This window comes from Ranitomeya imitator, chromosome 4, assembly GCF_032444005.1.
Source record: "Ranitomeya imitator isolate aRanImi1 chromosome 4, aRanImi1.pri, whole genome shotgun sequence".
Classification (NCBI taxonomy): domain Eukaryota; kingdom Metazoa; phylum Chordata; class Amphibia; order Anura; family Dendrobatidae; genus Ranitomeya; species Ranitomeya imitator.
In genome coordinates this window covers 597,503,296-597,575,384 of record NC_091285.1, presented here as the reverse complement: position 1 = coordinate 597,575,384, position 72,089 = coordinate 597,503,296, and the positions used below count along the sequence as shown (strand labels likewise).

At 43.2% G+C, this 72,089-nt stretch overlaps 1 long non-coding RNA gene across 1 annotated transcript; it reads right to left on the bottom strand.

The window, feature by feature from the left end:
- Positions 1 to 51,745: 51,745 nt before the first annotated feature.
- On the bottom strand, positions 51,746 to 60,035 carry LOC138674284 (uncharacterized). Its single transcript, XR_011320578.1, has 3 exons — positions 59,942 to 60,035; positions 52,924 to 53,033; positions 51,746 to 51,889 (listed from the first exon to the last, which is right to left on the bottom strand). It is a non-coding gene; the product is annotated as an uncharacterized lncRNA (long non-coding RNA).
- Positions 60,036 to 72,089: the final 12,054 nt, after the last annotated feature.

Sequence of the window (72,089 nt, the reverse complement as noted above, 5' to 3'; positions counted from 1 at the left end):
GGAGATGGCAGCCATGAAATTCCTTCCGTTATCACTCACTACCTTGCCTGCCTCAAGATCTACAGTGCCCAGCCACGACTGCGTTTCTTTCTGCAAGAACTCGGACAGAACTTCAGCGGTGTGTCTGTTGTCGCCCAAATACTTCATAGCCAATACAGCCTGCTGACGTTTGCCAGTAGCTGCCCCATAATGGGAGACCTGGTGTGCAACAGTGGCAGCTGCGGATGGAGTGGTTGTGCGACTGCGGTCTGTGGACGAGGTCTCGCTTCTGCAGGAGGATGAGGAGGAGGAGGGGGTGCGAATGGCTACAGCCAACTGTTTCCTAGACCGTGGGCTAGGCAGAACTGTCCCAAACTTGCTGTCCCCTGTGGACCCTGCATCCACCACATTTACCCAGTGTGCCGTGATGGACACGTAACGTCCCTGGCCATGCCTACTGGTCCATGCATCTGTTGTCAGGTGCACCTTTGTGCTCACAGATTGCCTGAGTGCATGGACGATGCGCTCTTTAACATGCTGGTGGAGGGCTGGGATGGCTTTTCTGGAAAAAAAGTGTCGACTGGGTAGCTCGTAGCGTGGTACAGCGTAGTCCATCAGGGCTTTGAAAGCTTCGCTTTCAACTAACCGGTAGGGCATCATCTCTAACGAGATTAGTCTAGCTATGTGGCCGTTCAAACCCTGTGTACGCGGATGCGAGGCTAAGTACTTCCTTTTTCTAACCATAGTCTCATGTAGGGTGAGCTGGACTGGAGAGCTGGAGATCGTGGAACTAGCGGGGTGCCGGTGGACATGGCAGACTGAGAGACGGTGGGAGATGGTATTGTTGCCGCCGGTGCCCTAGATGCAGTGTTTCCTACTACGAAACTGGTGATTCCCTGACCCTGACTTCTTTGGCCTGGCAAAGAAACCTGCACAGATACTGCAGGTGGTGCAGAAAATGGTGGCCCTACACTGCCGGAAGGGATGTTGCGTTGATGACTAGCTTCATTGGCCGAGGGTGCTACAACCTTAAGGGACGTTTGGTAGTTAGTCCAAGCTTGCAAATGCATGGTGGTTAAATGTCTATGCATGCAACTTGTATTGAGACTTTTCAGATTCTGCCCTCTGCTTAAGGTAGTTGAACATTTTTGACAGATGACTTTGCGCTGATCAATTGGATGTTGTTTAAAAAATGCCAGACTGCACTCTTTCTAGCATCGGACACCTTTTCAGGCATTGCAGACTGAGCTTTAACCGGATGGCCACGCTGTCCTCCAACAGGTTTTGACTTTGCCACGCGTTTTGGGCAAGATACGGGCCCGGCAGATGGAACCTGTTGCGATGTTGATGCCTGCTGCGGCCCCTCCTCCTCCGCTTCAGAACTGCTGCCGCCTGCACCCTGTTCCCCCAATGGCTGCCAATCGGGGTCAAGAACTGGGTCATCTATTACTTCTTCTTGTAGCTCGTGTGCAACTTCGTCTGTGTCACCTTGTCGGTCGGTGGTATAGCGTTCGTGATGGGGCAACATAGTCTCATCAGGGTCTGATTCTTGATCAGCACCCTGCGAGGGCAATGTTGTGGTCTGAGTCAAAGGACCAGCATAGTAGTCTGGCTGTGGCTGTGCATCAGTGCACTCCATGTCAGATTCAACTTGTAATGGGCATGGACTGTTAACTGCTTCACTTTCTAAGCCAGGGATGGTATGTGTAAAGAGCTCCATGGAGTAACCCGTTGTGTTGCCTGCTGCATTCTTCTCTGTTGTTGTTTTTGCTGAAGAGGACAAGGAAGCGACTTGTCCCTGACCGTGAACATCCACTAACGACGCGCTGCTTTTACTTTTACCAGTTTCACGAGAGGAGGCAAAAGAGCTAGAGGCTGAGTCAGCAAGATAAGCCAAAACTTGCTCTTGCTGCTCTGGCTTTAAAAGCGGTTTTCCTACTCCCAGAAAAGGGAGCGTTCGAGGCCTTGTGTAGCCAGACGACGAACCTGGCTCCACAGCTCCAGACTTAGGTGCAATATTTTTTTTCCCATGACCACCTGATGCTCCACCACTACCACTACCCTCATTACCAGCTGACAATGAACGCCCCCGGCCACGACCTCTTCCACCAGACTTCCTCATTGTTTTAAAAACGTTACCAAACTAACGGTATTTGTTGCTGTCACACAACTTACACGGTGAGCTATAACTTCAGTATGATTTAGCTACCCCTTTACAGGTGGGTGAGACCACAACGAAAATCAGGCACAATGTTACACACTCTGTTGTTGGTGGCAACAAATGAGAGAGATGCCACACACGCAGGACTGTCACTGAAGCGCAAATGTAAATATTAATCTCCCACTGATTTGTGTTTTTTTTTTAAAAAAGGAGACTTTAGAAAAAAAAAAAAAATGATTTTTTAAGGAAGAATTTATAAACCAAATAAAATGAAATGATTTTTTCAGGGAGCATTTAGAAAACAAATAAAACATAAAATAGCCTTTCTAGGGCCCAGTGAGTGAGAGAGGACGCACACAGGAGTCAGGAGTGGCACACAAGCCCAGAGGCCAATATTTATCTCCCACTGATTGATTTAGTGATTTTTTCAGGTAGATTTTGGAACCCAAATCAAGCAAAAAAATTAATAGGCTTTCTATGGCCCACAATTGGAGAGAGAGAGATGGCACACCCAGGAGTCAAGACTGGCACACAAGCAGAAAGGGCAATATTAATCTCCCACTGATTTGATTTTTTTTTTTTTTTTCAAGGAGACTTTAGAAAAAAAAAAAAAGAAAAAAAAATGATTTTTTCAGGAATAATTTAGAAACCAAATAAAATAAAATGATTTTTTCTGGGAGAATTTAGAAAACAAATAAAACAAAAAATAGGCTTTCTAGGGCCCACTGAGTGAGAGAGGACGCACACAGGAGTCAGGAGTGGCACACAAGCCCAGAGGCCAATATTTATCTCCCACTGATTGATTTATTGATTTTTTCAGGTAGAATTTAGAACCCAAATCAACCCAAAAAATAAATAGGCTTTCTATGGCCCACTATTTGTGAGAGAGATGGCACGCTCAGGACTGGCACACAAGCCCAGAGGCCAATATTAATCTCCCACTTTTTTTTTTTTTTCCCAGGGAAAATTTATAAACCCAATAAAAAAAATAATAAATAGGCTTTCTATGGCCCACTATCTGAGAGAGAGAGATGGCACGCTTAGGACTGGCACACAAGCCCAAAGGCCAATATTAATCTCCCACTGATTGATTTATTGATTTTTTCAGGTAGAATTTAGAACCCAAATCAACCAAAAAAATAAATAGGCTTTCTATGGCCCACTATATGTGAGAGAGATGGCACGCTCAGGACTGGCACACAAGCCCAGAGGCCAATATTAACCCCTTTACCCCCAAGGGTGGTTTGCACGTCAATGACCAGGCCAATTTTTACAATTCTGACCACTGTCCCTTTATGAGGTTATAACTCCGAAACGCTTCAATGGATCCTGGTGATTCTGACATTGTTTTCTCGTGACATATTGTACTTCATGATAGTGGTAAAATTTCTTTGATAGTACCTGCGTTTATTTGTGAAAAAAACGGAAATTTGGCGAAAATTTTGAAAATTTCGCAATTTTCAAACTTTGAATTTTTATGCAATTAAATCACAGAGATATGTCACACAAAATACTTAATAAGTAACATTTCCCACATGTCTCCTTTACATCAGCATAATTTTGGAACAAATTTTTTTTTTTGTTAGGGAGTTATAAGGGTTAAAAGTTGACCAGCAATTTCTCATTTTTACAACACCATTTTTTTTTAGGGACCACGTCTCATTTGAAGTCATTTTGAGGGGTCTATATGATAGAAAATGCCCAAGTGTGACACCATTCTAAAAACTGCACCCCTCAAGGTGCTCAAAACCACATTCAAGAAGTTTATTAACCCTTCAGGTGTTTAATAGGAATTTTTGGAATGTTTAAATAAAAATGAACATTTAACTTTTTTACACAAAAAATTTACTTCAGCTCCAATTTGTTTTATTTTACCAAGGGTAACAGGAGAAATTGGACCCAAAAAGTTGTTGTCCAATTTGTCCTGAGTACGCTGATACCCCATATGTGGCAGTAAACCACTGTTTGGGCGCATGGGAGAGCTCGGAAGGGAAGGAGCGCTATTTGACTTTTCAATGCAAAATTGACAGGAATTGAGATGGGACGCCATGTTGCGTTTGGAGAGCCACTGTTGTGCCTAAACATTGAAACCCCCCACAAGTGACACCATTTTGGAAAGTAGACCCCCTAAGGAACTTATCTGGATGTGTGGTGAGCACTTTGACCCACCAAGTGCTTCACAGAAGTTTATAATGCAGAACCGTAAAAATAAAAAATCATATTTTTTCACAAAAATTATATTTTTGCCCCCAATTTTTTATTTTTCCAAGGGTAAGAGAAGAAATTGGACCTCAAAAGTTGTTGTCCAATTTGTCCTGAGTACGCTGATACCCCATATGTGGCAGTAAACCACTGTTTGGGCGCATGGGAGAGCTCGGAAGGGAAGGAGCGCAGTTTGACTTTTCAATGCAAAATTGACAGAAATTGAGATGGGACGCCATGTTGCGTTTGGAGAGCCACTGATGTGCCTAAACATTGAAACCCCCCACAAGTGACACCATTTTGGAAAGTAGACCCCCTAAGGAACTTATCTAGATTTTGTGGTGAGCACTTTGACCCACCAAGTGCTTCACAGAAGTTTATAATGCAGAACCGTAAAAATAAAAAATCATATTTTTTCACAAAAATTATATTTTTGCCCCCAATTTTTTATTTTTCCAAGGGTAAGAGAAGAAATTGGACCTCAAAAGTTGTTGTCCAATTTGTCCTGAGTACGCTGATACCCCATATGTGGCAGTAAACCACTGTTTGGGCGCATGGGAGAGCTCGGAAGGGAAGGAGCGCCGTTTGACTTTTCAATGCAAAATTGACAGGAATTGAGATGGGACGCCATGTTGCGTTTGGAGAGCCACTGATGTGCCTAAACATTGAAACCCCCCACAAGTGACACCATTTTGGAAAGTAGACCCCCTAAGGAACTTATCTGGATGTGTGGTGAGCACTTTGACCCACCAAGGGCTTCACAGAAGTTTATAATGCAGAGCCATAAAAATAAAACAAAATTTTTTTCCCACAAAAATTATTTTTTAGCCCCCAGTTTTGTATTTTCCCTAGGGTAACAGGAGAAATTGGACCCCAAAATTTGTTGTCCAATTTGTCCTGAGTACGCTGATACCCCATATGTGGGGGGGAACCACCGTTTGGGCGCATGGGAGGGCTCGGAAGGGAAGGAGCGCCATTTGGAATGCAGACTTAGATGGAATGGTCTGCAGGCGTCACATTGCGTTTGCAGAGCCCCTAATGTACCTAAACAGTAGAAACCCCCCACAAGTGACACCATTTTGGAAAGTAGACCCCCTAAGGAACTCATCTTGATGTGTTGTGAGAGCTTTAAACCCCCAAGTATTTCACTACAGTTTATAACGCAGAGCCATGCAAATAAAAAATATTTTTTTTTCCACAAAAATTACATTTTAGCCCCCAGTTTTGTATTTTTCCAAGGTTAGCAGGAGAAATTGGACCCTAAATGTTGTTGTCCAATTTGTCCTGAGTACGCTGATACCCGATATGTGGGGGGGAACCACCGTTTGGGCGCATGGGAGGGCTCGGAAGGGAAGGAGCATCATTTGGAATGCAGACTTAGATGGATTGGTCTGCAGGCGTCACATTGCGTTTGCAGAGCCCCTAATGTACCTAAACAGTAGAAACCCCCCACAAGTGACCCCATATTGGAAACTAGACCCCTCAATGAACTTATCTAGATGTGTTGTGAGAACTTTGAACCCCCAAGTGTTTCACTACAGTTTATAACGCAGAGCCGTGAAAATAAAAAATCTTTTTGTTTTCCCACAAAAATTATTTTTTAGCCCCCAGTTTTGTATTTTCCCAAGGGCAACAGGAGAAATTGGTCCACAAAAGTTGTTGTCCAATTTGTCCTGAGTACGCTGATACCCCATATGTTGGGGTAAACCCCTGTTTGGGCACACAGGAGAGCTCGGAAGGGAAGGAGCACAGTTTTACTTTTTCAACGCAGAATTGGCTGGAATTGAGATCGGACGCCATGTCGTGTTTGGAGAGCCCCTGATGTGCCGAAACAGTGGAAACCCCCCAATTATAACTGAAACCCTAATCTAAACACACCCCTAACCCTAATTCCAACGGTAACCCTAACCACACCTCTAACCCTGACACACCCCTAACCCTAATCCCAACCCTATTCCCAACTGTAAATGTAATCTAAACCCTAACCCTAACTTTAGCCCCAACCCTAACTGTAGCCCCAACCCTAACCCTAGCCCTAGCCCTAACCCTAACCCTAGCCCTAACCCTAGCCCTAACCCTAGCCCTAACCCTAGCCCTAACCCTAGCCCTAACCCTACCCCTAACCCTAGCCCTAACCCTAACCCTAGCCCTAGCCCTAACCCTAGCCCTAACCCTAGCCCTAACCCTAGCCCTAACCCTAGCCCTAATGGGAAAATGGAAATAAATACATTTTTTTTTATTTTTCCCTAACTAAGGGGGTGATGAAGGGGGGTTTGATTTACTTTTATAGCGAGTTTTTTAGCGGATTTTTATGATTGGCAGCCGTCACACACTGAAAGACCCTTTTTATTGCAAAAAATATTTCTTGCAATACCACATTTTGAGAGCTATAATTTTTCCATATTTTGGTCCACAGAGTCATGTGAGGTCTTGTTTTTTGCCGGACGAGTTGACGTTTTTATTGAAAACATTTTTGGGCACGTGACATTTTTTTATCGCTTTTTATTCCGATTTTTGTGAGGAAGAATGACCAAAAGCCAGCTATTCATGAATTTCTATTGGGGGAGGCGTTTATACCGTTCCGCGTTTGGTAATATTGATAAATCAGTTTTATTCTTCGGGTCAGTACGATTACAGCGATACCTCATTTATATCATTTTTTTATGGTTTGGTGCTTTTATACGATAAAAACTATTTTACAGAAAAAATAATTATTTTTGCATCGCTTTATTCTCAGGACTATAACTTTTTTATTTTTTTGCTGATGATGCTGTATGGCGGCTCTTTTTTTGCGGGACAATATGACGCTTTCAGCGGTACCATGGTTATTTATATCTGTCCTTTTGATCGCGTGTTATTCCACTTTTTGTTCGGCGGTATGATAATAAAGCGTTGTTTTTTGCCTCGTTTTTTTTTTTTTTTCTTACGGTGTTTACTGAAGGGGTTAACTAGTGGGACAGTTTTATAGGTCGGGTCGTTACGGACGCGGCGATACTAAATATGTGTACTTTTATTGGTTTTTTTTTTATTTAGATGAAGAAATGTATTTATGGGAATAATATATATTTTTTTTTTCATTATTTTGGAATATTTTTTTTAATTTTTTTTACACATTTGGAAAATTTTTTTTTTACTTTTTTACTTTGTCCCAGGGGGGGACATCACAGATCAGTGATCTGACAGTTTGCACAGCACTCTGTCAGATCACTGATCTCACTTAGAGCAGTGCAGGCTTCACAGTGCCTGCTCTGAGCAGGCTCTGTGAAGCCACCTCCCTCTCTGCAGGACCCGGATCCGCGGCCATCTTGGATCCGGGGCTGGAGGGAGCAGGGAGGGAGGTGAGACCCTCGCAGCAACGCGATCACATCGCGTTGCTGCGGGGGGCTCAGGGAAGCCCGCAGGGAGCCCCCTCCCTGCGCGGTGCTTCCCTGCACCGCCGGCACATCGCGATCATCTTTGATCGCGGTGTGCCAGGGGTTAATGTGCCGGGGGCGGTCCGTGACCGCTCCTGGCACATAGTGCCGGATGTCAGCTGCGATAAGCAGCTGACAACCGGCCACGATCGGCCGCGCTCCCCCCGTGAGCGCGGCCGATCGGCTATGACGTACTATCCCGTCCAGGGTCAGATAAGCCCAGGGCACCTCGACGGGATAGTACGTCTAAGGTCACAGAGGGGTTAATCTCCCACTTTTTTTTTTTTTTTCCAGGGAAAATTTATAAACCCAATAAAAAAAATAATAAATAGGCTTTCTATGGCCCACTATCTGAGAGAGAGAGATGGCACGCTTAGGACTGGCACACAAGCCCAAAGGCCAATATTAATCTCCCACTGATTGATTTATTGATTTTTTCAGGTAGATTTTGGAACCCAAATCAAGCAAAAAAATAAATAGGCTTTCTATGGCCCACAATTGGAGAGAGAGAGATGGCACACCCAGGAGTCAAGACTGGCACACAAGCAGAAAGGGCAATATTAATCTCCCACTGATTTGATTTTTTTTTTTTTTTTCAGGGAGACTTTAGAAAAAAAAAAAAATGAATTTTTCAGGAAGAATTTAGAAACAAAATAAAATAAAATGATTGTTTCAGGGAGAATTTAGAAAACAAATGAAAAAAAAAATAGGCTTTGTAGGGCCCACTGAGTGAGAGAGGACGCACACAGGAGTCAGGAGTGGCACACAAGCCCAGAGGCCAATATTTATCTCCCACTGATTGATTTAGTGATTTTTTCAGGTAGATTTTGGAACCCAAATCAAGCAAAAAAATTAATAGGCTTTCTATGGCCCACAATTGGAGAGAGAGAGATGGCACACCCAGGAGTCAAGACTGGCACACAAGCAGAAAGGGCAATATTATTCTCCCACTGATTTGTTTTTTGTTTTTTTTTTCAGGGAGACTTTAGAAAAAAAAATACAAAAAAAATGATTTTTTTCAGGAATAATTTAGAAACCAAATAAAATAAAATGATTTTTTCAGGGAGAATTTAGAAAACAAATAAAACAAAAAATAGGCTTTGTAGGGCCCACTGAGTGAGAGAGGACGCACACAGGAGTCAGGAGTGGCACACAAGCCCAGAGGCCAATATTTATCTCCCACTGATTGATTTAGTGATTTTTTCAGGTAGATTTTGGAACCCAAATCAAGCAAAAAAATTAATAGGCTTTCTATGGCCCACAATTGGAGAGAGAGAGATGGCACACCCAGGAGTCAAGACTGGCACACAAGCAGAAAGGGCAATATTATTCTCCCACTGATTTGTTTTTTTTTTTTTTTTCAGGGAGACTTTAGAAAAAAAAAATACAAAAAAATGATTTTTTTCAGGAAGAATTTAGAAACCAAATAAAATAAAATGATTGTTTCAGGGAGAATTTAGAAAACAAATAAAACAAAAAATAGGCTTTGTAGGGCCCACTGAGTGAGAGAGGACGCACACAGGAGTCAGGAGTGGCACACAAGCCCAGAGGCCAATATTTATCTCCCACTGATTGATTTAGTGATTTTTTCAGGTAGATTTTGGAACCCAAATCAAGCAAAAAAATTAATAGGCTTTCTATGGCCCACAATTGGAGAGAGAGAGATGGCACACCAAGGAGTCAAGACTGGCACACAAGCAGAAAGGGCAATATTAATCTCCCACTGATTGATTTATTGATTTTTTCAGGTAGAATTTAGAACCCAAATCAACCAAAAAAATAAATAGGCTTTCTATGGCCCACTATTTGTGAGAGAGATGGCACGCTCAGGACTGGCACACAAGCCCAGAGGCCAATATTAATCTCCCACTTTTTTTTTTTTCCAGGGAAAATTTATAAACCCAATAAAAAAAATAATAAATAGGCTTTCTATGGCCCACTATCTGAGAGAGAGAGATGGCACGCTTAGGACTGGCACACAAGCCCAAAGGCCAATATTAATCTCCCACTGATTGATTTATTGATTTTTTCAGGTAGATTTTGGAACCCAAATCAAGCAAAAAAATAAATAGGCTTTCTATGGCCCACTGAGAGATGGCACACACAGGAGTAAGGAGTGGCACACAAGCCCTGAGGCCAATATTTTTCTCCCACTGATTGATGTAGTGATTTTTTCAGGTAGATTTTAGAACCCAAATCAAGCAAAAAAATAAATAGGCTTTCTATGGCCCACTGAGTGAGAGATGGCACAGACAGGGATGGCACTCTAGCAGAAATGCCAATCTTAATCTCCCACAAAAAAAAAAAAAAAAAAGGAACTGTCCTTCAATTACTATCTCCCTGCAGTAATCTCAGCCAGGTATGGCAGGCAGCAATAAGGAGTGGACTGATGCACAAATTAAATAAAAAGTGTGGACAAACAAACAAGATAGCTGTGCAGAAAGGAAGGAACAAGAGGATTTGTGCTTTGAAAAAAGCAGTTGGTTTGCACAGCGGCGTACACACAGCAATGCAGCTATCAGAGAGCCTTCTAGGGCAGCCCAATGAGCTACAGCGCTGAGGGAAAAAAAAAAAATGTAGCTTCCACTGTCCCTGCACACCGAAGGTGGTGTTGGGCAGTGGAAATCGCTACAGCACAAGCGGTTTGGTGGTTAATGGACCCTGCCTAACGCTATCCCTGCTTCTGACGAAGCGGCAGCAACCTCTCCCTAGGCTCAGATCAGCAGCAGTAACATGGCGGTCGGCGGGAACGCCCCTTTATAGCCCCTGTGACGCCGCGGACAGCAAGCCAATCACTGCAATGCCCTTCTCTAAGATGGTAGGGACCAGGACCTATGTCATCACGCTGCCCACACTCTGCGTTTACCTTCATTGGCTGAGAAATGGCGCTTTTCGCGTCATTGAAACGCGACTTTGGCGCGAAAGTCGCGTACCGCATGGCCGACCCCGCACAGGGGTCGGATCGGGTTTCATGAAACCCGACTTTGTCAAAAGTCGGCGACTTTTGAAAATGTTCGACCCGTTTCGCTCAACCCTAGTCACAGTGCGTTGGACAACCAAGGAGTACAGGCGAGAGAGACACAACTCAAATCCAGCAGTGGCAGGGCAACACTGGCAAAGTTCTGGGACAGTTTTCTCAGACCCTCCCATCGCCCTAGCCCAGAGGTGTGGGGTAATGTCACAAGGAATGGAATGTTTGGGAAGATGGTGATGGAGTACTTTGCTGACCGCGCCGATGTCCTCCGTGACATGTGAACATATGGCATGAATTGGCTCTCTACGCTTTGGAGGTCCTGGCATGCCCTGCCACTAGCGTTTTGACAGAGCGAGTTTTTAGTGCCGCTGGTGGAATTATAACAGATAAGCGCATTCACCTGTCAAATGGAAATACAGACAGGCTGACTCTTATAAAAATGAACAAGGGCTGGATTGTGCAAGACTTCTCTGCACCACCAAATGACAGCGAAACATAACCTCCAATACAGTGTCTTTTTGAGAGGTGTATTCCCATGCACCTCTTCACACCCACATATGGCCATATGCTTCCTGATTTTATCTATTTCGTGTCCTCCTTCTTCTCATCCTCATCATCTACCACCAGTAGAACGCCAGGGTGAACATGTTCTGTGATGCTACAGCCAGTCTATTTTGCTTCAAGGGTGTCTATAAGACCCGTAAAAAATATTTAAAAAATGTACCCCAAGGGGAAATGTTTGCCAGCTCATGCACTTCGTGTATGGGCATTCCAAGTATAGGAGACCGGCTCCTTTAAATTGGGAAAACATCCATAGGAGGACATCCTCCACGTCTCTTCAGACACCACCACTAGAACATGAGGGTAAACTTATTCTGTGATGCAACAGTCACTCTAATTTTTGGCAAGGGTGTTTCTGATGCCCATAAATCATTTTAAAAAAAGTAGACCCATCCCAGGGAGAAATGTTTATCAGCCCTTACACTTAGTGTATGGGCATTAGAAGTATAGGAGACCCGCTCCATTAAATTGGGAAAACATTCATAGGAGGACATCCTCCACGTCTCTTCAGACACCACCACTAAAACACGAGGCTGAATGTATTCCATGATGCTACAGCCACTCTAGATATTTTCAAGGGTGTATGATGGCTGTAAACAAATTTGTATTGGTTTAAAGCACAGCTAAAGTTGAAAAACGCATCAATAACACTGTGTTTGAACATAGCCCAAGTGGGGGAGGAACATTTTTGTTTGGGGTTAATTATTTTGCCTTATATACAAGTCATTACCCTGTAAAGCATGTTCCTTAACATATTTCCCAGCAAAATCCATTTTGGTTTCGATTTTGTATGTTTTTTGGTGCACCTGTAAAAATGGAGTGAAACTCTGACAACATTATTTACAGCTGTGACCTAGGAATCGCGGTAAAAATGCTTGGGTTTCTCATAGACTTACATTGGGCTTGTTGTTCTGCCAAGTACCTAAGTATTTTAAATTGTTTGACCCGAGCAATGAGCACCCGAGCATTTTAGTGCTTGCTCATCACTACTGATTAGCAAATAAGGCTGAAGAGTAGTGTTGAGCGATACCGTCCGATACTTGAAAGTATCGGTATCGGATAGTATCGGCCGATACCCGAAAAGTATCGGATATCGCCGATACCGATATCCGATACCAATACAAGTCAATGGGACACCAAGTATCGGAAGGTATCCTGATGGTTCCCAGGGTCTGAAGGAGAGGAAACTCTCCTTCAGGCCCTGGGATCCATATTAATGTGTAAAATAAAGAATTAAAATAAAAAATATTGATATATTCACCTCTCCGGCGGCCCCTGGACATCACGCTGGTAACCGGCAGGCTTCTTTGTTTAGGACGTGAGGAATTACATCGGGGCTTCTGATTGGTCGCGTGCCGCCCATGTGACCGCCACGCGACCAATCAGAAGCCGCGATGTCATTCCTCAGGTCCTAAATTCCTAGAATGAGAAGTTTAGTGCCTGAGAATGACGTCGCGGCTTCTGATTGGTCGCGTGGCGGTCACATGGGCGGCACGCGACCAATCAGAAGCCGCGACGTCATTCCTCAGGTCCTAAACGCGCTCATTCTAGGAATTTAGGACCTGAGGAATGACGTCGCGGCTTCTCATTGGTCGCGTGGCAGTCACATGGGCGGCACGCGACCAATCAGAAGCCGCGACGTCATTCCTCAGGTCCTAAACGCGCTCATTTTAAACAAAGAAGCCTGCCGGTTACCAGCGTGATGTCCAGGGGCCGCCGGAGAGGTGAATATATAAATATTTTTTATTTTAATGCTTTATTTTACACCTCACTATGGATCCGATACCGATACCCGATACCACAAAAGTATCGGATCTCGGTATCGGAATTCTGATACCGCAAGTATCGGCCGATACCCGATACTTGCGGTATCGGAATGCTCAACACTACTGAAGAGCGATTTGTAGATCTGAAGCCTCTGTCATCCAGCTCTATTCCTCACCCAGCATTACCTCCTTCAGCTTGGTTGTTGAGTTTTGTTTGAAGTCACACAACATATAAGCTGTTAGTCAAGCAGGAGAAGGTGACACTGGAATGGAGCTGAAGTGACAGAGGCTTCAGATCTTCAAATTGCTCTCTAGCCTTATTTGCATATCAATTTCAAATGTTGATTTCTCAGTGACAGAGGAACTGACTGGCATTGTAAAGCTATTGCTGGCCCCCTTTGAAAGAGCTGCACTTGCATTTTAATCATTTGGTATTTGAAATCTTGGTGACAGATTCTATTTAAATGCATGTATTGGGGCTAAAAATCATTTTTGCCTTCGGGTTTCATTATAAAGTTGGCATTCTTTTACTTTTACGCCAAGTTCACACGTTCAATAATTTACATCAGTATTTGTAAACCAAAACCAGGAGTGGAACAATCAGAGGAACAGTATAATAAAAACATGTCACCCCTTCTGTATTTATCACCCGCTGAGGAAGGATCCAGCTCCACAGAATACAATCTTATTAAAATCTTATTAAAACATTTCATAACCAAGTTATGTACATATCCATAGTCCATGACTGGCTTGTCTGAGACTGACACGGTTGTTGACACGAGTCTGATGTTTCCACCTTTAATCCAGATCAAGGATGGAAGCACCCGAAACGCGTCAACAGCCGGGTCAGTCTCAGACTACCCAGTCATGGACTATGGATATGTCTTATAACTTGGTTATGACATGTTTTTAATCTCAGTATCTAACTGAAATTAGTTCACCAATAAAGAAGATTTTATTCCGTAGAACAAGATCCTTTCTCATGCTGTTTCCACTGCGTACAGGCAAATACATTTTTCTTTGCTCCATATCTATTGGGATATAGATGGTGGTGAGCTGGTCTTTTCCTTTTGATTTGTCACCCACTCCTGGTTTTGGCTTACAAATACTGATGTAAAATGCTGACCAAATACTGATCGTGGTCTTACAGTCTCTTTACTTCCCACACATATTTAAATTTGATGTGGACTATGGTCATAAATCCAAGGAGCAGAGGTCAGAAAGAGAGAGAGAAAAGTTGTTACAAAACCATCGTGTCACGCCATCATAGCGGAGCAGCCAAAAATAGACAGCACAGCCCAGAGGCTAGAGAAAGCAAACAAAGCAACATTTTAATGAAACCACCTAGCAAAAATGAGTTATAGCCCCAACGCATGCATTAAAAAAGGCCCCTAAGGTTGAGCAATGCCTTTATTTACGTTTGTTGGATTACAGAACTGTATGGAAGAGAAACATTGCTATTCATTTTTATATCTACCATTGCCTTATTCATTTTAAGAATAAATATTCATATATGTAGACATTTTGCTATCAGGTACTAAATAAGATATCTTCATTTCCTAGCTATAATGGCAACTACTGAACTGTGACTGCTAACAATAATGGCTATGTTCCTCAGGAGCAGGCTGGAAGACTAAGGAACAGAAGACAAATATATTCAGGTTCCAAGACATCTTATTACATTCACTACCTCTCCCGTGTCAGGTATAATCATGTCCTATTAAACTACGATTTTTTCTCTGACAACTTAGTTGGCTTCATTGTTATATATACATTTAGTGTATAGATTTTTGCCATTTACAAGTTCTTTCTAGTTCTATTGGTCTACGATCACTCCAGAAAATTTAAGAGATAAAAATAAAGAGTTTGTTTCAGATAGTAATATAACTGAGTATAGCGACCAAGCTAAATGTAATACGTCTGACATTACAAACTCTGAAATGTTTTAACACACCCCAGTGATTCCGAGTGTTTTTTTTGTGACGTGTTGCACTTTATGTTAGCAGTGAATTTAGGTCGATATGTTTTGGGTTCAATTCTAAAAATATCTGAAATTTGAAAAAAACATTTTTAAAAATTAGCAATATTACAACTTTGAATGTTTATACCAATAGATGAGCGATAGTTCTTGTATGGAAAAAAAATTATGAATGATATTTACCATATGTCCACTTTAACCCCTTAATGACGGAGCCAATTTGCAGCTTAATGACCAGGCCAATTTTCACAATTCAGACCACTGTCACTTTATGAGGTTACTAGCTGAAGAGCCCGGCGTTGCCTGGGCATAGTAAATATCTGTGGTTAGTTATAGCACGTCACTTCTCTTATTTTCCCATCACGCCTCTCATTTTCCCAATCACATCTTTAATTTTCCCCCTCACATCTCTCATTTTCTCCCTCACACCTCTCATTTTCTCCCTCACTCCTCTCATTCCCGCCTAACACTTGTCATTTCGACCTCACATCTGTCATTTTCCGATCACTACACTATTTTCCCTCACTCCTCTCATTTTGCACTCACACCTTTTCATTTTCACCTCACACCTCTCATTTTCACCTCAGTATATACATGTTTGTCATCTCCCTTATATATAGTATACACCTGTATGTCATCTCCTGTATATAGTATATACCTGTATGTCATCTCCCCTGTATATAGTATATACCTGCTGTGTGTCATCTCCCCTGTATATAGTATATACCTGTATGTCATCTCCTCCTATATATAGTATATACCTGTATGTCATCTCCTCCTATATATAGTATATACCTGTATGTCATCTCCTCCTATATATAGTATATACCTGTATGTCATCTCCTCCTATATATAGTATATACCTGTATGTCATCTCCTCCTGTATATAGTATATACCTGTGTGTCATCTCCCCTGTATATAGTATATATATATGTGTGTCATCTCCTCCTGTATATAGTATATACCTGTATGTCATCTTCTATATATAGCATATACCTGTATGTCATCTCCTCCTGTATATAGTATATACCTGTAGGTAATCTGCTCCTGTATATAGTATATACCTGTGTGTCATCTCCTCCTGTATATAGTATATACCTGTATGTCATCTCCTCCTTTATATAGTATATACCTGTGTGTCATCTCTCCTGTATATAGTATATATCTGTGTGTCATCTCCCCTGTATATAGTATATACCTGTGTGATCTCCTGTATTAGACCTCGTTAACACGTTATTTGCTCAGTATTTTTACCTCAGTATTTGCAAGATAAATTGGCAGCCTGATAAATCCCCAGCCAACAGGAAGCCCTCCCCCTGGCAGTATATATTAGCTCACACATACACATAATAGACAGGTCATGTGACTGACAGCTGCCGTATTTCCTATATGGTACATTTGTTGCTCTTGTAGTTTGTCTGCTTATTAATCAGATTTTTATTTTTGAAGGCTAATACCAGAATTGTGTGTGTTTTAGGGCGAGTTTCGTTTGTCAAGTTGTGTGTGTTGAGTTTTGTGTGGCAACATGCGTGTAGCAACTTTTTGTGTGTCGAGTTGCATGTGACAGGTTAGTGTAGCAAGTTGTGTGCAGCAAGTTTTGCGCATGGCGAGTTTTGCGCGTGGTGAGTTTTATGTCTGGTGCCTTTTGAGTATGTGCAAGTTTTGTGTGAGGCAACTTTTGCATGTGTTGCAAATTTTGTGCATGTGGCAATTTTTCCGCATGTGCAAGTTTTGCGTGTGGCGAGTTTTCCATGAGGTGAGTTTTGCACTTGTGGCGAGTTTTGCGTGAGCCTATTTTTTGCATGTGGCGAGTTTTGCGCGTGGTGAGTTTTGAGCGGCGACTTTTGTGTTTCGACTTTTATGTGGCGAGGTTGGTGTATGTGTGGTGAAATGTGTGCTGAGGGTAATATGTGTTCAAGCACGTGGTAGTGTGTGGCGCATTTTGTGTGTGTGTTCATATCCCCGTGTGTGGTGAGTATCCCATGTCGGGGTCCCACCTTAGCAACTGTACGGTATATACTCTTTGGCGCCATCGCTCTCACTCTTTAAGTCCCCCTTGTTCACATCTGGCAGCTGTCAATTTGCCTCCAACACTTTTCCTTTCACTTTTCCCCATTATGTAGATAGGGGAAAAATAGTGTGGTGAATTGGAAAGCGCGGGGTTAAAATTTAACCTCACAACGTAGCCTATGATGCTCTCAGGGTCCAGACATGTGACTGTGCAAAATTTTGTTTCTGTAGCTGCGACGCCTCCAACACTTTTCCTTTAATTTTTTTCCCCATTATGTAGATAGGGGCAAAATTGTTTGGTGAATTGGAAAGCGCGGGGTTAAAATTTCACCTCACAACGTAGCCTATGACGCTCTCAGGGTCCAGACGTGTGACTGTGCAAAATTTTGTTGCTGTAGCTGCGACGCTTCCAACACTTTTCCTTTCACTTTTTTCCCCATTATGTAGATCGGGGCAAAATTGTTTGGTGAATTGGAATGCGCGGGGTTAAAATTTCACCTCACAACATAGCCTATGACGCTCTCGGGGTCCAGACGTGTGACTGTGCAAAATGTTGTGGCTGTAGCTGCGACGGTGCAGATGCCAATCCCGGACATACACACATACACACACATTCAGGTTTATATAGTAGATAACTCTGGAACGCGTCAATGGATCCCACTGATTCTGAGATGATTTTTTCATGACATATTGTACTTCATGGTAGTGGTAAAATTTCTTCAATATTACTTGCGTTTACTTATGAAAATAACGGAAATATGGCGAAAATTTTTAAAATTTAGCAATTTTCAAATTTTGAAGTTTTATCCCCTTAAATCACAACAGATGTGTCACACAACATACTTAATAAATAACATTTTCCACATGTCAACTTTGCATGAGCACAATTTTGGAAACAACATTTTTCTGTTAGGGAGTTATAAGGGTTAAAAGTTGACCAGCGATTTCTCATTTTTACTACAAAATTTACAAAACCATTTTTTTAGGGACCACCTCACATTTGAAGTCACTTTGAGGGGTCTATATGGCAAAAAATACCCAAAAGTGACACTATTCTAAAAACTGCACCCCTTACGGTGCACAAAACCACATTCAAGAAGTTTATTAACCCTTCAGGTGCTTCACAGGAACAGAAGCAATGTGAAAGGGAAAAAATGAACATTTTACTTTTTTCACAAAAATTTTACTTCTGAATCAATTTTTTTTATTTTCACAAGTGTAAAAAGAGAAAATGAACCACAAAATATATTGTCCAATTTGTCCTGAGTATGCCGATACCCCATATGATGGGGTGGGGTGAACCACTGTTTGGGTGCACAGTAGAGCTCAGAAGGAGCGCCATTTGACTTTTTTAGCGCAGAATTGGCTGGAATTAAGATCGGACACCATGTCGCATTTGGAGAGACCCTGATGTGCCTAAACAGTAGAAACCCCCCACAAATAACACCATTTTGGAAACTATACCCCCTAAGGAACTTATCTAGGTGTGTGGTGAGCACTATTTGAATGAATCTCTGGTTTGGGTTATTTTAAATGACATACGACAGAACTTAATTGGGTGTTCCTATCAGCACACTCTTATCCCATATGGCTTTTTAGGCATTTTAGCTTAGCGGGAATAAAAAAGTGAGCAAAAAATCATATATGTGCTTCAAAATGGTAGAAATTATAACTACAGCTCATTCTTAAAAAACAAAACAAAACAAAAAAAACAAGCCCTTGAATTGCTCAGTCAATGGAAAAGATATGGCTCATAGAATTTACTGGCACAAAAACATGTTTTTTAATTTAATTGCTTTTAATGTGGAAAAGTAATAAAACTAAATTAGTTTTCCTATTGACAAAATAACGCTTAACATATGATATTGTAAAATTGAAATTTTACGTAGCTTTTAAGTACATTATAGCTGCTCCAATGGTGCAATAAGCCTAATACTGCTACATTGATGGAAATATTAAAAAGCCATGGATTTTAGAATGTAGTGATGCAAAAAAAACTGCTTCTTTAATATCTAGCACAGCTGTGTCCTGAAGAGGTTAAATAAATAATGATGTTAACTCTTAATCCAATCGGTAAATGGTATAACGAGAAAAAGACGAAACTAAAATAATTACTTTTTTAGCCACCGCAACGTTGCAATGAAATACAATAAGAAGCCATCTAAATATTGTATCTACACTAGTGTTGAGCGATACCTTCCGATATTCAAAGGTATCGGATGGTATCGGCCGATATCCAAAAAATATCGGATATCGCCGATACCGATACCCGATACCAATGCAAGTCAATGGGACACAAATATCGGAAGGTATCCTGGATGGTTCCCAGGGTCTGAAGGAGAGGAAACTCTCCTTCAGGCCCTGGGATCCATATTCATGTAAAAAATAAAGAATAAAAATAAAAAATATGGATATACTCACCCCTCAGACGAACTCTGGCTGTCACCACTGCGAGCGTCTGCCTCCGTTCCTAAGAATGCGGAGAGTGAAGGACCTTCGATGATGTCGTGGTCAGGTGACCGGTCACCTGACTGCTCACGTGACCCCGACGTCATCGAAGGTCCTTCACTCTCTGCATTCTCAGGAACGGAGTGAGACGCTCGCAGCGGTGACAGCCAGGGTTCGTCTGAGGGTGAGTATATCCATATTTTTTATTTTTATTCTTTATTTTTTACATGAATATGGATCCCAGGGCCTGAAGGAGAGTTTCCTCTCCTCCAGACCCTGGGAACCATACGCACCGCACACGCCAAAGATGACTGGGAACACTTCCGATTCTGATTTCCGATATTGCAAAAATATCGGAACCCGGTATCGGAATTCCGATACAGCAAATATCGGCCGATACCCGATACTTGCAGTATTGGAATGCTCAACACTAATCTACACTAAAATGGTATCAATAAAAATGTAAGCTCATGGTACAAAAAAACAAGCATTCACTGAGCCCCATATCCCAAAAATGGACAACGTTAAAGGGGTTTTCCCACTAACAAAAGTTAATTTTAAGCAAAAGATCATGGAATAATAATAAGTTTCACAATTGGACCATGTTCCTGTACGGTCAGACACAGCCATTACACAGTACACAGCAGGGGCACATGTATAAGATTATCTCAACACAGAAATATTTTATTTAAACACATCCAATTGTGGAATGATTATTATTCCAAAATCTATTGACTAAAATTAACTTTTTGTTTGTGGGAAACCCCCTTTAAGTATCTCAGAAATTGGTGAGTAAAGCAAAATTTGTTTTTACAAATATACGGATATTTCTGACCACTTAAATATTAAAACCTATACATGTTTGGTATCTGCGTGATCGCACTGACCCAGAGAATCATATCAGATCATTTTACTTCATAGTGAACATGGTAAATAAACCCTCTAAAAAAGCAAAATGTGGAATTGAACTTATTTTGCAATTGTTACACACTAGGGTTAAACATACAGTGTATATATATATATATATATATATATATATATATATATATATATATATATATATATATTAAACTTAGCAAGCATATTCAATATTGCTTAGTCCACAGAAGTCTGATTTATGAAATATAAAATTTCACCAGTACATTTTTTTGTCACCACACCTATGCACAATAATAAATAGTAGTCAAAATGTCATGTGTGTACACCGAAAGAATATCAATTAACCCCTATCTGACCTCGGACGGGATAGTACATCTGAGGTCAGATCCCCTGCTTTGATGCAGGGCTCCGCGGTGAGCCCGCATCAAAGCCGGGACATGTCAGCTGTTTTGAACAGCTGACATGTGCCCGTAATAGGCGATCTGCCCGCACCTATTAACTAGTTAAATGCTTTGTCAAACGCAGACAGCGGCATTTAACTACCGCTTCCGGCCGGCCTGCCGGAAATGACGTCATCGCCGACCTCCGTCACATGATCAGGGGTCAGCGATGCATCTGGATGGTAACCATAGAGGTCCTAGAGACCTCTATGGTTACTGATCACCGGTGGCTGTGAGCGCCACCCTGTGGTTGGCGCTCACAGCACACCTCCATTTCTGCTACATAGCAGCGATCAGCAGATCACTGCTATGTAGCAGAGCCGATCGTGCTGTGCCTGCTTCTAGCCTCCCATGGAGGCTATTGAAGCATGGCAAAAGTAAAAAAAAAAGTTAAAAAAAGTGAAAAAAATAAAAAAAATATAAAAGTTTAAATCACCCCCCTTTCGCCCCAATCAAAATAAATCAATAAGAAAAAAACAAATCTACACATATTTGGTATTGCCACACTCAGAATCGCCCAATCTATCAATTAGAAAAAGCATTAACCTTATCGCTAAACGGCGTAGCGAGAAAAAAATTTGAAACGCCAGAATTACGTTTTTTAGGTCGCCGTGACATTGCATTAAAATGCAATAACGGGCGATCAAAAGAACGTATCTGCACCAATATGCTATCATTAAAAACGTCATCTCGGCACGCAAAAAATAAGCCCTCAACCGACCCCAAATCACGAAAAATGGAGACGCTACGAGTATCAAAAAATGGCGCAATTTTTTTTTTTTTTTAGCAAAGTTTGGAATTTTTTTTCACCACTTAGATAAAAAATAACCTAGTCATGTTAGGTGTCTATGAACTCGTACTGACCTGGAGAATCATAATGGCAGGTCAGTTTTATCATTTAGTGAACCTAGCAAAAAAGCCAAACAAAAAACAAGTGTGGGATTGCACTTTTTTTGCAATTTCACCGCACTTGGAATTTTTTTCCCGTTTTCTAGTACATGACATGCTAAAACCAATGATGTCGTTCAAAAGTACAACTCGTCCCGCAAAAAATAAGGCCTCACATGGCCAAAATGACGGAAAAATAAAAAAGTTATGGCTCTGGGAAGGAGGGGAGTGAAAAACGAACACGGAAAAGCGAAAAATCCCAAGGTCATGAAGGGGTTAAGCTGTCAGCTTGCCCTGGAAAAAAATAAGCCTTAGAAAACCTCAATGGATGGAAGAATAAAAAAAGTTATGTGTCTCCGAAAGTGGCAGCACAAACCAAAATAGGGTTTTTTTGGCAGGAAAGGGATAATGATAAAAGAAGCTCAGCTACTATATACTGAGTAAACTGCGTATAATCCCATTTCCATGGGACATTTTCTGTTTACAAAGGTTTATGGCCATATTCTCCTGGTCGGTATAATCTGTATGATGACACAACGATTGTTAATATATAGATGCTTTACCCTTTCGGGCACCCATACATGTTCCTCAAAGTCAGGGTGAGAGTGTATAGTAAGGACTTAGGTGCTGTGCCTGCCAGATATAGGGCACACGCCAGCTGTATTACATAGCCAACATCTGCCCATAAGAGCAGCCATCAGTGCTTGCACTGTTTAACTTTTTAAATGCCGCTGTTAACTTCTGAATAGCATGATTTCTGGTGTGGGTGCTTTTTGATGCCCATCAGCACCCAGTGAAGTTATAGGTTACCCTTCATGGCACTGATGGGCTACTATGGTAGCCAGAGTTACTAACATCTTGGTACTCCTCTGAAGACCAGGTATAGGGCAAGCTTCAAAGGAGTCCATTTTTTATACTATATACTGCCATACTGTTGTAAGGCACTGTATTTATCAATCTATTTATCTATCCATCTATCTATTATCTGCTGATCTATCTTTTAATCTACCTGTTATCTATTTATCTACCTACATAATAAAAGGGGCATTATTATTGATATGGAACCAGCCAGTAGAAGAAGATTGAGGTACAAGCAGCTCTGTGGAGAAAGATTGAGAGCCATATAGGGGGCTTTAAAGAGATAGTTGAGGCTGGACATAAAAATCTGCAGCATTCTATGTGAATATGGACTGCTGAATTGTGATAGCGTACGGTGGGTACACTATCAGGCTTCCACAAAATACCAGAGTAAACTGGCGTTCACATGACTGCATGTATGCAATATCTACACGGTTACATGCCGTCTAGCCCCTACTTCCTACCTTTGCTGTGGGCTCCAGAGGTGAGCCGACATCTTTACCAGCACATATCAGCTGTTTTGAACAGCTAACATTTGCCCGGAATAGCCGCAGGTGGAATCGCGATCCAACTGCAGATATTAACCCATTAAATGGTGCTGTCAAACACTGACAGCGGCATTTAACAAGCACTTCCCGCAATCTTGCCGGAAATCTGCACACCGGTGACCGCGTCATGTGATCGCGGATCACCGGTGTTTTGGCATGACAACTGGACGTCTCCTGGAGACCTCTATGGTTGTCAGTGCCGCCTTGCTGTGAGCGCCACCCAGCTCATAGCAAGTGAGTAATTCGGCTATATAGAGGCGATCTGATCATCGCCTCTACGTAGCAGTCGATCCGGTTATGGCAGCTTCTAGTCTTCCATGGAGACTATTGAAGCATGCTAAAAGTAATAAAAAAGTTTTTAAAAATATAAAAAAATAAAAAAATATAAAAGTTCAAATCATCCCCTTTCGCCCCATACAAAATAAAACAATAACAAATCAAACATATACATATTTGGTATCGCCGAGTTCAGAATCGCCTGATCTATTAATAAAAAAAAGGATTAACCTGATTGCTAAACGGCGTAGTGAGAAAAAAGTAAAAATGCCAGAATTACGTTTTTTTGGTTGCTGCAACATTGAATTAAGATGCAATAATGGGCAATCAAAGGATCGTATCTTCACCAAAATCACATAATTAAAAACGTCTTCTCGGCATGCAAAAAATAAGCCCTCAAACGACTCGAGATCACGAAAAATAGAGACACTACGGTTATCGGAAAATGGCGCAATTTTTTTTTCTTTTTCAAAGTTTGGAATTTGTTTTCACCACTTAGATAAAAAAGAACCTAGACTTGTCTGGTGTCTATGAATTCGTAATTACCTAGGGAATCAGACTGGCAGGTCATTTTTATCATTTAGGGAACCTTGTAAAAAAGCCAAACAAAAACGTGTGGATTGCACTTTTTTTGCAATTTCATCACACTTGGAATTGTTTTCCCATTTTCTAGTATAAGACACAGTATAATCAATGGTGTCATTCAAAAGTTCAACTCATCCTGCAAAAAAGAAGCCCTCATATGGCCATATTGTTGGAAAAATAAAAAAGTTACGGCTCTGGGAAGAAGGGAAGCAAAAAAACAAAACGCAAAACTGAAAAAAGCTCCAGGGGTTAAGGGGTTAATGTCCGCCAATACACCTTTTTACTGACCTGTAATATAAGAGAATAGCATCCCCATACAGGTGACAATCCAGCAGCTGTCGGCTGTCCACTATAGCTGACAACTTGCTGTATCAGCCACGATCAGTGTTGGCACCGTCCATATCTGTCTGGGAGCATATGCCAGGATGAGGGGCATATACCAGGATGGGGGAGCATATACCAGGCTGGGGGAGCATATACCAGGATGGGGAGCATATACCAGGATAGGGGAGCATCTACCAGGCTTGGAGCATATACCAGGATGGAGGAGCATATACTAGGATGGGGGGAGCATATACCAGGGTGGGGGGAGCATTTACCAGGCTTGGAGCATATACCAGGATGGAGGAGCATATACCAGGCTGGGGGAGCATATACCAGGATGGGGAGCATATACCAGGATGGGGGGAGCATATACCAGGATGGGGGGAGCATCTACCAGGATGGGGGAGCATCTACCAGGATGGGGGAGCATCTACCAGGATGGGGGAGCATATACCAGGGTGGGGGGAGCATATACCAGGATGGGGGAGCATATACCAGGATGGGGGAGCATATACCAGGATGGGGGAGCATATACCAGGATGGGGAAGCATCTACCAGGATGGGGGGAGCATATACCAGGGTGGGGGGAGCATATACCAGGCTTGGAGCATATACCAGGATGGGGGAGCATCTACCAGGATGGGGGGAGCATATACCAGGCTTGGAGCATATACCAGGCTGGGGGAGCCTATACCAGGATGGGGAGCATATACTAGGATGGGGGGAGCATTTACCAGGATGGGGGAGCATCTACCAGGATGGGGGAGCATCTACCAGGATGGGGGAGCATATACCAGGGTGGGGGGAGCATATACCAGGATGGGGGAGCATCTACCAGGATGGGGGAGCATCTACCAGGATGGGGGGAGCATCTACCAGGATGGGGGGAGCATATACCAGGCTTGGAGCATATACCAGGCTGGTCGAGCCTATACCAGGATGGGGAGCATATACTAGGATGGGGAGAGCATCTACCAGGATGGGGGAGCATCTACCAGAGTGGGGGAGCATATACCAGGGTGGGGGGAGCATATACCAGGATGGGAGCATATACCAGGATGGGGGAGCATATACCTGGATGGGAGCATATACCTGGATGGGAGCATATACCAGGATGGGGGAGCATATACCATGTATTATCAGCAGATAAATATCATTAGAGGACTATTAAACCTGCTGCCATTTAGTCCTCCATTATCATGAGCTTTATACAACTTCAAGCACACCACTGATTGGCATATTTCTGTATATGCTGAAAAGGCAGAAAACTGTGTGTGACACCAGCACCACTCCACAGTTTTTATAGAGGCACTGAGAATAACACCCGCACTGCATCTGATGACAATTTGAAGGAAGTGCTACGGTCATGGCCAAAAGTATTCACACCCCTGCAATTCTGTCAGATAATACTCAGTTTCTTCCTGAAAATGATTGCAAACACAAATTATTTTGTATTATTATCTTCATCTTTTTTATGTTTGGTGTGGAATTATATCCAATTTGGCTTTAGGACAATTTTTTTTGTGTTTTTTTCATTTAAGACAAATTAGTCTTAAATGAAAAAAAACACAAAAAGAATTGTCCTAAATCCAAATTGGATATAATTCCACACCAAACATAAAAAAGGGGGTGGACAAAGGTATTGGCACCCTTTGAAAAATCATGTGATGCTTCCCTAATTTGTGTAATTAACAGCACCTGTAACTTACCTGTGGCACCTAACAGGTGTTGGCAATAACTAAATCACACTTGCAGCCAGTTGACATGGATTAAAGTTGACTCAACCTCTGTCCTGTGTCCTTGTGTGTACCACATTGAGCATGGAGAAAAGAAAGAAGACCAAAGAACTGTCTGAGGACTTGAGAAACCAAATTGTGAGGAAGCATGAGCAATCTCAAGGCTACAAGTCCATCTCCAAAGACCTGAATGTTCCTGTGTCTACCGTGCGCAGTGTCATCAAGAAGTTTAAAGCCCATGGCACTGTGGCTAACCTCCCTAGATGTGGACGGAAAAGAAAAATTGACATGAGATTTCAACGTAAGATTGTGCGGATGTTGGATAAAGAACCTAGACTAACATCTAAACAAGTTCAAGCTGCCCTGCAGTCCGAGGGTACAACAGTGTCAACCCGTACTATCTGTCGGCGTCTGAATGAAAAGGGACTGTATGGTAGGAGACACAGGAAGACCCCACTTCTTACCCCGAGACATAAAAAAGCCAGGCTGGAGTTTGCCAAAACTTACCTGAAAAAGTCTAAAACATTTTGGAAGAATGTTCTCTGGTCAGATGAGACAAACGTAGAGCTTTTTGGGCAAAGGCATCAACATAGAGTTTACAGGAGAAAAAAAGAGGCATTCAAAGAAAAGAACAGTCCCTACAGTCAAACATGGCAGAGGTTCCCTGATGTTTTGGGGTTGCTTTGCTGCCTCTGGCACTGGACTGCTTGACCGTGTACATGGCATTATGAAGTCTGAAGACTACCAACAAATATTTCAGCATAATGCAGGGCCCATTGTGAGAAAGCAGGGTCTCCCTCAGAGGTCATGGGTCTTCCAGCAGGACAATGACCCAAAACACACTTCAAAAAGCACTAGAAAATGGTTTGAGAGAAAGCACTGGAGGCTTCTAAGGTGGCCAGCAATGAGTCCAGACCTGAATCCCATAGAACACCTGTGGAGAGATCTAAAAATAGCAGTTTGGAGAAGGCACCCTTCAAATATCAGGGACCTGGAGCAGTTTGCCAAAGAAGAATGGTCTAAAATTCCAGCAGAGCATTGTAAGAAACCCATTGATGGTTACCGGAAGTGGTTGGTCACAGTTATTTTGGCTAAAGGTTGTGCAACCAAGTATTAGGCTGAGGGTGCCAATACTTTTGTCTGGCCCATTTTTGGAGTTTTGTGTGAAATGATCAATGTTTTGCTTTTTGCTTCATTCTCTTTTGTGCTTTTTCATTTAAGACAAATTAAATGAAGATAATAATACCAAATAATTTGTGTTTGCGATCATTTTCAGGAAGAAACTGAGTATTATCTGACAGAATTGCAGGGGTGTCAATACTTTTGGCCATGACTGTAGAAGCTGTGCGTGGCCACTCGTGTAACTGTAGCAAGTAATTGCAGCGGTGCCTCCTGATGATATCCTTTTCCAGGAGGGAAGTGAGTGCAGCTCCAGCGTCCTGATGGCGCTTTATCTGAGATTCCTCTCAAACGAAACATCACAGGAAATGAAGTTAAAAATATACATTTAGGGATTAGCAAGACAGGGAGAAGTATAGGGTACTTTATACAGCAATAATGCAAATGAAAAAAGTGCGTAGGGTATGGAATAGTTATTTAGAACTGACATTTTAGGTAACAGACCACCCCTTTAAGGGCCCTTTACACAAACCGGTAATCAGGAACAAGCATTTTTCTGAAAGCTCATTTGCTAATTATTGGCTCATGTAAATGGGCCTTAATTTATATATGGAGTGTTGAGTAAGATCTAATAACACTTTATCCAGTGATATCATTAACATCTAATTAACATACTAATACTATAGATGATCGTTTATGTATGATCATCAGCCAGGCGGCTACTTCTGACTCTTCAAGTGTCATTGAACTATGACTCCCATATGATTAGTCATGTAACTGCTGGAGAGCCATGTGGAAAATGTGCTTCCATAACAGATGGAGAGCTGCAGACTTCCTAAGCTTGCCCGAGGCTACCACAGGATGCTTCACCGCCCGGTGAAATATGATTATCTCCACTTCACATGTGATAGTCTATGGAGTTGCTATTTGTGATCATGTGGCTGTACTAACCTCTCTGCTTTTTCAGACCCTTCACATACAGTCTAAATGTTGTCTCACCCTGTCCTGCACTCCTGCCCTGAGATTCACCCACAGCCTTAGCATCCCTAGGAGCATTGTGCCTTGTTTATCTGCCATTGTCTCCCAGCAGGGAGCACATTGCCCTGGAACTGACCCTAGCATGCAATAGCCAACTGGGAACACGCAGACAAAAAGTCTTTTCTAGCAGGCTACAGGCTGCGCTATAATTCAGCAGCTCACTAGCTCCGATCTATTCTGTACCAGTTGTATTTTTATGATATCCAAAAACACAAGGGACAGGTAGGATTGACCTTGAAGACAGCAGATCAATTTTAGAGTCAATGCCATTAATTCTATGAGCAAGTCTTTGGATTTCAGTTCATTACGTTTTTCATACATTTTAGAAGTCTATATGGTAGCAAGCCAGTAGACTTTATTCAGTTTTCATAATGTCCTGACGCATGAAATATTAACTAAATATAAGTTTCGATTTTAGTTTTGTTGTACTGAGTTATAGCGGCCAATAGATGGGCATAGTATAGACCTCGTTATAACCCTTGAGATAACAATGTATTGCCCTTTTTTTTTCTTATACATTATTCTAATTTTATTGGTTAAATTATATTATTTTATCAGTTAGTAGATTTGCATTGCTGTGTCTTGGCTTGACCACTGTAGTATATTTAATTGTTCATTTTGTTTTGCATATATCATTTTGCATTAACCTCAACTTTCCAATTGCAAGAACTTTTCTGACTTAGGGTACCGTCACACAGTGCCATTTTGATCGCTATGACGGTACGATTCGTGACGTTCCAGCGATATCCATACGATATCGCTGTGTCTGACACGCAGCAGCAATCAGGGATCCTGCTGAGAATCGTACGTCGTAGCAGATCGTTTGGAACATTCTTTCGTCGCTGGATCTCCCGCTGTCATCGCTAGATCGGTGTGTGTGACACCGATCTAGCGATGCATTCGCTTGTAACCAGGGTAAACATCGGGTTACTAAGCGCAGGGCCGCGCTTAGTAACCCGATGTTTACCCTGGTTACCAGCGTAAATGTAAAAAAAAAAAAAAAAACAGTACATACTTACATTCCGGTGTCCGTCAGGTCCCTTGCCGTCTGCTTCCCGCACTGTGACTGCCGGCCGTAAAGTGAAAGCAGAGCACAGCGGTGATGTCACCGCTGTGCTTTCACTTTACGGCCGGCAGTCAGTGAGTGCGGGAAGCAGACGGCAAGGGACAGACACCGGAATGTAAGTATGTACTGTTTGTTTTTCTTTACGCTGGTAACCAGGGTAAACATCGGGTTACTAAGCGCGGTCCTGCGCTTAGTAACCCGATCTTTACCCTTGTTACCCGGGGACCTCGGCATCGTTGGTCGCTGGAGAGCTGTCTGTGTGACAGCTCTCCAGCGACCACACTACGACTTACCAACCATCACGGCCAGGTCGTATCGCTGGTCGTGATCGTTGGTAAATCGTATAGTGTGACGGTACCCTTAGAAACAGAAAATAAATGCCTCTTAAGTGAAGGTCACAATTCTGGGACACACCCACCGCAAGGATGGTGTCATGTCTCAAACCACTATAAATGTTGAGTTAGCCACACAAGTCTCTCCACTCACTTGTTGGTAAGTTTAAAAAAAATAAGCATGATAGTCAGGCCCTTATTTGTCACTCGGCATCGGAGATCCGATGCCTATGGCAGTAGTTGTAGGGGGCGGCGCCCGGGTAGAAATTTGAAAAAAAAATCTCCCTCTTCCAGACTCTTTACGAAAAAGTGGAGGAGAGAGGGAGCGCACCACATTCATTTTTTTCTCATCTTTAAAACGCAAATGATCCTTCATGTGTGCCAAAAACAAAGAAAAAAGACTCCACTATAAAATGCACACCACCCAACACAATATAACAAAATACAAATTTTATTGGCACAAAAATTAAAACACAATTAAAAGCACTATAGTGCTTGCAATCCTACATGGTACAAAATAGCTACAAAACATCCATATTACAGCCTGGGGCACAGATACAAACTTAATCTGTATACCATATATGATTTAGAAGTGCCCTGCCTAATGGCTCATGGGGAGTCCAAATACAGGGGACGAAGCCTCATTTGGGAGGCGATACGCGTGGGGCCAAGTGCTTGTTTTATCCTCGGACATCCCTCAGCCTGCTCGCTTCAAAACGCTGGTTTGTATCTGCTTATGGCGTTTTGTTTAGTCTTGTATGGTTCTGACTATCAGTGTCTACATGTATTTTGTTATATTGTGTTGGGTGGCGTGCATTTTATAGTGGAGTCTTTTTTCTTTGTTTTTGTATTTAGGTTTTTTCCACTACTTTGCACCCCCTATATATATATACCAGCTTTATGGCGGTGCACCAGTTGCTTTTTGTATAATATGCCTTCATGTGTGCCGGCACTTCTGGGGACAGTGTAGATCGATTCTGCTCCCTGACTCGATGTGCGGAAAATTGTGTGTACGCTGCTGACATCATAGCAGGGTGATGAGAGGACCTCATCACGCTGCTGACATCAATACAGATGGAGGAGGACAAGCTGGATTCTGGAGCAGGTAAGTGCTCAAGAGCTCAAGAGCCAAAGATGCAGTATGATGGGAGGGGGTAGTTTCAGTTTCAGTATTGAGAACATGTGGGGGAAGCACAGTGCAGAGAACATTGAGGGGAAACATGGTATGAAGAACATGGGGGAGCGCGGTATGGAGAACATGGGGGGCATGGTATCGAGAACACCGGGAAGCACAGTATGGAAAACATGGGGGAACCACAGTATGGAGAACATGAGGAGAAATGAGGTTTGGAGAACATGAGGAGGGAAGCATGGTATAGAGAACATGAGGCGGGAAGCATGATATGGAGAATATGAGGGGGGGAAGCATGGTATGAAGAACATGGGGGGATGCACGGTATAGAGAACATTGGGGAATCACAGTATGGACAACATGAGGGGGAAGCATGGTATGGGCAACATGGGGGGAAGCACTATATGGAGAACATGAGGTGGTATGGTATCCCCTAATATCGGACATGCAGCCTTCCTTCTTGATGAAAGGCATTCAGTTTGTGTTAAAACACAATGTTTTTTCTTTTGAGGATGTGTCCTATTGGCAGCTGAGGGGCTGTGTGATGAGAACGAGATTTTCACCCAGTTATGCGATCCTTTAATGGGTTGCTTTGAATCGGTTCACATCACGCAGCCCCCCCACCGGTGGGTCACATCTTTTGCTCCAAAAGATATATAGATGATCTGTTCATCATTTGGATATTTTCTTCAGATGAGGCAGAATTGTTTGTACAGAATCTCAATAGGAACAATCAGAGACTCAATTTTTCACACAATTTTTCACTCACGAACATTGTGTCGATGTCAACAGTTATTTGGAATTAAATAGTGGTGACCATCCAAAATGGATCACAAACATTCCTTGCAGGCAATATAGAAGGATAAGAAAAAACTGCACAGAGAAGGCTGATTTTCTCCAAGAGGCCTGTATCCTTAAAAAGAGGTTCAAAGAGAAATTATACAAAAAAAAACATAACTGATGCCTTTAAACATACAGTAACTATGCAACAGGAAGACTGTATATCGTAAAAACCAAAAAAGAGGGGAGAGAACAGAATCAAATATGGTTTGATAAATACCTTTAATCAGTGTCACAAACTGATAAGAACTGTGTTGTCAAAACACTGGGGGATACTTATCAATGACTCCATATTTTCAGGTAACATTCCCACACAACCGAATATTGTTTTCAGTAGAAACATGAATCTTAAGAATCATGTTGCTCTTAGTAAAACAAGACAAAATCAGTCAAAAACATTATCTTCACAGTCTATATTCAGCAATGGAATACCGTATTTTTTGGATTATAAGATCCACCCCAAATTTTGAGGAAAAAAATAGGATTTTTTTTCTTTAATAAAATGGTGGTGCTTCTTATAATCAATGCTTCTTATTGCTTTCTGGGGGTGGTGGCTGTGGTGATGCGGGTCCCAAGGTCACTGCTGGAGGAGGCAGGATAGGATGAGGGGTGCTCCAATGTGTGGCGCGCCACTTAGGCTTCCCAGTAACAAACACTGTTACATTACAGCTTTTTTCAACACCTGTCTAAAACTTATTTACAGTGATACATATGCCCTGAGGCTGCTCCCCCTGTTGTCAGCTGCAATCTGTGAGGGAATCCAGACAATTGATTATTACTCCAAAGAGTCACCACATTTCTCACTGAAACTGGTAACCTGTCCCTGTTGAATAGTAAAAAAAACACCTACTGAGTCATCCAAATAGAAAGATGCACTTTGTTCCAGGCACCTGCTGTGGCATTATCTGCGGGTGTCTCCGGTGCTATGGGGGTGTCTGGCGCTGCTGACGATGCCCAGCAGTGCCATGGGGGTGTCCTGTGCTGCGGGGGGTGTCCTGTGCTGTGGGGGGTGTCCGGCGCTGCGGGGGTGTCAGGCGGTGCTGCCCGGTGGTGCTCATGCTGGTATCTGGTGGAGCCCCCGGCACTTCCATGGGTTTCCTGTACGGTAGACTCCGGGAAAATGGCCGCCGGGGTCGGCGCATGCGCAGATGGAGATCTCGGCACTGAGATTTCGGGAGTTGAGATCTCAGCGCTGAAATCTCATCTCCCGAGAGTGTTGAGATCTCCATCTGTGCATGCGCCATCCCCGGCGGCCATTTTCCCCATTGGCACCGCCGGGCACTTGCAGCAGCGCCGGACACCCCCTTATCCAGCCAGTGACCAAAAGCAATGCTACTGTTTAAGGTATATCCGCATTATAAAATGCACCCCCAATTTCCCCCAAAATTTTGGGGAAAAAAACTGCGTCTTATAATCCGAAAAATTCGGTAGTTGGTTCTTACCGATATAGAAAAGGGTGTTTGTGTTGTAAGATGGTGAGGCATGGGGAAAAAAATATTTTCTTCAATCTCAACAGGGGAATCATTTACTTTCAAGCAGTTTGTCAATTGCAATTCCAACTATGTAATCTATTTATTAGAATGTGACTGTTGGTTGCACTATGTGGGGCAGATGACTCAGGCCATACACAATAGTATGATTGGGCATAGGCACAATATAACAGCGGCATTGCGCAGCATAGTTTATCTAGACATTATTTAACTGAACATAACAAAGATCCTACTAATCTAAGATGGATTATGATATAACAAATACCCAAAAATGTATCAAATCGACTGCAGAGATTGATCAGCAGGAAATCTGTGACGCTACTCACTTCTCACGTCCAAGTCAAAATGGTCAAGAAGACCAATGTCAGAAGCCTGGAGGGTATATCATAAATAGAAGGAAGAGACAAAAGCATGGTCAAGTAACGTTCCAAGGTCAGAATACCAGGAGGATAATGGATCAGAACAGACGGATGGTCAGAACGACGTCCAAGGTTAGGCAGCAATAGATCAAGTATACAGAACTCGAGGTACAGGAAGCACAAACCTCAATTGTTGAATGTACTTCTGGCACAGGTCTGGAGAAACAGCTCAGTTAAGTAGCATGTTAAGCACCCGGAATAATGAAAACTTGGAGACAGCCGACGCCTCTTAGTTTCAGATTGGGTTGTCAGCTGTCAATCAACACAAACAAGCTCTCAATCAATGTACTGACAGCTTCAACATGTCCCTGTACCTGATTGGATGGCTGAGCTGTCAATAACTGCATTCCAGACACTCTGAAGGGTGGAACCATGAGAGAATCTTCTTGGATATTCAAGCTATGTACGCTCTAGCCTGATGGCCTAAATTAGTGTATAGAAAACACAGATTAATACTGGAAGTATTGGCAACCCAAGCAGTATCACATGGTAGTCGTGAACATCAGTATTCAATGTTATGTGGCTCTTATTCATTTGTCCCCTTTTTTTTGAAATGTCCCTTGTGGTAAACAATTAACTTGTACATGGGTCACGTATATGAAATTTTATTATTTCATATAATTTATATATCATGTTTGAGTTCTCTGTTATGGCTATATGATGTTATACCATGGTAATTGATTAAGGATGGAGACAATGTTCATTGGCATAATAGAATTATCAACTGGTTTGCTCAGCATTTTATTTGTTAATTAACACCATCATATTGTATAAAATGGCTGTAACCAGCACATTTGTAATACATTTTGCTTGAAGAAGGACTAGGCAGGGCTCCAAAACCTGTAGCAAATAAAGAATATTTAAAAAAAATATATGTATATTTTTCCCGTCTAGATTGGACATCTGTGGGCAGCGCTGACAAAATTACCTCAACAAAAAATCTTTTTCCTAGACTCCCTTTCAGTAAGCATAAAATTAAATTCACCCAACGATTGAACGTTTTGCTCGTGCATTGGGGGATTGACAAGCTTTTTATATTTATATTCATTATTAGTTTCCCACAATCGGCTGCAGTGTAAAAGGGGTTGTCTGTTCTAAAACTATAAATCTGCAGTCACTCTGAGTAACTGCGGACTTGTGAATCCTCACACACGCAGTATAAGTATTCTCCACTGTCAGCGTCGGAAACGGTGGTCATGTGACTGCAAGTATGTGATTTGCATACTTCCGGACACAAGCCAACTATGTAAATAAATTGAGCAAAACTGCATCCATCTAGTTGGATTGTAGCTGTGATCATGCATATCGCATACTTGCTGTCACATGACCACCTTTACCAATACTGACAAAAGAGAGTCCTTACAGTAAGTGCAGTGTGTAATGTGAAGATTTACAAGTCTCCAATCACAAAAAGAGACTGCACATTTGTAGTTTTAGACAGAGAACCCATTTAATGCTTCGAAAAGGGGTTGTTTCAAGTTGGAAGGTTATCTACCCAATGGGTGGTTGAACCCACAGCATTGCCAAGAACAGGAGCAGAGGTGGATCATCTGCACTGCCGCTCCATTCATTCTTAATGGGAATACCAGACACTACAGAGCGCAGCGCTCTGCTGATCTTTGGAATGAATGGAGCAGTAGTGCATATGCCTCAGCTCAATTCGGACGGTGGGAACCACGGCGCTTGGACCCCCAGTGATCAGAAAGTTATTTCCTATTCTGTGGGTAGGAAATAACTTTGTAACTTGAGATATCTGCTGTCACGACACAGCTGTCGGTTGACCCAGGACCAGGGGCTCATTCCCTGTCCCTAACACTAGGGGACGCCATAGCTCGCCCTGCTCTCCAGGATACTTCAGACGGTGAAGATGCCAGAGCCTCTGCCCTTGCCTTATCTCCTAATTTAGCCCTCCATCTGTACTCTTCTCCAACCCAGGGAAGAGGGGGTGCTACTGTGCACCATAGTACACCAACCCGACAAACAAGGCAACACAAACAAGGGTTAAGAGAAAACTCCAGACATACAAAATATTCACTCACATATATCAGAGGAATGCACCGGGGTGTGAAGGTTGGGGAATAAACCAAGATAGAGAACGATAAGGAATTGCCATGCATACAAACCAAGCAACAGTCACTAATAACTCCTTCAACTCTCCTTCTCATACGAACTCCTCTCCCTCCATTACCCATGCAGCAATAAAGCTAGCTCTGACAAGTAACAGAGCCCAGATTATAAAGGGAAAAGGAGTGGTTAACCCAGCACAGCTGTAAGCACAGGGATTTCAAACATGGCCGATTAACCCCAGTCCTGCCAGAGGAAATAATTGCATTAAAATGAAGGAGAAGTGTTTCTTCTCAGCGCCGGAGTAGAAGCAATCAGACACTGCGGTCTTCTGGCTTCACACTGTCTCATTAACCCAATGGCATCCGCTTTAAAGGGTATCTAAACTTTTGGGATATTTTTTATGTTTTATGCCCATTCTGAGCGGATTAGTGGGTCACCCATTTTGGAGGCCCCACCAGTCGCTAAACAAAGACCTCCTAGAAGACCGCAGCTCAGCACACAGCTCAGAGTGGATCCTGTAAATAGAAATTCATAGTCCTGCATTTCCATGAGGTCCTTTGAGCAATTTGTGGGGGTCTCAGGTTCCACCACATAATGCCCCTTCTCCATACTAAGTCAACTTCAGGTTCACACCAATCTGCTGAAAATTAATGGACCTAACACATACAAAATATCTTCCAAAAGATAAGTTAATCTTTACCCATTATCTACCAATGTCCTTTTTTGGGACGCCTAATCTTTAGCTTCTAGCAACTAAGATTTTATATTTGTTATAATTAGGTCCAATTTTTTGTGTTGTGTTTGTAAAATGAATGTTTCAAAATAGGAAATCATATCATTGTCATTTTTAATTGAATATTGGGAAGCCCTTTTCTGAAAAATCCGTACTTGTAAAAATTTGAATTTGGCAAGTAATGGGTTAATAAAGCTCCTGCCTAGGACCAATCAGTACTGTGATTCCTGTATGGTCCGCAGTCTAATGATGGCTGGTAACAACAACTTCAAGCATCTGCTTACCATTGCTAAGGGCATCGTGAGAGTTGTAGGTTAATGTGATACATTTGTATATGGGACTGACCCAACATTATAATTTACACCATGTTCCAAATTATTATGCAAATGATATTTTTCTCAGATTTTCCTAAATGGTCAGTGCAAATGACAGTCAGTCTAATAAAAGTCATCACCCGTTAGAGTATACATCAAATTTTATTGCAGAAACCTCCCAATGATCTCCAAAATGAATAAAAACTCAAAATGCACTGCTCCAAATTATTAGGCACAGTAGAATTTCTAAACATTTGATAATATTTTAAAGAACTGAAAATGCTCATTTGTGGAATTTGCAGCATCAGGAGGTCACATTCACTGAACAAAAAAGCTATTTAACTCCAAAACATCCTAACAGGCCAAGTTACATGTTGACATAGGAACCCTTCCTTGATATCACCTTCACAATTCTTACATCCATTGAACTTGTGAGTTGTTGGAGAGTTTCTGCTTGTATTTCTTTGCATGAAGTCAGAATAGCCTCCCAGAGCTGCTGTTTTGATGTGAACTGTCTCCCACTCTCATAGATCTTTTGCTTGATGATACTCCAAAGGTTCTCTATAGGGATGAGGTCAGGGGAAGATGGTGGCCACACCATGAGTTTATCTCCTTTTATGCCCATAGCAGCCAATGACTCAGAGATATTCTTTGCAGCATGAGATGGTGCATTGTCATGCATGAAGATGATTTTGCTCGTGAAGGCACGATTCTGATTTTTATACCATGGAAAAAAGTTGTCAGTCAGAAACTCTAAATACTTTGCAGAGGTCATTTTCACACCTTCAGGAACCTTAAAGGGCCATACCAGCTCTTTTCCCATGATTTTGGCCAAAAACATGACTCCTCCACCTCCTTGCTGAGGTCGCAGCCTTGTTGGGACATAATATCAAATCAGGGAGAACACGGAAGCTTCTTGCCAATAAAAACATTAAAGTTTATTGATAATGAATATAAAAACTAAACAAGTCCAATAGTACTCAATGGCGATAAAGTGACAGAATCTACTGACTGCATAAGGTAAATACATCACAAGAAACCAATAATAATCACATGATCCCAAAATAGTAGAAAGGTAGGCAAAAAAAGATCTTAAATGTGCATAAAATAATGTGACAAAGTTCTACAAGCCCAAAGATAAGACACAAGTATTAACAAGTTAGTTGCCGTATATGTGGTTAATATGAACCATACATGTGTCACAATAAACAAAGTTTGAAGGTATATGGGCTGAAAATAACATGCCTACAAATATATGCACATGAATAAAATGCCTCAGTTCAGATACACTAATATGCTACAGAGAAACAAGAGTGATAGAAAATGCATGGCAGAGGAAACTACCTAAAGCTAGGTTTATAGCGGTACTAAAGATCCAAAGTGGAGTTTCTACACTCACTTATACGGTAGCTGTAAAGTGCTTATCAGTGCTAAGGTGTAGGGCAAAGGGACAGGTTAAGATTTATTTTACCTGAAATGCAGCTCAGTAGGAGGACCCCGACGCTTTTTTCGCGATTAGGCTTCGTCCAGTGGTGATCCTTGTTGGAACATGGTGGCCATCCACCAACCATCCACTACTCCATCCATCTGGACCATCCAGGGTTGCTCGACACTCATCAATAAAATAGACTATTTGGAAATTAGTCTTCATGTATATCTGGGCCCACTGCAACCGTTTCTGCTGGTGAACACTGTTTAGTGGTGGCTGAGTAGTAGATTTATGCACCACAGCAAGCCTTTGAAGGATCCTACACCTTGAGGTTCGAAGGACTCCAGAGGCACCAGCAGCTTCAAATATCTGTTTGCTGATTTTAATGGTATTTTGGCAGCTGCTCTCTTAATCCAATGAATTTGGCCTCTCCCCTCTGTCAATCCCTTCACTGGCTCCCCATTGCCCAGAGACTCCACTACAAAACCCTAACCATGACGTACAAAGCCATCCACAACCTGTCTCCTCCATACATCTGTAACCTCGTCTCCCGGTACTTACCTACCCGCAACCTCCGATCCTCACAAGATCTCCTACTCTACTCCCCTCTTATCTCCACTTCCCACAATCGTATACAAGATTTCTCTCGCGTATCACCCCTACTCTGGAACCCTCTACCACAACACATCAGACTCTCGCCTACCATCGAAACCTTCAAAAAGAACCTGAAGACCCACCTCTTCAGACAAGCCTACAACCTGCAGCTACCACCGATCGACCAAACCGCTGCATGACCATCTCTACCCTCACCTACTGTATTCTCACCCATCCCTTGTAGATTGTGAGCCCTCGCGGGCAGGGTCCTCATTCCTCCTGTACCAGTTATGACTTGTATTGTTTAAGATTATTGTACTTGTTTTCATTATGTATACCCCTCCTCACATGTAAAGCGCCATGGAATAAATGGCGCTATAACAATAAATAATAATAATAATAATAATAATTTGCCTGGCAGAAAAATTCCTCATTTTACCTTTATCTGCATGAACTCTGTCTATGCTCTATTTCAGTCACAAATCTATTCACAGTATGATAATCACTCTTAACTTTTCATGAAATATCTAATGTTTTCATCCCTTGACCAAGGCATTTCAGTATTTGATGCTTTTAGGCAGCAGAGAGATCCTTTTTTCCCATGTTTCTTGAAAACTGTTGCCTGCTTACTAATGTGGAACATCATTTTTAAGTATTTTTCCTTTGATTAGAATCACCGGGAAAACTAATTATCACATGTGTTTAAGATTGATTTCAGTGATCCATTCAGCCCTGAGACACAATACCTTTTATGAGTTTATTTGAAAAACAAAACAATTAAACCTTTATGACACTTAAATCCAATTTGCATAATAATTTGGAACACGGTGTATTGCTGCACTAAGCTTGGCAATATATTCATATACTGTTGGAGGTTCTGGTGATGTTTTACTGCACTGATGAGGTTGTGGTGATATATTACTGTATTGCCAATTGTTCTGGTGATTTACTGTACTGAGAATGTTTCTGGTGATGTAGTCATGTAGATGTTGTAATCTTTAATTTATCAGACTTGCTATAAAACATTATAAGGTCAGTGTGCTGGATTACAAATTCCTCCATACACATTGGACTGTCAGCAGAACCTGTTGATATTGGCAGATTTGGCCAAATTCAGTCTATGTGTATGGGGGTCTTAACTAGTATCTAAAGGGTATACACACTCTCAGAATTTGTGCACACAACTTCTTTTAGATATTTGTGAATGACTAAGGTTTTTCACACAGAAGACGCTTCCATAATAGAAATCTGCAGGGGTAAAAAAAGGAAGAAATCCGCACAAAAATCTGCAATGTGTGCACATACCAAAAAAAGGCGCAGATTGTGACCTGAGTTTTCTGCCAAGAAATGCAGAATCGGCACAGAAAATTCCACAGTCACATAATCGTCATTTTGCTCTGAATTAACTTATTTTGCTTTGTTTTGTATTCTTTTCAGACATATTTTAGCCAAAATTTTTTGCTTATTTTCTTTTTTAAATAAGCTACTAAGCGGTTTCCAAACAGAAGACACCCAAATAAAGGACTGCTAACTTCTTTTAACCGCTTCATGTCTTAAGTGTAATAATAATAATAATAATAATAATAATAGTAATAATAAAATATGTACATTTGTGAATAATAAATATTATATAATAGTAGTTATTATTATTATTATTATTCGTGAATTTACATGTTTTATTATTATTATTATTCACAACTGTACATATTTTTATTAAAATATACAAATTCATGACTATTTATCATACTATTTATTATTATTATTATTATTATTATTATTATTATTATATTCATGAAATTACATATTTTATTATTATTATTATTATTATTATTATTATTATTAACAAACTTATTTTATTGTTGTTACACTTATTTTTATTATAGTAATTACTATTACTATTATGATTACAGTAGCAATCGTTCCATATTTTGAAGACATGTTACTACCAGATAAAATATTATTATTATTATTATTATTTGCAAATTTACATCTTTTATTTAAAAACTCTGTCAGTATTTTTTTTTTACATTGATACATTGCTACTATAATATTTATTAAAACTATTCTGAATTCTGGATAATAGAGCGGTAACAGAATAACTGTTATTTGTGCAAATCAAGGTTACAGGGAACTGTTCCCTATCTGGTTGGGTTCTGTGGGATTTTTTGTTTTTAGACAAGATACAGAATTAGATGATGAAAGATCTACTGATGTGAAGGAATATACTTATCATTACATTTTGGGATAAGCAAACTAAACTCTCTTAGGATAAACATAATTATACTGTGATTTCACAGGGGGCAGTGGGGATGAGCAGCTTTATAATAAAGCCCCATAATAGAAATGTGCTAAAAACCTCAGTGGTCAAAATATGGCACAGATTGTAAGAAATTACCCTGATACTAAACAACCCCTGTTGCTATGTAATTTTCATCACCAGCAATAAGATAATTTCTTCTCAACAACTGTTTTTCCCATTTCTTTGCACGCCGTTCCCTGTGCCAGCTGTGTTGCCACTTTTCCACTATTAATCTCGCCAGGGATTAATTCAGCCTGCACAGTCTAATATGCACATTATGCCCTACATAGGAATATGTTACAATTATTATCGCTTTAAATGACCCTCGCATTCCTTAAAACGACATTTAGCATGCAAAAGTAATTAGCTTTAATTACATCTCGAGCACACAGCAGGATGAACAGTAAATAGTTATGACATTACCGTTCAGATTTTTTTTTTTTTCAAACGCGTATTTTATGTACAGTGCCAAATATAAAGAATGATACAAATCTTTTTAACCCTCTATAAGACAAGAGCATGATTTCACAGATAGATTCACCCACAATAACCTTTTTTCATTGGCAAAATTCAAACCGCTTACTGAGATTAAATAGTTAAAGGGAATGTCTGGTGTCCCACAAAGTGGCCATTTCTACGGGATACCGGATATATAGTGTGTTTTCATATAAATGCTGGACTGTGGACTGTGAATTTTATTGTAAATACATTGTGAGACCTGCTGACAGGCAGCAAAAAAAGGGTTAATCTTCTCCTCACAGGCTTGATCAGGTTACCCAGCTCTGCTTTAATATGCAGAAGGTTCTGGAAAACCCCTCAGGGCAGTCAACCAATGACTGCAGCTCTACAGTCACATAGAAGGGGGAGGAGCCAAGTCCCGGGAGAGTGTAATCCTGCACCTCAGTTTCCTGCTGTTTGTAAATAATAATTTGCCCCATTACCTTCAGTAAAAATACTTCTGTTTTAAATTCTTACGGCTGCTTCATGACTGGGGCTCAAATGCACCAACTACTACCACCATTATCATCTTCTGCCTAGCGGCAGTTACTGTGCAAACATTGTATTGTGGAGTTTCCTGTGTGTGTGTGTAATTTGAGAAGGAAAGACTCTTCTCCTGACAGAAAGCTTGGCCACTGTAAGATACATCATACCCTGTCAGGAGTACAACCCTCAGGCATACACCACATGAGAATGCCACAAATGTGTCTGCAGATTTTTTGATGTAAGGCATCTTTCACACTTCCGTCATTACTGGGCCATTGCTAAGCGTCTGCATGACGAACGGATGGACGTTGTGAAAATTCGGCACAACGTGGGCAGCGGATGCAGTTTTTCAACGCATCCGCTGCCCATTTTAAAGTCCCGGGGCGGAGTTCCGGTCCCGCATGCGCGGTAGGAAATGCAGGACCCGACATACGAAAAAACATTCCCTTGAACATTTTTTTGTGCCGATGGTCCGCCAAAACATGACGCATCCAGTGCACGACGGACGCGGCGTATAAGTTGCGATCCGTCGGCAATACAAGTCTATGGGAAAAAAACGCATCCTGCTGGCACATTTGCAGGATGCGTTTTTTCCCAAAACGACGCATTGCGATGGAGGCCAAGCGACGGAAGTGTGAAAGAAGCCTAATCTAATAACAGCATGATGCAGGCACAGGGACTCTGATTCCAGCGATGTGTCACTTAGTTTACTAAATGCAGCAGTTGTGATAGAATCACTGTTTTATCTGCTGTAGCTCTAGCAGTGCTCAGAATACTGAGCTCTGTATAACCCCGCCCACAAAACTTTCTGTGTAAGGCTATGTGCACACGTTGCAGAATTGCTGCTGAAATTTCCACGGCAATTCCGCAACTCCTGCCACGGGTATAACGCATGCAGAATTGGCATGCGTATTCCTGCTAAACACTAGCGTTTTGCAAGCGTAATTAGCTTGCAGAATGCTAGCACTTTTCAAGCGATCTGTAGCATCACTTGGAAAACTAATTGACAGGTTGGTCACACTTGTCAAACCTAGTGTTTGACAAGTGTGACCAACTTTTTAAAAAGATCTAATGTTAAAACTAAAAAAAAAATTAAAAAAAGGTTATTCTCACCTTCCGATGGCTCCCATCTCCTCAGCGGTGCACGCGGCGGCTTCCATTCCCAAGGCTGCTGTGTGCGAAGGACCTGGGATGACGTCATGGTCACGTGACCACAAAGTCATCCCAGGTCCTTCGCACACAGCATCCCTGGGAACGGAAGCCATCGCATGCAGCGCTGAGGGGCAGGAGGACTCCGGGGGCCATCAGAAGGTGAGTATATCACTATTTTTTATTTTAATTCTTTTTTTTAACAATTATATGGTTTCCAGGGCCTGGAGGAGAGTCTCCTCTCCTCCACCCTGGGTATCAACCGCACATGATCCGCTTACTTCCCGCATGGTGGGCATAGCCACATGCGGAAAGTAAGCAGATCAATGCATTCCTATGTGTGCGGAATCCCCGCGATTCCACAAATTAATGAACATGCTGCATTTTTTTCTGGAATGCGTTTCCGCTCAGGAAAAAACCGCAGCATGTAGATACAAAATGCAGATTGCATTCTTTTAACAGGATGCTTAACCCCTTAGTGACAGAGCCAATTTGGTACTTAATGACCGAGCCAATTTTTGCAATTCTGACCACTGTCACTTTATGAGGTTATAACTCTGGAACGCTTCAACGGATCCCGCTGATTCTGAGAATGTTTTTTCATGACATATTGTACTTCATGTTAGTGGTAACATTTCTTCGATATTACTTGCGATTATTTATGAAAAAAACGGAAATATGGCGAAAATTTTTAAAATTTTGCAATTTTCAAACTTTGTATTTTTATGCCCTTAAATCAGAGAGATATGTCACGAAAAATAGTTAATAAATAACATTTCCCACATGTCTACTTTACATCAGCACAATTTTGGAAACAAATTTTTTTTTTGTTAGGGAGTTATAAGGGTTAAAAGTTGACCAGCAATTTCTCATTTTTACAACACCATTTTTTTTAGGGACCACATCATATTTGTAGTCATTTTGAGGGGTCTATATGATAGAAAATACCCAAGTGTGACACCATTCTAAAAATTGCACCCCTCAAGGTGCTCAAAACCACATTCAAGAAGTTTATTAACCCTTTACGTGCTTCACAGGAACTGAAACAATGTGGAAGGAAAAAATGAACATTTAACTTTTTTTTGCAAACATCTTAATTCAGAACCATTTTTTTATTTTCACAAGTGTAAAAACAGAAATGTAACCATAAATTTTGTTACGCAATTTCTCCTGAATACGCCAATACCCCATATGTGGGGGTAAACCACTTTTTGGGCGCACCGCAGAAGTTAGAAGTGAAGGAGCGCCGTTTGACTTTTTCAATGCAGAATTGGCTGGAATTGAGATCGGATGCCATGTCACGTTTAGAGAGCCCCTGATGTGCCTAAACAGTGGAAACTCCCCACAAGTGACACCATTTTGGAAACTAGACCCCTTAAGGAACTTATCTAGATGTGTGGTGAGCACTTTGAACCACCAAGTGCTTCAGAGAAGTTTATAACGTAGAGCCGTGAAAATAAAAAATCGCTTTTGTTTACACAAAAATGATTTTTCGCCCACAAATTCTTATTTTCGCAAGGGTAACAGAAGAAATTGGACCACAAAAGTTGTTGTGCGATTTCTCTTGAATACGTCGATACCCCATATGTGAGGGTAAACCACTGTTTGGGCGCACCGCAGAGCTTGGAAGTAAAGGAACGCCGTTTTACTTTTTCAATGTAGAATTGGCTGGAATTGAGATTGGACGCCATGTCGCGTTTGGAGAGCCCCTGATGTGCCTGAACAGTGGAAACCCCCCACAAGTAACACCATTTTGGAAACTAGACCCCTTAAGGAACTTATCTAGATGTGTGGTGAGCACTTTGAACCCCCATGTGCTTCACAGAAGTTCATAACGTAGAGCCGTGAAAAAAAAAATCGCATTTTTTCTACAAAAATGATTTTTTGCCCACAAATTTTTATTTTCACAAGGGTAACAGGAGAAATTGGACAGCAATAGTTGTTGTCCAATTTATCCCGAGTACGCTGATGTGCCATATGTGGGGGTAAACCACTGTTTGGGCGCACAGCAGAGCTCGGAAGGGAAGGAGCGCCTTTTTGGAATGCAGACTTTGATAGAATGGTCTGTGGGCATTATGTTGCGATTGCAGAGCCCCTGATGTACCTAAACTGTAGTAACCCCCCACAAGTGACCCCACTTTGGAAACTAGACCTCCCAAGGAACTTATCTAGATGTGTGGTGAGAACTTTGAATGCCCAAGTGCTTCACAGAAGTTTAGAATGCAGAGTCGTGAAAATAAAAAATATTTTTTTTTCCACAAAAAAGATATTGTAGCCCCCAAGTTTTTATTTTCACAAGGGTAACAGGAGAAAATGGACTGCAATAGTTGTTGTCCAATTTATCCCGAGTACGCTGATGCGCCATATGTGGGGGTAAACCACTGTTTGGGCGCACGGCAGAGCTCGGAAGGGAAGGAGCTCCTTTTTGGAATGCAGACTTTGATAGAATGGTCTGTGGGCATTATGTTGCGATTGCAGAGCCCCTGATGTACCTAAACTGTAGTAACCCCCGACAAGTGACCCCATTTTGGAAACTAGACCCCCCAAGGAACTTATCTAGATGTGTGGTGAGAACTTTGAATGCCCAAGTGCTTCACAGAAGTTTAGAATGCAGAGTCGTGAAAATAAAAAATATTTTTTTTTCACAAAAAAGATATTGTAGCCCCCAAGTTTTTATTTTCACAAGGGTAACAGGAGAAATTGGACCACTAAAGTTGTTGTCCAATTTATCCTGCGTATGCTGATGCCCCATATGTGTGGGTAAACCACTGTTTGGGTGCACGGCAGAGCTCAGAAGGGAGGGAGCACCATTTGACTTTTTGAGCGCAAAATTGGCTGTCGTGTTTGGAGACCCCCTGATGTAACCAAACAGTGGAAACCCCCCAATTCTAGCTCCAACCCTAACCCCAACACACCCCTAACCCTAATCCCAACCTGATCCATAATCCTAATCACTAACCCTAACCATAATCACAACCCCTACCCCAAAACAACCCTAATGTCAACCCTAACCATAACCCTAATCAAAACCCTAAATCCAACACACCCCTAATCCTAATCTCAACCCTAACCTCAAACCTAACCCTAATCCCAATACACCCCTAATCACAACCCTAACCCTAACCCTAATCACAACCCTAACCTTAACCCTAATCCCAAACCTAACCCTAATCCCAAGCGTAACCCTAATGCCAACCTTAACCCTAATACCAACCCTAATCCAAACCCTAACCCTAATCCCAACTCTAACCCTAACTTTAGCCCCAACCCTAGCCCTAACTTTAGCCCCAACCCTAACCTTAGCCCTGAGGCTACTTTCACACTTGCGTCATTTGGCATCCGTCGCAATCCGTCGTTTTGGACAAGAAACGGATCCTGCAAATGTGCCCGCAGGATGCGTTTTTTGCCCATAGACTTGTATTGCCGACGGATCGTGACGGATGGCCACACGTCGCGTCCGTCGTGCACTGGATCAGTTGTGTTTTGGCGGACCGTCGGCACAAAAAAACGTTCAATGAAACGTTTTTTTGTACGTCGCATCCGCCATTTCTGACCTCACATGCGTGGCCGTACCTCCGCCCCCTCCTCCCCAGGACATAGATTGGGCAGCGGATGCGTTGAAAAACTACAGCCGCTGCCCACGTTGTGCACAATTTTCACAACGTGAGTCGGTATGTCGGGCCGACGCATTGCGATGGCCCCGTACCGACGTAAGTGTGAAAGAAGCCTAACCCTAAATTTAGCCCCAACCCTAACCCTAAATTTAGCCCCAACCCTAACCCTAAATTTAGCCCCAACCCTAGCCCTAACCCTAGCCCTAGCCCTAACCCTAACCCTACCTCTAACCCTAACTCTAGCCCTAACCCTAGCCCTAACCCTAACCCTAACCCTAGCCCTAACCCTACCCCTAACCCTACCCCTAACCCTATTTTTAGCCCCAACTGCTGTTCTCCTGCCGGCCAGCAGATGGAGACAGATGGCGGGCGCACTGCGCATGCGCCCGCCATTTTCTTTTGCCGGCGGCCAGGAGGAGCAGCAGGAGGATCCAGGGACGCAGGTGAGTATTGTAGGGTCCCCGAATCCCCCTATTTCTCTGTCCTCTGATGTGCGATCACATCAGAGGACAGAGAATTACACTTTACTTTTTTTTTTTTGCGGTCGCCGGTAAACAGTTAATTACCGGCGATCGCAAAACAGGGGTTGGTAAAACCGACCCCGATCATGCTCTTTGGGGTCTCGGCTACCCCCGGCAGCTGAGACCCCAAAGATTCTCGTGGGGCCGACCGGCGGGCGCACTGCGCATGTGCCCGCCATTTTTAAGATGGCGGCGCCCACCGGGAGCCACGAGGAGCACCGGGGGAGATAGGTAAGTATTGGGGGGCCACCTGGGACCCCTTTTCTCTGTCCTCCGATGTGCGATCACATCGGAGGACAGAGAAATTAAAAAGAAATCGCTTTTTTTTTTTTTTTTGCGATCGCCGGTAAACGGTTAATTACCGGCGATCGCAAATGCGGGGTGGGTAAAAAAAACCCCGAATCATGTTCTCTGGGGTCTCGGCTACCCCCGGCAGCCGAGACCCCGGAGAAAATCCGACTCTGGGGGGCGCTATTTACTTTTTCCACAGCGCCGTTAATAAACGGCGCTGTGGTTTAAGTACCCTTAGCGGCCGCCGTTAAAAGGCGTATCGGCGGTCGCTAAGGGGTTAATGTGAGCATTTTTTTTGCGGTTTTATCGTGTTTTTATAGCGAAAAAACAATCCGAACGTGTGCACACAGCCTAAATTGTATAGTTATGGAATGCTGCTAATCTACAAGTAAAATGCTGATTGTATTGAAACAGCATAACACTGCCCAGTAAGTAACACATCAGTGGAATCATTGTCTCTGCTCCCACGTCATGGTAATCTCTGATTACATAGCAAAAACCTGGTGACAGATCTCCCTTAAAGGGAAGGTACCGCGTTTGTAGATCATTAATTAATCAATGTAATGTAGCATAACATGCTGTTATAACCCAGATTTGAATGCATGTAAAACAGATTCCGTGTGTTATATGAGTAGAAAGAAGGAACTGGGGGCTGACATCTTGGTTTTGCAGCAGTAGCACGTCACTATCAGTGTCAGATTACGGCACCCCATGGACATAGGAGATAATAGACCGGCTCGGACCCTATCTGTAACATTGCAGCAGCATTAGCAGTCAGCTGGGCACGCCTCTGTGGGCTGCACAACTCACTGCTGTAGGTGTGACTAGCTGCCATTTTATTATAGTCCAGTGCTATTTGTTCAGCTCCACTTGCTCTCTATCGCAGGACAGAAGCACTGACTGCTCCTCTGTACTCCAGGCACTGCAGGTTCTGGGCAGACATCCTCTGCTCTCACACGCTGCCCTGTGTGCTTCCCTCTGCTCTGTCTCCGCCTCCCCACAATCCCAGTGATCTCCGGTAAACTGCACTCTCCCCCTGTGTCACTCTCCCTCTCTGTGCGGCGTGGGGGGGGTCTCTGTGCAGCGTGGGGGGGTCTCTGTGCGGCGTGGGGGGGTCTCTGTGCGGCGTGGGGGGGGGTCTCTGTGCGGCGTGGGGGGGTCTCTGTGCGGCGTGGGGGGGTCTCTGTGCGGCGTGGGGGGGGTCTCTGTGCGGCGTGGGGGGGGTCTCTGTGCGGCGTGGGGGGGGCTCTGTGCGGCATGGGGGGGGCTCTGTGCGGCGTGGGGGGGTCTCTGTGCGTGTGTGCAAGCATCGTCCGATGGGACTACAAGTCCCATCGGACGATGCCTGCTACAATGACAGTGATTGACACATTAGCCAATTATGGGACAGTAATAGTCCCATCATCCGGCTAATGTGTTGAATGAAAAAAAAAAAATACTCCATACATACTCCATATATACTCCATACATATGTGCTACATACATGCTGCATACATGCTACATACATGCTACATACATGCATGCTACATACATGCATGCTACATACATGCTGCATACATGCTACATACATGCTACATACATGCATGCTACATACATGCATGCTGCATACATGCTGCATACATGCTACATACATGCTACATACATGCATGCTACATACATGCATGCTACATACATGCATGCTACATACATGATACATACATGCTACATACAATACACTCATACATCCTTTTTTTTCTGCCAGATCAGGTTTTTGTCCATCGGATCATTTTTTTCCCGCCTGATCCGTTTTTTTTATCACCGGATCCGTTTTTTTCCACAATTTCCTTTTTTTTCTGCCAGATCAGTTTTTTTTTCCATCGGATCCTTTTTTTCCCGCCTGATCCGTTTTTTCCCACCGGATCCGTTTTTTTCCACAATTTCCTTTTTTTCTGCCAGATCAGTTTTTTTCCGCCGGATCTGTTTTTTCCCGCCGAATCCATTATTTTCTCATTGAGTTGTATTAGCGCCGGTTGGCCACACGTTTCATCCGTTTTTTGCAGGATCCGTCAAAACAGCTGTTTCCGCCGGACGGAAAACACATACAGAGGAACGGTTGAATCGCGATTTCACCCGCCGCTATGGCGGGCACATGTCAGCTGTTCAAAACAACTGACATGTCCTGGCTTTGATGCGGGCTCACCGCGGAGCCCGCATCAAAGAGGGGGATCTGACCTCGGACGTACTATCCCGTCCAAGGTCAGAAAGGGGTTAATAAATCAATGTAATGTAGCATAACATGCTGTTATAACCAAGATTTCATTGCATTTTCATTGCATTTGCACAATTCACAGCAGTGGGAGTGTTCGTCTGCCATATTCATAGAGCCCTCCTCTGTCGATTTGTCTCCTGTCATTAGGGTCTGCTAACAGAAGCATTAAGGCCCCTTCACATTAAGCGATGCTGCAGCGATACTGACAACGATCCGGATCGCTGCAGCGTCGCTGTTTGGTCGCTGGAGAGCTGTCACACAGACCGCTCTCCAGCGACCAACGATGCCGGTAACCAGGGTAAACATCGGGTAACTAAGCGCAGGGCTGCGCTTAGTAACCCGATGTTTACCCTGGTTACCATCCTAAAAGTAAGAAAAAACAAACACTACATACTTACCTACCGCTGTCTGTCCTCCAGCGCTGTGCTCTGCACTCCTCCTGTACTGGCTGTGAGCAGAGCGGCCGGAAAGCAGAGCGGTGACGTCACCGCTCTGCTTTCCGGCTGACCGACGCTCACAGCCAGTACAGGAGGAGTGCAGAGCACAGCGCTGGAGGACAGACAGCGGTAGGTAAGTATGTAGTGTTTGTTTTTTTTTTACTTTTAGGATGGTAACCAGGGTAAACATCGGGTTACTAAGCGCGGCCCTGCGCTTAGTTACCCGATGTTTACCCTGGTTACCAGTGAAGACATCGCTGGATCGGTGTCACACACGCCGATCCAGCGATGTCAGCAGGGAGTCCAGCGACGAAATAAAGTTCTGGACTTTATTCAGCGACCAACGATCTCCCAGCAGGGGCCTGATCGTTGGTCGCTGTCACACATAACGATTTCATTAACGATATCGTTGCTACGTCACAAAAAGCAACGATATCGTTAACAATATCGTTATGTGTGAAGGTACCTTTACTGCTTCAGAACAGATCCTAGATTGAGAGGAGTAAAATGCGTGAGAAAAGCCTGGGCGCTGCAGGCAGACTATCAGAGACTGCAAAGACATCAAAGAGGCACAGTGTGGGAGCAGCATTATCAGAGTGGAGCTGTCACTCATCCCTCAAGAAGATAAGAAGGAGATCTAGGTATGCAGAGAATAGCCAGGCATTATGGAGGGAGGGGAGGTACCTTCACACATAACGATTTCATTAACGATATTGTTGCTTTTTGTAACGTAGCAACGATATCGTTGACGAAATCATTAAGCGTGACAGCGACCAACGATCAGGCCCCTGCTGGGAGATCGTTGGTCGCTGGGGAATGATATAAATATAATGATATGATATAAATATAAATAACATAAGTGCTTCACCTTGACTTCATGTCTCCCCATGACGGACTAACGCTAAGTTCACACTTGTGTACCGAGGTTCTGCGGAGGCCTGCGTGCTTCCTTCCTGAAACCCCACCCACTTCCGCACTTCTGTTTAGGTCTGCCTACTTCTGCATGCGTCCTGCGTAACTATCTTTAACATTGGGCATGCAGGACATGCGTATGCATTGTTTTGACGCTCCCGCCGACTGCACGGGAAATTGTTGCGTTCCCGTGCTGTCGGCAGGAGCGTCAAAACGACGCATACGCATGTCCTGCATGCCCAATGTTAAAGATAGTTACGCAGGATGCATGCGGAAGTAGGCGGGGCTTAATGGAGGAAGTACACAGCCCTCCGCAGAGCCCACGAACGCTAATGTGAACCCAGCCTTACTATGTGCCTATAACACCCACATAGTACTCCAAACGTTTCAGATGAAATAAAATTACAGTATTTTTGTATTAAACACACTTTATTTGCCCAAAAAAATTTGTTTGAAAGTTGGGTTGCACCTTATATTCGAGTTGTGTGGTACCTAGCTGTGCTTTCTGGGTGTGCAGGCAGTGTGCACTTCTCCAGAGGCAGCCATAGGCGATCATGTGTGTGTATATTCACTGCATCCCACGCATTGTCATTGGCATGTGAAGCATTGAATATCACGCCAGTGGATGCGCAATTATAGTCACAGTCCCTTTTTCACCCGCAGCACCACATCGTCCTCCTGTCTTCTTGTGACAGCAGCTGACTTTGTGTGGAGTGTGGTGCATGCCAGTAAGGTAATCGCTGCATGTATTGAAGAACAAATAAATTTACTTTTTGATGATATTCGAATTCATTGAGATGCATCTGTATATTCCAGGATTGAAGACAAATATACCTGGAAGGGGCACAGGATGGGTAACATTAGTACAGATATTGCAGACATTACCCACGTAACATTGCGCCACATCCACATTGTGCTTTAAATTTAGTTTCCCTATCTTATTTAGTTTCCCTATATTATTACTGTAAGGCTATGTTCACACTATGCGTTCTGTCCTGCAGGTTCTCCCGCAGCGGATTTGATAAATCTGCAGGGCAAACCCGCTGCGGTTATCCCTGCAGATTTATCGCGGTTTGTCCTGCGGGTTCCGCTGCGGGATTTTACCCCTACTATTGATGCTGCATATGCAGCAATATGCAGCATCGATAGTAGTGTTAAAAATAATAAAATCATGGTATACTCACCCTCTGACGTCCCGATCTCCTCGGCGCTGCAGGCGGCGGTCCGGTTCCAAAGATGCTGTGCGACCAGGACCTTCGTGACGTCACGGTCATGTGACCGCGACGTCACCGAAGTTTCTGGTCGCACAGCAAACCTGAGACCGGACGGCCGCGTGCAGCGCTGAGACTTCAGAGGTGAGTATAACATTATTTTTTATTTTAATTCTTTTTTTTTAACACAAATATGGTTCCCGGGGCCTGGAGGAGAGTCTCCTCTCCTCCACCCCGGGTATAACCCGCACATTATCCGCATTACTTCCCGCATGGTGGGCACAGCCCCATGCGGGAAGTAAGCGGATCAATGCATTTCTATGGGTGCAGAATCGCTACGATTCTGTACAAAGAAGTGACATGGTCCTTCTTTTTTTCCGCAGCAATTCAGCGTGGTTTTTTTCGGGTTTTTCCGCATCATGTGCACTGCGGTTTTTGTTTTCCATAGGGTAACATTGTACTGTACCCTGCATGGAAAACAGCTGCAGACCCGCAGCGGCAAAATCGCCGCGGTTCCGCAGTAAAAACCACATAGTGTGAACATGGCCTAAAACGAGGTAGCATCTTATTGTCAATAAAATATGGTAATTGTAGTATCTATGTAACAATTTTTTTAAAATCTGTATTAAACAGAAAAACAATTACATGGAATCATACCTGCCTGATTAACAAAGGATGAAGTCACCACCAATAGCACTGAAAACGGCACTGCTTCGGTACTTGCTTCTTTTTGGTGCTGCTCTAGGTCCAGGCGCGGTCCCCTGTTCCTGGGATACAATAGCACACTACATATCACAGGTGTTTTATGCCTCAAAATGCCATAATGTTTCATCATATTCCATGCACCTCTGTCTCCCCTGATATTAAGGCTATGTGCACACATCAGGATTCCTTGCAGAAATTTCCAGAACAAAACTGGACACTTTCTGCAGGAAATCCGCATGCATTTTTTTGTGCGTTTTTCTCCCTTTTTTTTTTTTTTTTTTGCGGATTTTTCACACTTTTTTTCTGGAGGTTCCCAATGCAATAATATAGTGGGAAATCCGCAAAATTACCCCCTTCACTCAGCAGCCCTTTTTCGTTTTTGCGTTTTTGTTTTTCGCTTCCCTCCTTCCCAAAGCCATAACCTTTTATTTTTTTGTTAATATGGCCATGTGAGGGCTTATTTTTTGCGGGACAAGTTGTACTTTTGAACGATATCATTGGTTTTACCATGTCTTGTACTAGAAAACGGTAAAATAATTCCAAGTGTGGAGAAATTGCAAAAAAAGTGCTATCCCACACTTGTTTTTTGTTTGACTTTTTTGCTAGCTTCACTAAATGCTAAAACTGACCTGATATTATGATTCTCCAGGTCATTATGAGATCATAGACACCTAACATGTCTAGGTTACGTTTTATCTAAGTGGTGAAAGAAAATTCCAAACTTTGCAAAAAAAAAAAATTGAGCCATTTTCTGATACCCGTAGCATCTCCATTTTTCGTGATCTGGGGTCGGGTGAGGGCTTATTTTTTGCATGCCGAGATGACTTTTTTAATGATACCGCATTTGTGCTGATACGTCCTTTTGTTCACCCGTTATTGCATTTTAATGCCATGTCACGGCGACCAAGAAAATGTAATTTTGGCGTTTCAAATTTTTTTGTCGCTACGCTGTTTAGCGATCAGGTTAATGCTTTTTTTTTATTGATAGATCGGGCGATTCTGAACGCGGCGATACTAAATATGTGTAGGTCTGATTTTTTTTTATTGCTTTATTTTTGATGGGGCAAAAGGGGGATGATTTAACCCCTTCCCGACCTTTGACGCATACCCTGCGTCATGAAAGTCGGTGCCATTCCGACCCATGACGCAGCATATGCGTCATGGAAAGATCGCGTCCCTGCAGATCGGGTGAAAGGGTTAACTCCCATTTCACCCGATCTGCAGGGACAGGGGGAGTGGTAGTTTAGCCCAGGGGGGGTGGCTTCACCCCCCCCCCCCGTGGCTACGATCGCTCTGATTGGCTGTTGAAAGTGAAACTGCCAATCAGAGCGATTTGTAATATTTCACCTAAAAAAATGGTGAAATATTACAATCCAGCCATGGCCGATGCTGCAAAATCATCGGCCATGGCTGGAAACACTTATGTGCACCCACCGCACCCCACCGATCGCCCCCCCCAGCCCCCTGATCTGTGGTCCACTCCCCTCCGTCCTGTGCTCCGCTCCCCCGTCCTCCTGTCCGCTCCCCCCGTGCTCCAATCACACCCCCCGTGCTCCAATCAAACCTCCCGCACTCCGATCCCCCCACCCCTCACAGCGATCACCCCCCCGCACAGTGATCACCCCCCCGTGCTCCGATCCACCCGCCCGCACAGCGATCCCCCACTCCGTGCTCCAAACCACCCCCCAATGTTCCGATCCACCTCCGTGCTCCGACGCCCCCCCCATGCCCTGATCTCCCCCCCTTATACTTACCTAGCCTCCAGGGGTCCGTCCGTCTTCTTTCCTGGGCGCCGCCATCTTCCAAAATGGCGGGCGCATGTGCAGTGCGCCCGCCTATTCTGGCCAGCAGATTCGTTCCGAAGTGAGTTTTGATCACTGAGATAGGTTATATCTCAGTGATCAAAATAAAAAAAAATAGTAAATGACCCCCCCCCCCCCCTTTGTCACCCCCATAGGTAGGGACAATAAAAAAAATAAAGAATTTTTTTTTTTTCACTAAGTTTGGGGTAAGAACTAGGGTTAGGGGTAGGGTTAGGGTTAGGGGTAGGGTTAGGGGTAGGGTTATGGTTAGGGTTAGGGGTAGGGTTAGGGTTTCGGTATGTGCACACGTATTCTGTTCCTCTGCGGATTTTTCCGCGGAGGATTTGATAAATCCGCAGTGCTAAACTGCTGTGGATTTACCGCGGTTTTTCTGCACATTTCACTGCGGTTTTACAACTGCGATTTTCTATTTGAGCAGTTGTAAAACCGCTGCGGAATCCGCAGAAAGAAGTGACATGCTGCGGAATGTAAACCCCTGCGTTTTCGTGCAGTTTTTCTGCAGCATGTGCACAGCGATTTTTGTTTCCCATAGGTTTACATTGAACTGTAAACTCATGGGAAACTGCTGCGGATCCGCAGCGTTTTCCGCAGCGTGTGCACATACCTTTAGAATTAGGCCATGTGCACACGGTGCGGATTTGGCTGCGGATCCGCAGCAGTGTTCCATCAGGTTTACAGTACCATGTAAACATATGGAAAACCAAATCCGCTGTGCCCATGGTGCGGAAAATACCACGCGGAAACGCTGTGTTGTATTTTCCGCAGCATGTCAATTCTTTGTGCGGATTCCGCAGTGTTTTACACCTGTTCCTCAATAGGAATCCGCAGGTGAAATCCGCACAAAAAACACTGGAAATCCGCGGTAAATCCGCAGGTAAAACGCAGTGCCTTTTACCCGCGGATTTTTCAAAAATGATGCTGAAAAATCTCATACGAATCCGCAACGTTGGCACATAGCCTTAGGGTTAGGGTTGGAATTAGGGTTGTGGTTAGGGTTAGGGGTGTGTTGGGGTTAGGGTTGTGATTAGGGTTACGGCTACAGTTGGGATTAGGGTTAGGGGTGTGGGGGGGTTAGTGTTGGAGGTAGAATTGAGGGGTTTCCACTGTTTAGGCACATCAGGGGGTCTCCAAACGCAACATGGCGCCACCATTGATTCCAGCCAATCTTGTATTCATAAAGTCAAATGGTGCTCCCTCACTTCCGAGCCCCGACGTGTGCCCAAACAGTGGTTTACCCCCACATATGGGGTACCAGCATACTCAGGACAAACTGCGCAACAATTACTGGGGTCCAATTTCTCCTGTTACCCTTGAGAAAATAAAAAATTGCTTGCTAAAATATCATTTTTGAGGAAAGAAAAATGATTTTTTATTTTCACGGCTCTGCGTTGTAAACGTCTGTGAAGCACTTGGGGGTTCAAAGTGCTCACCACATATCTAGATAAGTTCCTTGGGGGGTCTAGTTTCCAAAATGGGGTCACTTGTGGGGGGTTTCTACTGTTTAGCCACATCAGGGGCTCTGCAAACTCAACGTGACGCCCACAGAGCATTCCATCAAAGTCTGCATTTCAAAAGTCACTACTTCACTTCCGAGCCCCGGCATGTGCCCAAACAGTGGTTTACCCCCACACATGGGGTATCAGCGTACTCAGGAGAAACTGGACAACAACTTTGGGGTCCAATTTCTCCTGTAACCCTTGGGAAAATTAAAAAATTCTGGGCTAAAAAATTATTTTTGAGGAAAGAAAACGTATTTATTATTTTCACTGCTCTGTGTTATGAACTTCTGTGAAGCACTTGGGGGTTCAAAGTGCTCACCTCACATCTAGATAAGTTCCTTTCGGGGTCTAGTTTCCAAAATGGGGTCACTTGTGGGGGGTTTCTACTGTTTAGCCACATCAGGGGCTCTGCAAACGCAACGTGACGCCCGCAGAGCATTCCATCAAAGTCTGCATTTCAAAAGTCACTACTTCCCTTCTGAGCCCCGACGTGTGCCCAAACAGTGGTTTACCCCCACACATGGGGTATCAGCGTACTCAGGAGAAACTGGACAACAACTTTGGGGTCCAATTTCTCCTGTAACCCTTGGGAAAATAAAAAATTCTGGGCTAAAAAATTATTTTTGAGGAAAGAAAACGTATTTATTATTTTCACGGCTCTGCGTTATAAACTTCTGTGAAGCACTTGGGGGTTGAAAGTGCTCACCACATATCTAGATAATTTCATTTCGGGGTCTAGTTTCCAAAATGGGGTCACTTGTGGGGGGTTTCTACTGTTTAGCCACATCAGGGGCTCTGCAAACGCAACGTGACGCCCGCAGAGCATTCCATCAAAGTCTGCATTTCAAAACGTCACTACTTCACTTCCGAGCCCCAGCATGTGCCTAAACAGTGGTTTACCCCCACATATGGGGTATCAGCGTACTCAGGAGAAACTGGACAACAACTTTTGGGGTCAAATTTCTCCTGATACCCTTGGGAAAATAAAAAATTGCGGGCTAAAAAATCATTTTTGAGAAAATAATTTTTTTTTTTATTTTCATGGCTCTGCGTTATAAACTTCTGTGAAGCACCTGAGGGTTCAAAGTGCTCACCACACATCTAGATAAGTTCCGTTCAGGGTCTGGTTTCCAAAATGGGGTCATTTGTGGGGGATCTCCAATGTTTAGGCACACAGGGGCTCTCCAAACGCGACATGGTGTCCGCTAATGATTGGAGCTTATTTTCCATTTAAAAAGCCAAATGGCGTGCCTTCCCTTCTGAGCCCTGCCGTGCGCCCAAACAGTGGTTTACCCCCACATATGGGGTATCTGCGTACTCAGGACAAACTGGACAACAACATTTGTGGTCCAATTTCTCCTACTACCATTGGCAAAATAGGAAATTCCAGGCTAAAAAATCATTTTTGAGAAAAAAAAATTATTTTTTATTTTCATGGCTCTGCATTATAAACTTCTGTGAAGCACCTGGGGGTTTAAAGTGCTCAGTATGCATCTAGATAAGTTCCTTGGGGGGTCTAGTTTCCAAAATGGGGTCACTTGTGGGGGAGCTCCATTGCATAGGCACACAGGGGCTCTTCAAATGCGACATGGTGTCCGCTAACAATTGGAGCTAATTTTCCATTCAAAAAGTCAAATGGCGCTCCTTCCCTTCCGAGTCTTACCATGTGCCCAAAAAGTGGTTTACCCCCACATGTGAGGTATCGGTGTACTCAGGAGAAATTGCCAAACAAATTTTAGGATCCATTTTATCCTCTTGTCCATGTGAAAATGAAAAAATTGAGGCTAAAAGAATTTTTTTGTGAAAAAAATGTACTTTTTCATTTTTACGGATCAATTTGTGAAGCACCTGGAGGTTTAAAGGGCTCACTATGCATCTAGATAAGTTCCGTGGGGCGTCTAGTTTCCAAAATGGGGTCACTTGTGGGGGAGCTCCAATTTTTAGGCACACGGGGGCTCTCCAAACGTGACATGGTGTCCGCTAAAGAGTGCAGCCAATTTTTCATTCAAAAAGTCAAATGGCGCTCCTTCCCTTCAAAGCCCTGCCGTGCGCCCAAACAGTGGTTTACCCCCACATATTAGGTATCAGCGTACTCAGGACAAATTGGACAACAACTTTCGTTGTTCAGTTTCTCCTTTTACCATTGGGAAAATAAAAAAATTGTTGCTGAAATATCATTTTTGTGACTAAAAAGTTAAATGTTCATTTTTTCCTTCCATGTTGCTTCTGCTGCTGAAGGGTTAATAAACTTCTTGAATGTGGTTTTAAGTACCTTGAGGGGTGCAGTTTTTAGAATGGTGTCACTTTTGGGTATTTTCAGCCATATAGACCCCTCAAACTGACTTCAAATGTGAGGTGGTCCCTAAAAAAAATGGTTTTGTAAATTTCGTTGTAAAAATGAGAAATCGCTGGTCAAATTTTAACCCTTATAACTTCCTAGCAAAAAAAAAATTTGTTTCCAAAATTGTGCTGATGTAAAGTAGACATGTGGGAAATGTTATTTATTAACTATTTTGTGTCACATAACTCTCTGGTTTAAAAGAATAAAAATTCAAAATGTGAAAATTGCGAAATTTTCAAAATTTTCACCAAATTTCCGTTTTTATCACAAATAAACACAGAATTTATTGACCTAAATTTACCACTAACATGAAGCCCAATATGTCACGAAAAAACAATCTCAGAACCGCTAGGATCCGTTGAAGCGTTCTTGAGTTATTACCTCATGAAGGGACACTGGTCAGAATTGCAAAAAACGGCAAGGTCTTTAAGGTCAAAATAGGCTGGGTCATGAAGGGGTTAAACTGTAATTTTTTTTTTTAATTTTTTTTTTTTTTTCATATTTTTAAAAACATTTTTTTTTACATTTGCCATGCTTCAATAGCCTCCATGGGAGGCTAGCAGCTGGCACAACTCGATCGGCTCAGCTACATTGCAGCGATCATCAGATTGCTGCTCCGTAGCTGAATTACAGGCTTGCTATGAGCACCGACCACAGGGTGGCGCTCACAGCAGGCCGGCATCAGTAACCATAGAGGTCTCATGGACCTCTATGGTTACCATCCTGACGCATCGCCAACCCCTGATCATGTGACGGGGGTGGACGATGCGCTCATTTCTGGCCACGCGGCTGGAAGCGGTAGTTAAATGCCGCTGTTAGCATTTGACAGCGGCATTTAACAGGTTAATAGCGGCGGGTGAACTGCGATTTCACCTGCCACTATTGCGCACACGTCAGCTGTACAAAACAGCCGACATGTCGTGACTTTGATGTGGGCTCAGCGCCGGAGCCCACATCAAAGGGGGAGACACGACATGCGCAGAAGCTGTTGCGTTTTTTACTGCGATGCGTTTTTTCCCCAGAAAAAACGCAACATATGCACAAAAATTGCGTAATGCATTATAAATGATGGGATGCATATGTATGCATTTTTAAATTGTTTTTATCACATTTTTTATAGCGAACAAACGCAAAAAAATGCGAAAAATCCTGAACGTGTGCACACAGCCTCAATGTGTATCTCCCCATCACACTCCATATGTGTCTCACTCATCATACTTCACGTCTCTTTCTCTCCCATCAGTCACTCTTAGCCATACAATGTATCTCTCCCCTCCCTCCATAATGCCTGGCTATTCACTGCAGACCTGGAGCTCCTTCTTAGCTTCTTGAGGGATGAGTCCCAGACAGCTCCCAATGCTGCTCCATGCACACCAGATGTCTTCACTCTTCTTGGGTCCAGATGCTGCTGAGCCCACTGTGTTCTGCTCCTCTATAAACAAGCTGTCACTCTGATGCAGTAACTGCTGGTGACAGCAGGTCACAGGGCAGTCACACACAAAATGGTGCTGCCCTGTGATGCTGCTCTTCATTCTTACTGTTGGGGCAGTAACTGCTGACATCACCATTTCCCTCCCCTTTTGGGTGGTCTAATATCCCTGGGGCAGAGCTGCTAAATCTTACTATAGCTGCTTGAGGTCTAAAATGGAAAATGCTCCCCCTGGTGGTAAATATGTATATTTGCAAACAGTGCAAACATTGCATTAATACATTTTAATTACTATTTTAAGCTTAATTTCACAAAAAAACAAAATACAAGAAAACTGGTGGCACCTTCCCTTTAAGGGAAAGTTTTTCCTTTTTTAGAAGACAGGAGCAGTAAACTTTAAAATAGCACCAGACAAAACTGATGTGCTAAGCTATGCCTAGTGCAGGCCCAGAAGTATGCGGACAGTGTGTAAAACAAAAACCTCTTTTTAAACCCTGATGTAATTTTCCTCCTGAAGCTATATACTAAGCATAATACAAAATATAATTGCATTGCATGTACCTTTACATATTAAGCATTACACTATAGGTCTGTTCTTATAGTATCCAGGTTGAATCACTGTATCATTTACGTTTTGGCCTGCCAGCAAAAATTATATCCTTTCAATCTGTCACTATAGACATGTGTAGGACTCATTTACCTCTTCCTCCTATGCAATTTCTCTGTTGGTCCTCCACCTGTTGCCCATTGTACAAGCATTCAATCCAACAATGTCACTTGTTTCGGGGCAACACAACCCTCGCCACGGACTCGGCAACTCTTGAAACCTATACGTCTTAAGATACAGGTGTTTCTTGATGAAGGCCGAAATTCTTGATTTATGTACCTGTCTTACTTGCATCATATTACTACCGAGTATAAATCTCATTATAATAAATCAGATCATTTTTGGAATGCTTAGGGTGCTGGAGTTATTTGTGTATATACATAGTATTATTTCTCCATAGCACCTACTACAATGAGCACCCTTTATTTTTTTCTAACACAACCCTGGCCCAGACCTTAATAAGGGGACCAAAAAATGTTCACAATCCTTATTTATGAACTGCTCCAATATTTACTGCCACAACTGTTTCTCCCCTTCCCACATTTATTGTTCTGCTTCATGTCACGTTTCTTGTTTAGTGTCTTATTCATTGTCTTATCTACAGTTGAATAGAAATACTTTTTTTTCGGACCATAAGATGAACTTTTTCCCCAAAAACTTTGGGGGGAAAAGGGTGTGTGTCTTATAGTCGCAATAAACTTACAAATTCTGACTACGGTCCCGGTGGTGGAGGTCCGGATGCAGCTGGTGCGGCTGTGACTGAGCTTTGTGGTGCAGTGGTGTTGGGCTCTGTGGTGTGGTGGCAACGGGGCTCTGTGCTGTGTGGGGGCTCCGCTGGCATTTAGTCAAAGCCCGGAAGCCCCCGCAGCTCCGTTGCTGTGACGCGTTGGCCTCCGGAAAGAAGGACGCCAGGGGCGGCGAATGCTCAGATTCAAATGTCAGCAACGAGATCTCGTCCTGAGATCTTGTGTCTCGAGATCTGCCAAGATCTGAATCTGCGGGGGCTTCCGGGTTTTGACGAAATGCCGGTGAAGCCCCCATGCAGCACAGAGAGCCACTGCCGCCCCAGCACAGACCTCCGACACCACCACCCCACAGAGCCCCGCAGCCCCACAGAGCCCCGAAGCTGAACAGAGCCCTGCAGCCCCACAGGCCACCGCAGTCCCACAGGCCACTGCAGCCTCAGAGGTCACTGCAGCCTCACAGAGCAGCAGCACCACTGCACCAGCCTGGGATGGGATTTCCCGGAGGCCACTGCACCAGCCTGGACCACCGAACAACCTCTACCGACTACTCCTCCACCAGTGTCGAAACCCCTCCCCGGTAAGCTGAATTCGGACTGTAAGACGGACCTACATTTGATACATTTTTTTCCCCTTTTTTCCTTCTGAAAATTTGGGTTGCGTCTTATAGTCTGAAAAATACGGTATGTGACTCTTCAGATTTTGTGTTATACTATGACTGATGAAGAGATCTGTGTAGTCTCGAAAGCTTATTATTTATTACCATATTTTCAGTTAGCCATAAAATGATATCAACTACTAAGGACTCTCAAATTTTAATGTCTGCACAGGAATTTCTACTGTAATTACTGTGCATTATGTAAAGAATTTGATGACACTATACAGTTAGGTCCATATATATTTGGACAGACAAAACATTTTTCTAATTTTGGTTATAGACATTACCACAATGAATTTTAAACAAAACAATTCAGATGCAGTTGAAGTTCAGACTTTCAGCTTTCATTTGAGTGTATCCACATTAAAATTGGATGAAGGGTTTGGGAGTTTCAGCTCCTTAACATGTGCCACCCTGTTTTTAAAGGGACCAAAAGTAATTGGACAGGTTCAATAATTTTAAATAAAATGTTCATTTTTAGTACTTGGTTGAAAACCCTTTGTAGGCAATGACTGCCTGAAGTCTTGAACTCATGGACATCACCAGACGCTGTGTTTCCTCCTTTTTGATGCTCTGCCAGGCCTTCACTTCGGTGGTTTTCAGTTGCTGTTGGTTTGTGGGCCTGTCTGTCTGAAGTTTAGACTTTAACAAGTGAAATGCATGCTCAATTGGGTTTAGATCAGGTGACTGACTTAGCCATTCAAGAATATTCCACTTCTTTGCTTTAATAAACTCCTGGGTTGCTTTGGCTTTATGTTTTGGGTCATTGTCCATCTGTAGTATGAAACGACGACCAATCAGTATGGCTGCATTTGGCTGGATCTGAGCACACAGTATGTCTCTGAATACCTCAGAATTCATTCGGCTGCTTCTGTCCTGTGTCACATCATCAATAAACACTAGTGACCCAGTGCCACTGGCAGCCATGCATGCCCAAGCCATTACACTGCCTACGCCGTGTTTTACAGATGATGTGGTATGCTTTGGATCATGAGCTGTACCACGCCTTTGCCATACTTTTCTCTTTCCATCATTCTGGTAGAGGTTGATCTTGGTTTCATCTGTCCAAAGAATGTTATTCCAGAACTGTGCTGGCTTTTTTAGATGTTTTTTAGCAAAGTCCAGTCTAGCCTTTTTATTCTTGATGCTTATGAGTGGCTTGCACCGTGCAGTGAACCCTCTGTATTTACTTTCATGCTGTCTTGTCTTTATGATAAATTTGGATATTGATACGCCTACCTCCTGGAGAGTGTTGTTCACTTGGTTGGCTGTTGTGAAGGGGTTTCTTTTCACCATGGAGATTATTCTGCGATCATCCACCACTGTTGTCTTCCGTGGGCGCCCAGGTCTTTTTGCATTGATGAGTTCACCAGTGCTTTCTTTCTTTCTCAGGATGTACCAAACTGTAGATTTTGCCACTCCTAATATTGTAGCAATTTTTCGGATGGGTTTTTTCTATTTTCGCAGCTTAAGGATGGCTTGTTTCACCTGCATGGAGAGCTCCTTTGACCGCATGTTTACTTCACAGCAAAACCTTCCAAATGCAAGCACCACACCTCAAATCAACTCCAGGCCTTTTATCTGCTTAATTGAGAATGACATAACGAAGGGATTGCCCACACCTGCCCATGAAATAGCCTTGGAGTCAATTGTCCAATTACTTTTGGTCCCTTTAAAAACAGGGTGGCACATGTTAAGGAGCTGAAACTCCTAAACCCTTCATCCAATTTTAATGTGGATACCCTCAAATGAAAGCTGAAAGTCTGAACTTCAACTGCATCTGAATTGTTTTGTTTAAAATTCATTGTGGTAATGTCTATAACCAAAAATAGAAAAATGTTGTGTCTGTCCAAATATATATGGACCTAAATGTATATACTACAATAATCCTAATCAATCATTGATCCCTACTATGAAAAAACATTATAGTGACGTCTATCATCAAATTGCCCTTCTCTTTTGATCTAAGCAGAGGAAAGGAAGTGGTGATGTAGTTCAAATTTTACACAGCACTCCCAATTACACCGCAAAGACTATTTTAGAGATAAAATGGGTGCCTATCTTACATAGAAGGGCAGTGGCAGCATAAAGGTGGACATTAGCTATGCAGAAATGCATAGTCACATTTAATCAAAGCAGATCATCATGGGTCATTTATCCTAGGATATCATGATATGTATTTCTGGAAGCACTGATGATTAGAGATGAGTGAACCCGAACAGTAAATTTCAGCATCCGTATCAAACACCTACTTTTTGGGCATGGACACTGAACACGGACTACACCAGGAACACTGGGTGTTTGTCGCACATAAATGGGGGGCCCGATCATCCAGTGTTTGCCACAAAGTCATGTGCACGACAGCGCAGCAAACACTGCTTCTGATTGGCGGTAAAATCATTAGCGTCGATCTGACAGTCGCGGTTCCCACACTGTCAAGTGGCAGCACGAGCCCGCAACTGTTATCGGCGTGGGCTTATGCGACTACTGCTCCTATCAGCTGTCATCTGCCTCTAATAATAGCGAGAGCAGGAGCAGTTGATGGGAGTATTCAACAGCCAGCGCTCTAAATAAATAATTTAAAAAAATTGTGTGGGTTTCCCTGCAATTTTGATAACCATCCAGTTAAAACTCACATCTGGGGGCTGCAACCCTCAACTGTCAGATTCCAGAAGGCTGGTTCTCAAGAATAGAAGAGTCTCCACACTGTTTTTTTAAATTATTTAAATAATTTTTAAAGCAACATGGGGTCCCCCATTTTGACAACCAACCAGTTGAGTTGGGACAGGTGGGTGCTGGTATTCTCAGGCTGGTAAGGGGCCATGGATATGGGCCCCCACAGCCTAAAAATAGCAGCCTGTGCCTCCCAAAAGAGGTGCATCTTTTAGATGCACCAATTCTGGGGCTTTGCCTGGCTCTTCCCACTTGCCCTGTAGTGCTGGCAAGTGGGGTCCTTATTTGTTGGGTTGATGTCACCTTTGTATTGTCCGGTGACATCAAGCCCGTTTCTTAGTAATGGAGAGGCGTTAAAGGGAAGGTGCCGCGTTTTAATATTGTAAAAAAAAAAAACCTCTTTAATTCCTTATTTTTATAAGTTATTTTCAAGTGCACAGTATTTATTGTTTTTTTTTTATTCATTTTTTTTTCTGCCACTGGGCGCCGCCATTTTCATTTGCAGGACTGTAAGTGTAGGTGCACGACACTTACAGTCTTCACATACGGCAGCCCTGGACATAGACATCTGCAGTCGGCGTCCGACCCCATAGCTAGCAATGCATTATAAGCTTCTCTCTGCTCTGATGTGGCCACGCCCCCTGGGCTGTCTCCACATCACAGCACAGGCAGGAGATCGGCGCCATCTTGCTTCAGCCTACAGTGGAGTGTACCTGTGAGCTCCACTGTGACTGAGAGCTGCACTGTTGGAGGGGCAGCTCCATCTGTCTCCCCTCACACTGTCAGCGGCCGTTCCCTGTCCTCTGCTGCCTGGTGTGTGGCTGAATCTCTAGAATCGCTAGAGAGTCTGAAGTGCTGTGGTCTGATGTTCTCTTATCAGGAGCTGCAGAGAGGTAACAGAGGGGGATGGGGGAGAATCTCTGTGCTGCTCTGACCTCTCACTGCAGCTCCTCACAGGACATCAGACCCTGCATCTATCACTATACTGTGCTGAGCCGTGTATCTAATCCTATCCTGTGCTGACCTGTGTATCTAATCCTGTGGAATACTGACTGCTGAGCCGTGTATCTAATCCTCTCCTGTGTGATACTGTCTGGTGAGCCGTGTATCTAATCTTCTCCTGTGTGATAGTGTCTGCTGAGCAGTGTATCTAATCCTCTCCTGTGTGATACTGTCTGGTGAGCCGTGTATCTAATCCTCTCCTGTGTGATAGTGTCTGCTGAGCCGTGTATCTAATCCTCTCCTGTGTGATACTGTCTGGTGAGCCGTGTATCTAATCCTCTCCTGTGTGATAGTGTCTGCTGAGCAGTGTATCTAATCCTCTCCTGTGTGATACTGTCTGCTGAGCCATGCATCTAATCCTATACTGTGTGATATTATGCTGAGCCGTGTATCTAATCCTCTCCTGTGTGATACTGTCTGGTGAACCGTGTATCTAATCCTCTCTTGTGTGATACTGTCTGCTGAGCCGTGTATCTAATCCTCTCCTGTGTGATACTGTCTGCTGAGCCGTGTATCTAATCCTCTCCTGTGTGATACTGTCTAGTGAACCGTGTATCTAATCCACTTCTATGCACTCCTCTCCCCCCTGCATATCTTTCCCCATTGCACACACAACTCAATGCGTGCGATAACAGGAGCTGCGGGCGTCATGCTGTATTATGGCATTATGTGAGATCTATATGGCGGTATTATGTGAGAACACTGGCAGCATTATGTGTGATCTATATGGCGGTATTATGTGAGAACACTATGGCAGTATTATGTGTGATCTATATGGCGGTATTATGTGAGAACACTATGGCAGTATTATGTGTGATCTATATGGCGGTATTATGTGAGAACACTATGGCAGTATTATGTGTGATCTATATGGCGGTATGTGAGAACACTATGGCAGTATTGTGTGAACACTGGCGGTATTATGTGTGATCTATATGGCGGTATGTGAGAACACTGGCGGTATTATGTGTGATCTATATGGTGGTATTATGTGAGAACTGTATGACAGTATTGTGTGATCTATTTGATAGTATTGTGTGTGATCTATTTGGCAGTATTATGTGTGATCTATATGGCGGTATTATGTGAGAACACCATGGCAGTATTATCTTCAGAAAGCGGACCCATTCTATGGTGGTTCAGGCTGAGCACCTGCACACGGGTCTGGGGTAATAGAGGGGGCAGCATGACCTCCAGTTAGGTGCAGTCAGGGGAAGGCTGGTGAGGCAGCTGAAGAGAAGCGTCTAATTTTTATTGTTACTATACGGCTACATTTCCTTCCCAGCGTCACCCCAGACTGCGCCTGTCGCCTCGCTTTCACATATTGCCAGGACAGGATGGGGAAGACAGGATCTGAGGAGGGGAATGGGGTCTGCATGCAAAGTCTGGATCAGAACAGGCCATCAATCCGCAGAAATGTTTCCTGGATTTCTGTGGAGCAGATGGTCCATCCATGAGTATAAAAGACAGCGCTCTATGTACAATCCCTGGCTGCTCCGCGCACCAAACAGGGGGCCCCCATAGACCAGCACACTGCTCTCCTGAAATACTCTGTGCTGCTGTCACCCTGCTCTCTCCACCACATATCTCCCAGAATCCATGCTGCCTGCCATCCTCGGTGACCGTAGACTTGTCAGTATAAGGCTGCTTTCACACTAGCGTCGGTACGGGCCCGTCACCGTGCGTCGTACCGACGCATGCTGTGAAAGAAATGCCCGACGTGGGCAGCGGAAGCAGTCTTACGACGCTTCCGCTGCCCCATTGTAAGGTCTGGGGAGGATGGGGCGGAGTTTCTGCCGTGCATGCGCGGTTGAAAATGGTGGACTCGACGCACAAACGTTACATGTAACTTTTTTTGTGGCGGCGGTCCACCAAAACATGACGCAACCGTCGCACGACAGTTACGACGTGTGGCAATACGTCGCAATGCGTCGGTAATGTTAGTCTATGGGGAAAAAACGCATCCTGCAGACAACTTTGCAGGATGCGTTTTTCTCCTGAATGACTCATTGCAACGTACAGCCAACAACGCTAGTGTGAAAGTAGCCTAAGGCTGCCGTCCACGCTCAGTATTTGGTCAGTATTTTACCTCAGTATTTGTAGCTAAAACCAGGAGTGGGTGATAAATACAGAAGTGGTGACATGTTTCTATTATACTTTTCCTCTAATTGTTCCACTCCTGGTTTTGGCTTACAAATACTGAGGTAAAATACTGACCACATACTGCTAGTGTGACGGCAGCCATACTCTGCAGTCACCAACAAAATGGCTGCTCACTGGGTTCCTGAATATCATCCCCTCTAATCCCTTAGCAAACACTCAGAAGGAAAGGAGAGGAGACATCACACACGTCAGCAGACTCCGCCCATAATTACTGCAGTGCAGTAATGTGAGCTAGTTGTACACTAGGTTTTTCTGAAATTTCAGCAGCTGCTCCCCCTAGTGTTGAAAAGTGGAAATTCCAAAACTTTTCAAATTATTTTTCATATTTTACTAAATTATAAACAAATGATAATATTTTTTAAGAAAATGTAATCATTAATTCTTTACATTTTTACAATTTCTGAAAAAAAAAATTTTTTGATGGCACCTTCCCTTTAATAAGACACCTATACATTAATAATCCCATGGTTGTATTGTAAATAAACACAGAGCCAAAATAAACTCCATTAACTGAATGAATGACACTGACTCCTTTATTAATTCTAAATTAAACCATACTCACGTCATCACCCATTCCATTGAATCTATAATTTCCTGTAATAAAACAAAAATAAAAAGCGACCACATCCCTCACCTGTTTGTTTTTCTGTTCCACACCATAATCCATGTCTAGGGATAGACAGTTTTCAACCTGGACAGTGCTAAGATGTGACGTCCAGGCTGAGACCCATTGGGAGAATGAGCTGCTGCGAGTGCAGGTGCAGTGACTAGCGGTAACGTCTTCATTGTTACCACTGGTCTCCTAGGCTGCGATCCCAGCTGGGTCCCGAACTGCGGTGACCCTGGTCAGTTCCTCGATAGTGCAGTGAGAAAGTCTCATGGTGCAACTCTGAGCTCAGAGAGTCCAGCACAATTCACTGTGAGAAATTTCTCCCAGTGAACTGAGGTGAACTCAGTTCTGCACCGTGACGCTTTTTCTCACTGTGCTAGCAGGGATCCCACCAAGGTCACCGCAGTTCAGGGGCCCGGCTGAGATTGCAGCCTCATTGACCTGTGGTAACCTCGATGACATCACCGCAAGTCGATGATGCTGCGCTCATAGCAGCTCATTCTCCCAGTGGTTCTCAGCCTGGATGGTCAATCATAGCACCGTCCAGGTTGAAAACTGGTCATTCCCAGATATGGATTACGGCATGGGATAGAACGACAAACAGGTGAGGGATATTGTTGTTTTTTTATTTTTGTTTTAATACAGGAGACCATTGGCCGGGAAAAGTGCCAGTATTGGCTCATCTAATAGATGCGCCTTTTCTGGGCAGATGCGGGCTACTGTTTTAAGACTGAGGGGCCAATATCCGTAACCCCTTACCAGCCTGAGAATACCAGCCTCTAGTTGTATGCTTTACCTTGAATGGTTGTCAAAAATGGAGGGGACCCCACGTCGTATTTTTAAATTATTTGTTTAAATAATTTTAAAAAAACATCATGGGGACCCCTCTATTCTTGATAATCAACCTTGCGAATGCTGACAGCTTTGGGTTGCAGTCCCCAGCGGTCAGTTTTGCTGGCTGGTTATCATAAAAAAAGGGGAACCCACATCAGTTTTTTTTATTATTTATTTAGAGCACAGGCACTGTCTGATTAATACTCCCATCAGCCGCTTGTAGAATTGCAGGGATCGGGATGTGTTCAATGATGGGAAGCAGATTATTATTATTATTATTATTATTTATTTATATAGCACCATTGATTCCATGGTGCTGTACATGAGAAGGGGTTACATACAAGTTACAAACTAACAATGACGGACTGATACAGAGGGGCGAGGACCCTGCCCTTGCGGGCTTACATTCTACAGGATTATGGGGAAGGAGACAGTAGGTTGAGGGTTGCAGGAGCTCCGGTGTTGGTGAGGCGGTAGCTCCGGTGTTGGTGAGGCGGTAGATCAAGAGTTATCAAATTTATTAACAGATGTAAATTCCTTGCAGGGAGAAAATGAGTGTGGGATGTATCTAACAATACTGAAACTAAAAGGATGGAAATGGGAAGCAGGGGCTAGGAAAATGTTCAAAATGAGAAGAAGAGTAAACTTATCAGTCTGTCGGCTTCTTGATTGCAGCGTCTCGGTCTCCAACAGTGGCACCGACAACAGCGGCATGTGATGTCACGGGGTCGTCCTGGGAAGACGGAGGTCTGGTTCATTGATGCAAGCAGAGAGTCTTTACTGAACTAGGTGGATTCCCATTCCCACGGTTTCCTGGTACTGGTCTCAATTGTATGTGCGATACCGCTGGAGCGTGACTCTGCTCCATGGTGTAAGCAGGTGAGGAGTCGGTGTGCTCAGGCCCAATCACCTGGTCTCGGCTAGGCCAAACGCCCACAGCAGTAATTGGTCTCACGTGTGAATCCCCTCCAGGAATGGAGGATGACGGGTGCGTAGCAGTGTCATGTCCACAAGCATTGAACACGGTCATAGTGGATGTCCAAGGTGGTCCTGTGCTCACGAGATGCTGTGCTAACCTGGCCTGTACCTCACCCTGCTGCGTGCTCTGTCTTCCTGCCAGGACTTCTGTCTTTTTCCCGCATGCAGCCCTTTTTATCTCAGACCCACCTGCTGACAAGTGCATAGGTCGGTCCAGGCCAGAAAGCTCTTCCCTGTGCAACAATGGTGACAGTCCCGACAGTTCTGGAACTGGTGCAAGAGAGGTACCCCAATCCGGTTCGTCTTCTCTCCCATCAGCCCATGCCAGTGACCGAAGGTAACCTTTATACCTCCAATCACAGCTGCTGCTGCTGTCTTGCCGATGGTAATGATTTTACACATGACGGCATGGCAAACACTGGATGTTTAGGCCCCCCATTCAATTGAATGGGATCTGGGTTCAGGTCAGGGTACTGTTCTGGTACCCAAACCCAAATTTTTTTTACTGCTTGACCGAGCCCACAGACCCAAACATCCAGAGGTCTGCGCATCTCTACTGATGATTTGTAATACATTTGCAGGAAAATAAAATTACTTTAGAGGAAATTTCTGTTCTGTGAAATATGACGAGACTTCACACTATTTCATTAATTGTTTTAAGTTTTGACGCCTCTGTTGTGAACATAAGGCATGTTATAATCAAAACTCCTTGAACTTGTCATTGAGCATTAATTTGTGCACCAGTACATTTTGTCCTAATGTATATAAAAGTATAAAAACTAGGTTATAAAATAAATGTTACAAACTTCCTGCATTTATTGGGTGAGTCCTGAGAAAGTACAGTTGTGCTTTGCCACACTCAATTTGCTGGTTTTACAGAAGTATTTTTGCCCAACTTCATCTTAAAATCTTCCCATAAAAGGAGCATTTTATATATTAGAAAATATACATGCATCTAAGTAAAAAGCTAAAAGGTAAATAACTGCAGCTTCTTCTTTAGCTAGATGCTTGACAAGTATATATCCATGTGTGTTCTCAGAGGTAGGAAGTGCACTGTTATATAAGCAGGACATAGCTATGGACAAGGGGTAGGCAATAGTGATGAGCGAATATACTCGTTACTCGAGATTTCCCGAGCACGCTCGGGTGTCCTCCGAGTATTTTTTAGTGCTCGGAGATTTAGTTTTCCTCACCTAAGCTGAATGATTTACATCTCTTAGCCAGAATAAGTACATGTGGGGATTCCCTAGCAACCAGGCAACCCCCACATGTACTTATTCTGGTTAACAGATGTAAATCATTCAGCTGCGGCGATGAAAACTAAATCTCCGAGCACTAAAAAATACTTGGAGGACACCCGAGCATGCTCGGGAAATCTCGAGTAACGAGTATATTCGCTCATCACTATTAAGGCAAATTTTCCTGAATGACCACATGAGAGAATATAATCGTTGGGGGAAGGCCGAACAAATTGGCAGAAATTAATTCTGATCAATATGAATATTAACTGTATCATTTAATATTGAGTAGAACTAAGTGTGTTGACTCCCCCTATATAACATATGACCCCGCACACAACTCCCCTATATAGCTTATGAGCTAGGACACAGCCCCTTATATATCATATCATATGAGCCCACATGCAGGTCTCCATACACAAATATACACAGTATGGGTCCCTACACAGCCCACAATGTACAGTATGACCTCCCACACTGCCACTATAAACAGTCTACACATAGCACTCTAAATACAGTA